At 38.9% G+C, this 60,948-nt stretch overlaps 1 protein-coding gene, 3 non-coding genes and 1 pseudogene across 4 annotated transcripts; all 5 read right to left on the reverse strand.

The window, feature by feature from the left end:
- Positions 1–9,357: 9,357 nt before the first annotated feature.
- On the reverse strand, positions 9,358–37,441 carry LOC118904959 (annotated as a pseudogene).
- Positions 37,442–37,456: 15 nt separating this feature from the next.
- On the reverse strand, positions 37,457–40,127 carry RPS12 (ribosomal protein S12). Its single transcript, XM_036871159.1, has 6 exons — positions 40,027–40,127; positions 39,847–39,897; positions 39,554–39,670; positions 38,512–38,614; positions 37,960–38,061; positions 37,457–37,550 (listed from the first exon to the last, which is right to left on the reverse strand). Exons 2-6 carry the CDS (start codon positions 39,858–39,860, stop codon positions 37,488–37,490), a joined length of 399 nt encoding a protein of 132 aa, XP_036727054.1. The 5' UTR covers positions 39,861–39,897; positions 40,027–40,127; the 3' UTR covers positions 37,457–37,487.
- On the reverse strand, positions 37,674–37,803 carry LOC118905584. Its single transcript, XR_005022288.1, has one exon. It is a non-coding gene; the product is annotated as a small nucleolar RNA SNORA33 (small nucleolar RNA).
- On the reverse strand, positions 38,144–38,220 carry LOC118905585. Its single transcript, XR_005022289.1, has one exon. It is a non-coding gene; the product is annotated as a small nucleolar RNA SNORD100 (small nucleolar RNA).
- LOC118905577 lies at positions 39,258–39,330 on the reverse strand. Its single transcript, XR_005022281.1, has one exon. It is a non-coding gene; the product is annotated as a small nucleolar RNA SNORD101 (small nucleolar RNA).
- Positions 40,128–60,948: the final 20,821 nt, after the last annotated feature.

The following is a 60,948-nucleotide window of genomic DNA, read 5'->3' on the forward strand; positions in this document are numbered from 1 at the left end:
AAAGTGTCATGAAGCTGAGTTACCCCAGGAGATTCATAGGGTGATGCCTGACCCAGCTGCTCTCCAAATCAAGCCAAGGAATTTGCCCTCGTGTCAGTGCACCTGCCACCTCTCTGTGACGTTCTTGGTTACTCCCTTTCTATTTTTCTCATCTCTTATCATCGGAGGACTATGGGATGACTGAGGAAACAAGGCAAGGCAGGAGCTGGGATTTTCTGAGGAGTAGCATGTCAGGTAAAAAGTTGACAGGCTCAGGGCGCTCTCCAACCATGAAAGTAAACTGTCACGCAGCAGATCTTTCAGTCCCCTGAGAACTGTCACTTGGAACTTTCTAGTTCAGCAAGTGTCCTTTAACAAAAGTTTTAAAATTATTAAAAATGAATATTTCATTGTTAAAAATTGTTTTCCACAAGACCCTGCTCCTGGAGGTGTTTAAGAAAAAGAATTCTGGGGGCTTCCCTGGTGGCGCAGTGGTTGAGAATCTGCCTGCCAATGCAGGGGACACGGGTTCGAGCCCTGGTCTGGGAAGATCCCACATGCCACGGAGCAACTGGGCCCGTGAGCCACAATTACTGAGCCTGCGCGTCTGGAGCCTGTGCTCCGCAACAAGAGAGGCCGCGATGGTGAGAGGCCCGCGCACCGCGATGAAGAGTGGTCCCCACTTGCCGCAACTAGAGAAAGCCCTCACACAGAAACGAAGACTCAACACAGTCATAAATAAATAAATAAAAAGAACGTGAATTTCTTAAAAAAAAAAAAAAAAAGAAAGAAAAAGAATTCTGAGCTCAGGTAAACTGGGGATGCTGATCACCACCCCACCTCCTGGAGGAGGGGCACAAAAAGAATCCGATTTAAATTTGCTGAATCAGCATTTTCCAAACTTACTTGACAGCAGAACACTTCCTTGCAGTATTGCCTATTAATACACTGCAGTTTAAACAGTAGTTCCACTAAGAACGTATCTTGAAAATCACTGTCTTTTTTTGGTTATAATATTTAATGTAATCTTAATAGCATAGCACTACTTTTGTGGAAATGAAATAGTCTAGCCTGGAAACTTCTTGACTACAGGAGCTGCTGTTGTGTACTCTCCAGCACTTAGCAGAGTACAAGGCATTTAGCCAATTCTCAGTGAATGTTTGTTCAATTTTAAAAATCAAAATAGAACCCTTTTATTTTTTTTTTTGCATGAGAAAAGATATTCTCACTCTATACCAAAAGGATATGACGAGTATTTATGTGCGTTTGTTTGTTTGTTTTTTGAGGAACAAGAGCCCAGTTTTTTTACTTGATCAGTTCTTGCGTTTGATGTACTGCTCGATGACATCCTTGGCCTGAGCCTCTTTGCCATAGTCCTTGACCACCACACAGCTGCAGCCCGCCACTTTACAGGGTTTTCCCTCTCTGTCTACCCATTCCCCTAGCTTCTTGTCATCGACCTTAATCAGGTTGATCTGGTGCTCAGCACAAAGGGCCTCCACCAGCTTGACCTACACAGGCTCATCACAGTTGGAAGCACACAGAGATGGGCTTGGCGCTTGCCTAAGGCTTTGGCGGCTTCGCGAATTCCACGTGCTAGGCCATCGTGGATGAAAGCAGGCCTCAGCACCTCTTGTAGAGCAGTATTAACGTCCATTACACCTCCAGCAGCAATGCCTTCCTCGGCCATGGCGGTGGGTTATAGGTGGAGCTGAATCTTGAGTGCACCCGCGCCTCCGCGGCCACAGGGAAAGAGCTATGATGAGTTTTTTAATTGGTTTTATGTGATGGATATGTACATTCAAATAACTTATTTGGGCTGATTATTTGCTACTGTAAGTAACAAATAAGGAAAGGCGATCCTAAAAAGGAATTTATACATAAGAATACTGTCAACCATCATAGTTTTTCAACATTTATAACATATCATGGTTCAATATTTCTAATGAACCAGAAGTTACTTTTTTTAAAAAGGCAGGAGCTAGTGTCATTCTCTATAAAATAGTGTGGAAGGTGAATTGTAAGCCTGACAGTCTACGGGGACTTGGAATCACCGTTCAAAGTTTATAGTCCTTAGTTATCAAACTGCTGGTAAAGTATAAAAATACATCCAGGGCGTCTTGATTGTTCTAAATCACCGCTGGTGGTTCAGCATCACATCCCAGACCTCTGCACTGTGTCCCGAGAGAGGCATTTTGAGTCTGCAAAACTATCAGGAAAAAAAAAAAAGAAAAAAAAACAGGAAGGGAGGGCTGAGTGGGGAGGAGAAATGAGCATTCTAAACTGAAAACAGAAACATGGATGCTGACGCTAACCGAGTTTCCTCAAGGAGAGAACCCTAGGTAAGCATGCGTAACTTTGAAGTGACCCACAAACCTCTCCCCTTAAAGAACCTTCTCCATCTTAGCCAGATTGTATTTCCCATAACGGGAAATACAAGCCCTTTGGGTTCTGCTCAAGTGAATGATTTGCCGCAGTCACAAGACCAAGTGACTAAATATTTCTAGCAAGCCCATGTATTTATTGAATCTTGCTTTTAGAGATTTTTTTCAAACCTTGGCCTTAGAAGGATGAGAGAAATACAACCTGGGAGCAAAAATCTGGTCTTCCTGAGCTCAAAAAAGGATTTGACATAAATTGCTCTATTAACAAAATGCCCTTTGTTACAGCCCGAAGGAAAAAAAAGAGGTCATCCTGTGCAAAAGCATTTTCTAAAGGTTGTCCCAAGGACCCTACTGGTTTCTCGTTAAATCTCAAAAACTGCCTGAGATTATAACCCCTCTCCCATTTGTTTAACCTTCTATAATATTATTTTCAAATGTTTCTTCGATGCTACTAACAATTGAACAATATTATTTTTAGTCTCAAATTTCAAATTTAGCATTTCTTTAGTATTTTTATATGTTACATCAGATTTTATACACTATTTAGGTAAGCATTTGTATGAATACAAACACACACACATATTTACACAAAACCTTTCAAAAAATGGTGATGAGAACTGGTTTCAGATTTTTAGGTATACCTATTATCACTGTAGTATTCATACAAGACAAATAAAATGGAGAGAAAAAATCCAAAGGAGGCTCAATAAAATATGCATTAAGAACATGGCAGATATTTAACCTCTTGAAACCTCAGTTTCTTCAGCTGTAAAATGGAGATAATATTGATAACCTACAATCATAAAGTGTTATAAGGATAAAAAGAGGGTATATTTAAAACAATTAGCCTTTATAAATATTAGCTAATATTACTGTTGTTGCTGTTGTTGTTTTTTATTACCATTATTATTTTAAACTTCTTAAAATTAAAATTATTTTTAGGGAATCCCTATAGATTGTTATTCAATAGAAATTTACCAATGCTAAACATGGAGAGGCAAAAGAATACGGTTAATGTTACAACCTAAATTAGAACTAGGAACAAGGTTTTCTATCTGAGTTCTGAGCCTATTCTGAGTTCCATGCTGATCTCTTTTTAGAATTTAACCAACACTGACAAGTCAGCACTTTTGAAAGGCGAATATAAGGGAATCCACCAAAAAGTAGGTTACACAAGTTTCCTGGTGACCAAAATTGAGTCATTCATATATAAATTGGATTCATCCAAACCATTGTTTGAATTTGAATATTGACATTAAAATTCATATAAAATACAAAATTATTAAATATGTTGTAAATTTATATTCATTGTACATTATTGTGACTTTCAAGCAGAAAAAAGACAAAAATAAAAGAAAAAATGTAAAAAGGAAAAATGTATATATTTCTTCTCATACATGATCTTTGCTTTATTCTGTATTCTGTTGAGAAAATCAAATAAAAATATTGACAATATTCCTATAATAAAAGTTTCTCATTTTGTTTTGTTGTTGTTCTGTATCTAAGATTCTGGAATATGGGAAACTTTCACAAAATTATTTTGGTAAAATGAACACAAAGAACTTTCTGAAAGGCTTTAACTTCATATTTTACATTCAATAGGATTCTCCCAAGATTTTAGACCAAATATCAAATCTTCCATATAGTACACAAACTTGACACATAATAAGTTCTCAAGATAATATACTTGTTGAAATAGAGAATAACAATTTATTATGAAAGTGCCTATCAGAGCGCCTATACTCAATAGGCCCTCAATAATAAATGATTGTTGGATCCGAATGTTATCACTTCTGTACCAAAATGACAGCACAGAATTGTAATTAAAGGATTATAAAACGGTTGACCATCCCTCAAGTGGAAAACCTTCTAAACTGTATTAACTTTTATGCTGTGATAGGAAGGTTCATAAGTACTCTAAATGGGCCTTGAAGGGCAAATTGGATGAAGTGGGCTTAATGGTATTTCTTTAGTGCAGAATGTTACATTAAGACCTTCCTGAAAACCCCTCTTTGAAGTACACTGCCCCACCATCCTCATAATAACCTTGCATTTATCAGGCCTTGATTCTGTGGTGTAAAGAGTAACGTTTCTTACCCCATATTACACATGACAACTTCTTTTGGCTACAGACAAAAGTGATCTCAGGTATATTTAAAGCAAATGTATAATGGGAGTGATAACGTACAACAACTGATAAATATCATGCCCAACACACTTATTAGATGTCCTTACATATCTCTTGAAAGTACTAATGTTGGAATGGGTGATAAATTGACTTAAGGTTGAACACTAGTGTGAAAATTGAGAAGTCCTGGATAGAACTGGAGAGCAGGGAGTTTTGAAAGACTAGAGAAGAAAGGATGAATGAGAAATACAAATATACAGGACTTCCCTGGTGGCACAGTGGTTAAGAATCCGCCTGCTAATGCAGGGGACACGGGTTCGATCCCTGGTCCGGGAAGATCCCACATGCCGCGGAGCAACTAAGCCCGTGCGCCACAACTGCTGAGCCTGTGCTCTAGAGCCCTCAAGCCACAACTGCTGAGCCTGTGTGCCACGACTACTGAAGCCTGCGTGCCTAGAGCCCTTGCTCTGCAACAAGAGAAGCCACCACAATAAGAAGCCCACGCACCACAACGAAGAGTAGACCCACTCGCCGCAACTAGAGAAAGCCCGTGCGCAGCAACGAACCCAACACAGCCAAAAATAAATAAATAAAATAAATAAATAAATAAATTTATTTATATATAAAAAAAGAAATACAAATATACGGTGGAGTTTTCTAAAAATAAAGTAATAAGAAAATATAAAACCTACAAAAGAGGTTGATGAAGTCAAAGGGATGTCTAAGGAGACAGAGTATCAGAAAGCTTCAGGTACCATCCTAAACCTGAGAGTTAGGCTTGCTCTCTACAAGCTACGGCTGTCCGAATTTAGTAAAGCCACATGGTGGAAACTATCCTAAATCAACTGGCATAGTGGATATTGATTATAGCAAAACCCTTGATACAGTCTCTCAGGATAAATTTGTAGATGAAATAATGATCACAGACCATGTTTTATTTTTTCCCAAGACCTATCATATTGCCTGATATATAGAAGGCACTTAATAAACTGAAAGAATCAGGAATGTGACCTAAGGAATACAACATTAAATGGATTCATAGCTGGCTGGAATATATTTATCAATCAGTGCATTACTATCATCCCTATTGAACTCTAAATAGGGCAGAGACCATGTAATATTCTTTATCTTTGCATCCCAAGGCTGAGCAGAGAATGCATAAGTATTTTCAGATCAGCTGAACTTGGAGGGAGATGTTCAGTGGCTCATCACAGAACTCAAATGTTCAACATTTTTATCTGTGATGTGAATGAATACCTTAGAGATTTAAGCTAGTCAAATGTGCAGATGATACAACTTTTGGATGGTTATCATTACATAAAATGCTCAAATACTTTATTATCAATAGAGCATCTTAATACATATTAAATATAGCAGTTAATGGGGTGGTAGCAGCAATATTAATTGAGTAAAGTCAGAACCATTAGAAACAACTAGATCCAAAGGTAAATTTAGGGAAAACTGTGTTACCTACTCTCAAACAAGATTATTTTCCCCCTCTGGATGCCACTTAAATAGGTAGTGAAAATTTGAAACAGAGTCTAATGTAAATATGTAATATATGTAATTATGTCTGATTTAAAATTTGGGGTGAGTTTGAAAAAAGGTTTGAAAACTCGATCTGAAAGCATTTAAAGAAGCCATTTCATGACAGTGCCCAAAAAATAATTTGGCAAAAATAACACTTACTGAGTGGTCACCAAAAACATGTGCTGAATGATCAGCTAATTAAAAAAAAAAATTGTTGTTAAAATTACAGCATAAAATAGGTTGTGAATAGGCCCTTGGCTGGGAATGCACCAAATTAGAATACAGGGTCCATCTGGCAATCTCTGAACCTGAGCCAGGGCCATGAAAACCAAGAGACTCCGCCCTACATTTGGCGACAGTTGTACTTTCTAAGCAAGAGGATCTCAGGAGACCTCTGAACCTGTAGGGCGATGGGGACCAAGATGTGGGGACAGGGTTCCTGGGCCATGATTCAGCGAGGAGTGCCCATTTCACATCCCACGAAGATCACAACGGTAAGGATAATGGCCCTAGCTTCCACATTTTTTTGTTTGTTTGTTTAAACAGTTTCTTTCCTGCCATTTCCCACAAAATAAAAAGACCTATTCAGAGGTAAATTTCTATAAGAGAAATTTCTGACATATGCAGAAATGTGCACAGAGTTAGATTCTGACTGTGTAATTTTATCCTGTCTTCAGCAAGAAATTTAGAATTTTCTCCAAACTCATAATTTTTTGAGAACATTGTCATCTCACCATGACAGCAACTTGAAGGAGTAAAAAAATTTGAGGGAAAGAAAATTAAAACATTATTTTAAAAGACTAAGGATTGCTATGGAGCAGTCAGAGGAGTTTAGAAGAATAGTCCAGTGACTAGCGTTTTGCCAGATCATTTGCCAAAATGTTGACATGAAAGTTCCCTGAAAACTTTGTCTTAGGTTTCCGAAAATTTCTCTGAGGAAATTGCTAAAAGAATAAACAATCAGTTCAATTGCATACAGTGAAGAATCAAGTCCACATCCAATGTGCATATTCTGTTTATAGCTGGGAAGAATTTAAATTACTTGCCTAGCACTCCTTTTTTCTTTTCAAGTATAAACTAACTCAAAAAATTAAGTAAAAATTGATGATCTAGCAATGTTTCTCTGGCTGCCATACAGTATGGGCAATGAGTTCTAGACTCCAATTTATTGGTTTGTCAGAAAGTTTGGTTATTTTCATCAATTTAGCTTTACATTTAACATTCCTCCGCTTAATTGAAACCATGCGGACACATTTGGTTAGCATCCACATTCCTACAAAAGTAAAAAGGGTACTTTGTTTCAAATTCTGCACACTTTACCAGTAAATTCTATTCCTCTTGCAGTAACAATTAAACACACAGTTGGCACTTAATAGCAAAAGCTTCCTAATCACTATTGTCAATGGGTACAACTCAGCTTTAGCAAATATCCAGTCAGGTGGAGGAAAAAGCATTATCCATAACTTTGTCTTAATAATTGAATAAATGATTTTCCAGGGACTAATCCCAGGGTTTTAAAGCATGGCCCATGGAAAATTATAGCATTTTAGAAGTTTATTTAACCCCCATTCTCTACTTCTTGCCCTCCTGGGATCCTGCATCAATGTGCTACCTGAAAGATGGGTTCTGAAGGGTAAGCTAGGAAGTGCTACGCTTCTTAACTGACTGTTCTTTCTTTCTCAATCCCATTGTGGAAAATGACTCTGGATTGGTTTATGAAGCGAGTTTAGAGAGTAACAGGTTTCTAGGATTTGTACTTTCTCTGCTTTGGCAAAGTAATTCCAAAAAGCCAAAGATACAACAGCAGGATAACATGCACCGTTAAAATAACAACATTTTGAGGTTGACTAACTAATGAAAAAATGATGTCCAACCGCCTTTCCCTGTTAGGAAATACGCAAAGAATAAGGAGAAAAAAAGAGAAGAAAGTATGATCAAACGGATTAATTAAAATGACTCCTAATTGACAATGACAAGGTTGTAGCAGTTAGAATTACCCTCGGGTATTTATGGATGGGTCCACTGTTGCAGACACAGCTCTCCTTCTTTCAGCAAGTATTTGCTGAGCACCTACTATATACTACGCCCCTAGACGCTATTGCTACACGTTGCCACTTCTGTAGCCACAAAGAGATGGACATGACTTGCCCTCTCACATCTTACACTAGAGTCACCTCCACCCTCTCCCTCCTCTTTCTCTTCTTCCTCAGGCACCCATGTGACCAGGCACTGAGACCAGAGCATCTTTCTTGCCAGAGACAGGAGCAAGGAGGTCACACCTGATGTGAAGAAAGCCAATAAGACCTGAGTGGCTAAGCGAGTCGAGAGGTCCAGGGGGTCAAGGAGAGAGGAAAGAGTCAGGGAGAGTGCCAAGTGCAAGAGTGAGGACAGAAGACAGGCCACCTGTCAAGGTAACAGTTTTCACTAGAGAACCCACTCACTGGCTGGCCTCCTGCCTCTGACTTGCTGGACTTCTCCCCTTTGCACAAAACCAGAGCTCTTCCGGTGTGTGAATACAATCCTGTCACCCTTCCTTAAAATATGTGAAGTGATTTCCTATTCGTTGTCCCAAAGATAAAATAAAAATCCATGGCTTACAACGTCTTTATGACCAGAGCCTTTCCCGTTGCTTCCACCCTTGTACTCAATACTGCAGCCATTCTGAACTTCTTTCCCTTAACTTCTGTGCCTTTGCCCACGATGTTCCCTCTGAGAAGAATAATCTCCTACTCCATTCTGCTCTCTCCACCTCCTTGCCTACAGGAACTAGAATTTCAGATCTTGGTTTAAATGTTACTTCTTCTAGATGACCTTCCCTGACCCTCCAAATCAGTTTCTCAGACAGCAGACCTGCAGTGCTTGTGTAAAATATTTCTGGCTCCACTCCATGTTAACTGAATCAAACTCTCTGGGCTGGGGTCCAAGAAACCACATTCCACTTATTCTAGTGTATATTAATGTTTCAGGACCAATGATTTAGACTCTGGGACGATATAAATAATAATAAACAACCCATACAGCACAATTAATTCCCCACCAATCAAAATGGACATACTGACCAATCAGGACAGATGCCATGACCAGCCAAAGTGGACTCCGGCTATCAAACTCTCATATGTACTAGTCTGTACCAACAATAATCAGCTGGCCCATGCTCTGTTTCATTGCATCCCACCTTTCCTCTGGGCTGGAATATATTAGCTGATATTTACTGAGTACTTCCTTTGTGCTAGGTATTGTTCTAAACACTTTTCTTACATCATTTCAATTAACTTTCAAGATAATCCTATAAATTAGGGGCTATTATTATTTTCTTTTTTTAGAAACTGTTTATTTTCCATCAACCTATTTCCATTTTAAGAGTTTGTGGAAGAACAGCTTAAGACCACTCAGTGGTTGTTCCTACCCACTCAGTGGCCTGAGCAGTGGGAGCTGCAGACCAGTCTTCAGTGGCGGGCTGAGCACTCCAGTCTTCAGTGGGGAACTGCAGAATAGGCACAGAGGGCACCTGCACACCTTCGGACAGGTCCACCACCGCAGGCTGAGTAGCAGTGAACTCAGGAGCTGGAGCTGAATTCACCCTGAAATTCCTCCTTGGTCACAGCCTTCTCAGCTGCCGCCTGCTCTTCCTTTTCAATCTCTTCAGGATCTCTGTAGAAGTAGAGATCAGGCATGATCTCCCATGGGTGTTCACAGGAGATGGTGCCACGCATGCGCAGAACTTCCCGGGCAAGCACCCACCACATCAGACCCACTGAGTGAGCTCCCTTGCTGTTGCATGGGATGGCAGCGTCCACATATCGCAGAGGAGAGTCTGTGTTACACGGAGCAGTGGTAGGCAGGTTAACGAAAGAGGCCTCCGTGAGAGGCTGGTGGGCAGCCCTGGGATCAGTAACCAGCGGAAGGCTGCCTGGATCCGGTTAGTGAAGGTTCCAGGAGTGAACCGGCCAGCAACAGGAGCGGCTCCTGTGACAGCAGCAAACTTCAGCCCAGCTCGCTGCCCAGTATTCCCGGAGGATAGGACGCTGACATCAGCTGGGTTTTCAATGGCAACAGTGGCACGAGCTGCCAACAGAAGCTTCTCCCAGGTCCTCTTCAGATTTATGATGTAGATGCCATCACTTTTCCTTTTGTAGATGTACTGTTCCATTTGGAAGTCAAGGTTGGTGCTACCTAAGTGGGTTCCTGCTGCAAGGAATGAGGACATCCTCCTCCTTCATTTTCAGGACATCAAGGGCTGCGGACATTGTGAGAGCTTCCCTTTAAGTTACAATGAGAATGCAGAACAAGCCATATGGACCCCTGGCTGGGTAGTGTGGAAAGGCGGTGCCATTATTATTTTCATTTACAGATAGCAAAACTGAGACACAGAGATGTTAAGTTACTTGGCCAACATTACACAGCCAGTAAGTGGCAGAGCTAGAGTTCAAATTTAGTCTGGCTCCAGAGCCCTAACCTACACTGCACCTGTCATGGTGTGTATGAGGCTTTATTTTATTGCCAGTCTGGTTATTTGACTTTCTCACTACCTTGTGTTCTCCATGGGGGTAAACCTGATACATAATAGGCTGTCAACAAAAAGTTGGAGAATCAATGAGATCATGCTAATTTAGTTTAGGATCAAGGAGAGCGGACACTAGAAGGCTGACCAATTGCTTATGTTATCTCCTAGGGTTTTGAGGCTTGCTTTTAAAGAACTTCAAGGACAAGAAGCTTGGGAGCTTGCAGGAATTAAGGTGTGGCAACCATCTGAGGCCACTGAAATCCATGCACCTAGAAAGCCCCAGCCATAGAATTGGTTTCCCTGCTCCAAACATTTTCAACCAAAGTGATGAATATAAAACTGACATGCGTACTCTTGGCAAGTAAAATCATGTCAGAAAGATTAGAACCAACAGAGAGGTGACAGGCCTCAATATTCCATGGAGTTAATTTCTTAGAAAAACCTTTTCAGAATGCCCGTTAGTGGAGCCAGCTGGAGCCCAAAGCCTCAGTAATGAAACTAGCTGTGTCATGCAGATTCATCACACAAAATCAAGACACTGAGTTGCTTTCTCCAAACGTATAAAGTTGGTTTCTTCTCTCAGGGTGGAGCGCCGTGACTGTCACTCCCCAAAGCCCAGATTATTCTTTTCTTTTTTTTTTTAATTTTTATTGGAGTATAACTGATTTACAATGTCGTGTTAGTTTCTGCTGTACAGAAAAGTAAATCAGTTATACATATACATATATCCACTCTTTTTTAGATCCTTTTCCCATATAGGTCATCACAGAGGTTTAGGAAATTTACCTGTCTAGCAGAAATGCAGTTTGGCTTGCAGAGTAGCAAAACTGGACTCAGGGAAGCCACTGAGGAGAAATCCAGGTGGAGCTGACAAAGGCCTAGGGAAGGTAAGAAGGGTAAGAGGATGAAGCGAGGTAGCACTTTTTTTGTGTTGCAGCAGTTATGAAAGAAAGATTCAACACAGGACCTCAGTTAAGAATAATTGGGGAGGGAGGCATACACACCCTTCTTACCTTCCCTAATTCAACGTGTAATGAGACTAAAACCGTTCTCTTAGTGGCCTCTTGCTACCTTAAAATTATTCAGGTATTTGAGAAAAATGTGGCAGTATTTCTTGACTGTAATTCTTTTAATAAAAATCAGCATCTTGGCATCCATGTCAAGGAAGAAATCCAGAAATCAGTGTACAGAAGAATTATCTGGTAGACTTCTGGGGTTGCAGTGAGACATGGAAGGAGAGGAACTAACCATGGACCAGAATGAGGAGTTTTGACAATGTTTAGAAGTTATTGTGTTCTTCCAGCTACCCAGGGAAGCCACATTCCTTCCTACCCATCCAAATACCTCATGGTTCCCACATTGTTATCCAAGTCACAAATCTTTGGGATTAGGTCCTGTTCCCTTTTTTCTTTTCCCAGCTCAGTTTCCAAAAGAAATGCTTGAAGGATCCAGCTCTGCCTCTAACACTGAGTACTCCTCACCTTAATCCTGGACAGCTCCCATCTTAGTCCTCTGAGAGTTTCCATTGTTTTCCATGGCTGGAGGGGACCTGGACTACTATATTATCTTGTCCCTGTTTGGACTTGGTCTCCTAACTGGCCCTCTCCCAGGGTGGGGAAACAACTAGGAAGAAAGGAGATTTGGAGACATAAGAGTTAAAGGATTGACTTCCTTAATGTCACTTTGACCTGAGAGCCTATTAGCTCCCGGCTAATGGCCCATTTCTGAGCCTCCCTTACCCACCACTGCTGCCCACCCCTAATCCCCACTGTTGCTTGCACCAAGCTTTGGTGCCTGTGCCACCCAGAACTGGGATCTAAGGCCATGATGGAAAGGAGCACAGCTGATCTAAATAGAGAACTTGAATGTTAGGAATAACCAGAATTCGTACATTACACTGGCATAAGCAAGTATCAAAACTATAGAAGTTCGTTTGGTTTTTTTTTTGGTTTTGGTTTTGGTTTTAAGAATGGGTTGTATTGCTTTCAGAACTAGGAAGAGAGAAAGTGTTTAATTCTAAGTGAAAAATTCCAGTTGGATGAAAAGACTAGGGAAGACTTGTAAGTAACACGGTGACTATCTGGAAAGATTCATTTCGATAGCTGCAAGATTTTTAGTCTGATGCTAAAGCACACATTTCTATTACAATCCTGTTAACTGCTTTTAATGAGTTACTTGTTCATAGAGCAAAGATTAACTGAAATCTAGCCCATGTTTGAGTTGCCACAGATCTTTTATCCCTGATCTAAATAAAAATTTTCACTCTGTTACCTAATGAATCAGAGAAACTAAAAACTGGTAGGAGGGACAATCAACAATAATTCCAAATGCCACTCTAGCTCTCTGGTGATTGGCCTTTCCTGTAACGACCTCTACCATCCAGAGTTCACACCTCAAGATCATCTCTGGCCTACACTTCAGTATTTGGTTAGCTCTTTCCAGAAGGCAATTCTGTTTCACATATACATTTAATATAGATATGCCTTTTAAAAAGAAAATTATAATAATGAAAAACATATATACACTTAAGGAGTTCTTATGTGACTCAAGTTTTATCTACTTAGTGTTGCTGACACTGATAAACCACTCGACTTTGGGGATTTTTTAGTTTACAAGGTCATTAGACAAGTTCAATGGAAATACAGCCTATTTGTACAGTGGGGCACATTTGAAGATCCTTATAATTTGTCAATTAGACTCCTCCAAATAAATATTTTACATTTATTAAGGACTTGACTCCCCCAGATCTTCTGATTATATTACCTACTATAAGAATAAAATCTGGGCAGTTTATCATTGTCAATAGGTTTTTCCCAGGAGAATAATTTTTCTGAAAAACAATATCACACATTTATGTTGGTAACTTGGTTCTATACCAGCTGAATTTGAATTTCTAATTTCTAAATTATCCATGTTAGGTAGAAGTACAATTAAGGAAGTTTTTGTCAATTTGAAAACTCTGGGATGAGGGAAGAGGTTGGAATAAAAGACAGACCATTTAAAATCTAAAATAAATGCCTAATTAATTTATGAAAAAAATATGCAGTATACGTTATTGCCACATCCAGTCAGTATGAATACTTAAATGGCAGTTTTTCCAAACTATTATCTTCTGTATTTTTATTTGTGTTTTTGGCCACTTCACTCCCTATAATCAGGAAACCAGTTATAATGTTTAAAAGGATCATACATAATACATTTCAAAGTTTACTGTCTTAAAAATATAACTCCCTTCGGGGAGTTGAATATGGCTTACTTGGATTCTTGCCTTTATTGATATTTCCTGAGGGTTACATCCACGAGTGAGGTCTTGGAAATCGGGTAACCAACAATTTTTCATGACACAGTGTAACTCCCTTAGCAATGTGGCGCTAAAACCAGGAAAGTGACATTTCCTCCATTGTCTTTGGCTGTAGCTATGTGTTTCCCTTCGAAGAGACCACAAAGCAGGACCCAGTCAGTTTAATAATCCTGATAGAACCAGCGTGAGTGAAAGTTATGAGCACAGACAGAGAAGCTTGGGAAAAGTAAAACGGTAGGGAAGGAAGTCAGCACATGGAGGCAAAGACCATCAGTCACCAGCATCAATTTTCCACTGGTTTATAAACCAGCATATTGGGGAGAGTGGGGTTTGAGAATAGGAGCTGGGAGGAGGGTCGTTTTTAATATACTGTTTTTCCTTTCGGTTCTTCCTTTTAATCCTGTGGTGTTGAAAGCACAGCTTTCTCAAAGACAATCTGACCTATAGTCAACATTATAAATCACTCTCTAACCTCATAAACTGAGGGTCTGCAATGAAGATCTGTAATCAACACTGTAACTCATTCTTCTAACCACATAAGTTTAAAAAAAAAGACCCTCTAACATCCTTATGGTCAATTCTAGAAAACAAATACAAAGATAAGGTAGGTTTTGTTTTTTTTTTCTCAGAAAACTTTTTATGCATCAACACTACTTGAAGCTATTACTTGTTAGTTCAGGGCTTGATATCTTGAACATTTTCTGAAATCAATAAATGTAGGGTACACAGTAATGAGAATATTGTGAACAGCACGGTTAACTATTGGATTACCCCTCAAAATCTAAAACAGAATGAAAATCCTGCTTTTAGAATTCCAATTAATGTAATCAGAGTTTTTCCAGTTAATCTGGAACTATTCCTGGGTGTAGCATCACATCAACCTACCAACGTACTAGTAAATTGGCTGATTTCTGCCTACCACTTATACCAACAACCATGAATCTGTAGGATAGGATGTAAAAAAAGCTAAGATACAGAGCAGCCCAAGCAAGGTGCCAGGCAAGTGCCAAAGACAACAGCTCTGAGTAAGAACATAAATAAGAAAATATATAACAGGACTGTGAAATAACAGTATGGTTCCAGATTTAGGAAACTTTTAGTGTCATTCTATTCTATGTGGATCAGAACAACACTAAAAGCCTGGATCTGGGTGTTACATCTGTAAATAGACAATACAAAATAAGTGTCTACTGGAGACCAGTCGGTTTAGAAACCATGAGCTATGAAGAAAAGTTGCACAAACTAATTTTCGTGACAACTTGGCAAAGAAAAGATGAGGATAGACTATGGTGATATATATCAAAAATTGGAAGAGTAGACCAGTCTCTGTAACTTCAGAAAACACAACCGAGCAGTTTTGCTAATATATTTTACTCCACATGGAGCAAAAATGAAGTGGTAAAAAAGAAATAGAGGTGGCTGAGTATTACTACTTCGAGCGTCCAAGCAGAGATCGTGTGATCATGTGCCAAGGGGGATGATGAAGAAATTCTTAACTTTTCACCCAGCACTGTGATTTTGTAGATCTCAATGCATGATCCTTTGCCAAACATAACTTTTTATTTAAAAATTTTAGAGATTAAAAAGCCAGAAATCACTTAAAAGTTTAAATCCAGCCTATGACAACATGCATATCCATCCTTTAATATTCATTAAGTTTATTCTAGGCTTATGACACAGTTCAGTGCACATCAGATATTGTTACAAATTATACACCTAAGATAAAATAATAAGGAAAGGCAATAGAGTCAACAGCACTTATATTTTGAAACATGTTGATAACAGCTTAGTAACAATACTTCCTAGCAGGTGGAGACTGTATTGCATGCAGTATAAGATGAGAAAAAAATTTAAACAGTGGCACAGAATTTGAAGTTGGCAAGACTGATGCTATCACTAACATTGCATAGGAGATCTCCATATGCTATTTCTGCATGTAAGAAAAGGTCACAAATTCGCTTAGATTGGACCACACACACAGAGGGATAATTCAAATTCCCTTGCTCTTTATAATCTGTTCTCCATTTCACTAATTCATCCACTTACTCATCATTTATCTAAACATATGTACGCCCTCACTATCGAAGGGCATCATTTAAATCCATCTCCTTGGACTCTACGTGCTTTAAAAGCATTAATGTCCTACTACATCAAGGAATTACTTGGTGGGAATGGATTAGAAGTTTTGAAATCAGCATGTTCTTTTTGCATGACTTATTTGCAAAAGCCCCTCTGTCTTGTACTGGTGATTACCTTCCCTGCACATTAGTGAGCGCTCCCAGAGTTGGATGCATGCTGGGGACAACAATCGTTAATGTTTATGATCTACATGGCATATTCCCTGTTTGCCTCTCATCCTTTTTCCTTGATAATTTTTCTTCATAGCGCTTGGCAACCCTGATTACAGATCTGTATCCCTTACCCAAAACCTTTGGGGCCATCTGTGCTTCCAAATTGAATTTGTTTAGAACTTTTAGGAAGGCTTTATGGCACACTCCCAGCAGGGTCTGTGACAGCCCCTCATAAGCAAACATTGACATTTCTTCAATGCAGTTCATGGGAATTCATACCAAGAGGGATAAACAAAGACTACAAATAGCTTCATCTTTCCCCAGGTCATGTTCTGCTGCCAGAGAAGTTCAAGTCAGGTCAGGTTTTGCTGCCAACTGAGTTAGGAAATATCTTTCAGTTTGAAGAGCTTTTTGAATTTCAGAATCACAGATAAAAGATTGTGGACTTGTAAATATTTATTCTTTGTCTATTTTCTGTAAAGCCTCCCAACTAAGATTTAAGAGCTGTGCAGACCTGAATATTTTGTTTATCCTCTTTTTTGTGTCTCCCAAGTCCAGAATAATGAAAGACACAAAATCCCAGTAAACAGTTGTTGAGTGAATGAATGAATGAATGAATGAGATGGTCTGGCACTAGAGCTCTGCCTAATGGAAGAACTCTATAATGTCTACCAGATCATCTCTCTTAGGGACTTTAAATAATAATACACAGAGTGGGATACAGGCCGTGAACTATGCAGAACCTGAAAAACAAGACAAAACAAAACAAAACTACCAATGGAAAGGAAAGGCATTAAGCAAAAGCAGTTAGGCAATAAAAGATGTAAGCAGAAGCCATGAGGTAGAAAGAGAGAAGAGAAGGTCATTCTTTACTCAGAAGTATTAGAAATAACAGAGACAGTGAAAAAGATGCCAGAGTCCACACAATAGATTCTAAGACTTGGTATCAGTGACACCATACAAAATGTCCATTAACTAAATCGTTGTTTGACTTTGTTCCTTGCAACTTGAAACACCACCTTAGATGAACTATATAACTTCTCTGAGCCTCAAATCTTTACCTATTAAATGACGAGTTTGGAGAGAGGATGCCAAAATTTCCTTCCAAATAAAATAATTGTGTACAGCAGTGGTTCTCAAACATTAGTATACAGAATCGCTTGGAGGGATTGTTTAAACTCAGATCACTAGACTCCACCCCCAGAGGTCTTTTGGTTTTGGTTTTTTTTTTTTTCTTTCTTTTGGCTGCACTGCACAGCTTGTGGGATCTTAGCTACCCCACCAGGGATCGAACCCGGCCCCGGAAGCGAAAGCGCCGAGTCCTAACCACTGGACCGCCAGGGAATTCCCCAGGGTTTTTGCTATAAGAAGATTTGGGTGGTGCTTGAGAATTTGCCTTCCTCAGATGAAGGTGATGCTAATACGCTAGTTCAGGGACCAGTTTTGAGGGCTGCTGGTCTACTACACAAGCAGCATTATTTTACAAAACACATGTGAGCCATTATCCAAATTCTGGTGCCCTCTGCAAATTGTTTGAGTTTGTCCATGTATAAAGCTATGTGCAAGCTTCCCATCCACTCTTGATATTCAATTTGATTTCCAGCCCTGAAATGCGAAAAACAATGACAGAATTTCTTTTCATCGTGATGGCTATTTAACCATAAAGCTAACGCTTTTGAAATTAAATGAAACTGATGTTTAATACTGTCTCACAGACACCCAGAGACAGGCTTGAAAGAAGAGAAATTTCAGTATGTTTATTCCCTTTGGACCTACTTGTGGCAGCCGCTTATTTTCTGGCATTCAGAAATTTTTAACTTCAAATGACACGGTACGGCCAATCTATGTCCAACTGAGTTTAAGGCACAAACAAAGTTGCTCACTTCCCTGGCAAGTTTTTATGAACTGAAAACTTTACAGAATAATTCTGATTACTCTTACCAGTGCAAAAAAGAAGCTACACAGCTTGGGTTTTTTTTAACAGTCAGATCAAAATTATCATTAGAAAAAAGGATTTCCAGCGTGGCAGGTTCAAAAGTAAAGTCTCAGAAAATCTAGAACCACCAAATTAATAGAGTGACTTCTTCGGGCATAATCATACTTCAAAGAAAGTAAATGCTATTACTCGCTTGCAAAGACAAGAAAATAGGTGCAGATCGCTGTAAGTGCTCCACAGCTCACTGGAAAACATCTTGGAAAAATCTTTTATTACCAAATAACACCTTGGCAAAGCTATACACCCTGCTGTCCTGGGGGAGGAAAATGGTAGTGGGGGCAGAGATAACCTGGGGCAGTGTTGTAGCTGACTGATCCATGCGTGATTAATTATCACGTACAAATATGGGTGTGACAAAGCATGTAAAAGGCACTCAAAGTGCACGTGTGGGTCACCTGACGCTCTTCCAGAAATGAACAATGGATCCCTGAAGACTGAACTATGCATGGTACCACAGTCAGGAAAAAGAAGATGGAAAAGGAAGGATTAAAAGGTTGACAATGATTTTTTTTTCTTCTGAAGCCAGTTTATTTTTCTTTGAGCTAAAAGTGTTCTGCCTCAAGGCTGGCATAAAGCAGCCTTTCCAGGAAGCCACATTTATCACACCAAAGAAAAGCACCACAAAGCAGACAGCATGATAAATACCTGGTTTTGGGATCCCAGGATAGAGTGTCCAGAAATGAGGATAAGAATTTATTTATCTCCTTGAAGCCTGGGCTCTAGCTCAAATAATATTCTCAGCAAACTTGCTTCAAAATACCCAAATCTACTCATTGGTTTAAGACATTAGATATATTAATTACATGATGCTTCATCATATTCTAAAAATGGTTTATAGAGTTGTCCTCTGTCCTCTGATCTAAGACACACATGCAAGTTATTTGTTATGGTGACTGCTTGCTTTGCAGAGTCTCTGCCCTTGACCCAGTCTTATAGATCAATGTCAGGCCAAGTGAGATCTCCAGAAAGGGACAGCATGAACCCTCTCGCCAAGGTTAGGCTTTTGAAGCTAAAAGTTGGTCCCTGACTCTGGGATCAGACTGATTTGGGTTTGAATTTTATCTCCAAACTTAAAGTTGTATGACCTTAAGTGACTTAACCTCTGGAAGTCTCAATTCCCTCCAGCGTAAAAGGAGGCTAATTATAAATCACGCCTCAAAGGATGTTTGTGAGTTAAAGTGAGGTATGATAATATATATATGTGTTTATTATGTCTGGCACATAGTAAGTGTTCAATAAGTATCAGTTACTATTATTAATACCATTGTTTTTATAGTAGAACTTCTCTCAATGACCTTCCATTAACTGATTTGCCAGATTAATTCACCATACTATCCATTTCTTCCGTTAAGCATATACACTGATGCCCACAGCACTCTGAATGCTCTCGACAGCAACCTACCTCTTGGAAACCTGTACACTGAGTTTTATGCTTAACAAAAGCCACATAAATTTATTGCCAAACTTGATTGTGACCAATGTAATAGTTATTGGAATTTTGTAATTTAATAAATATTATGTAAACTTATAAAGCATAAGAGCAAAAACAAAGAGTTGTTATCTCTGTGGAAGCTAAGTGAAATGCTTTGGAAAGATAAGTAGAAAAACGATTTCTGCCAAATTAAGTGACAAAACTACAGAAGGTTAGGGGACAAGATCACAATAATCTAGAAAGTACTGTACGTAGATTGCCTCATATGTATATTTAAGATCATTCTACATTTTAAAGAAATAGAAGTGGAAATTGTAAAGAAGGCATTTTGGATGTTGCTTATGAAAGAAAGATACTGGAGAGCTCTAATCAGCAGACCAGTATGTCAAGAAAACACTCTGGCCCTACATCAAAAGATTGACAGTGGAATGTCTGTACATATTTTTTAAGTTAAAATAAAATGTTTGGTATATGAATATATCATTCCCCCCCCACCCAGTTGCTATTTTTGAAAGCAAACAATACAACACCAAGAGTGAACTCTTAAGGTAAACTATGGAATTTGGGTGATGATGATGTGTCATTATAGGTTCATCAATTAATGGTAACAAATGCATCACTCTGGTGAGGGATGCTGAAAGCGGGGGAGGCGATGCATGTGTACAGGCAGGGAGTATATGGGAAATTTATGTCCCTTCCTCTCAGTTTTGCTGTGTACCTAAAACTACTCTTAAAAAAATAATTTAAAAGTCTTAAAAAAAAAGAAAAAACAAAAGTAAATGACCATTGCTGGTCCCAACTGACTTAGATATATTCAAATACCCTTACTCACTAAGCCGCTTTTCAGAGTTCTAAATTTAAATACGTTAGGGAAAGGGAACTACTTCAGCAAGTAGGTAGGGACTTGTTTTTGTGATTTACCCACAACCATATTCAGTCACATAAAATAGCATTTCCTGTAATACATGAGATCCAGGCCAAAAAGTGTTGCCCTGAGGTAGCAAAAGAGGGACATTTGGAATAGAAGTTTATAAGCGTTGCTCTACTAACTGGCATCCTCAAAATTGTCAGGAGAGCTTTCTAAAAGTACAGATTCCTAAGACCCATGTCCAGTATTTGGAAATAGTAGGTCTGGGGTAGGACCCAGGAAACTGTGGGGTTTAGGAAACTTCTGATGGGTAACCAGGTTTGAGAAAAATTGATGTTGAGCAGTACTGTCTAATCTAAATATAATGCAAGCCACATTTTCTGGTAGCTACATTTTCAAAAGGATTTTCTAGTAGCCTCATTTAAAAAAGAAAACTTAATAAGACATTTTATTTAAATCAATAAGCTCAAAATATTACCATTTCAACACGTAATCAACATAAAAATTATTAATAAGATATTTTACGTCCTTTTTATTTGTACTAAGTCTTTGAAATCCAGTGTGTGTTTTACACTCAGCGCATCTCAGTTTGGACCAGCCCCACCGCAAGTGCTCAACAGCCACCTAGGGCTACTGGCGGCCACATTGGGAAGGACAGATCCAGGGTGTAAAGTGGTAAATCATCTTAGTGATGTACGCTGTCTTGGTGATGGTACTATATTTTGATGGTTCACAACTACTAAGTGATTGAGGAAAGAAGGTGATTAGAAAAGTCAAAAAGGAGAATGAAACAGCATGAAAAATGAAGGATGAATATGACCCTTAACTCTTTAACTGGGAGGTTTTTGTACTGTAAGTGAAGGAAGCACACAAATATTCAAGGGAAAACAAATAAAACTGATGTCTGTGTAAGCAAGAAGGGGAAAAGTTGGAGAATTCAGTTAAACAAGAGTAAAAACTGTCTACCACACAACTCGTTTTTAAGTCCAAAAATAGAATTCCTACAGAGTTCATGTTCACCTTTCAGAAACCTGTGTGACAGTAGAGTATGGAATAGAAATACGTTTATGAAAAAAGTAAACTGCCCAGCATAAAAGTAACTTATAGAAGCATTTCCAAATGTTTTAAGCTGTGCACACACTTTTTCATCTATCACGCTATAATGTTAGTGAAAACACATTTTGGAGGCTGAAATCATAAATCTGAACAAAGAGCTTAACATAGAACTGATGCACATTATCCTTTGGGAATTTAACTAATTTTTTTTTTTTAAGATTTCAACAGTAAAGTATTCTAACCAGGACTATCACAGCCAAAAATGCTGTAAATCAAACAAAACATTTGTGAAGGAAAGCTCCTTAATTCCTCACCAAACACTTGTATCAATGAAAAAACAATCAGAATAGAACAAATTCCGTGTCAGAGGTTAATGGGGATGTGTGAGGTATCATATTGCAGACTTTTATTATACAGTATGTAAAAAATTCTATAGGAGCCAAGTGTTTCATCTGAAGCCTATAACTGCACTCAATTTACATATGAATCTAACATATGAAATACATTTTTTCATTTTCCTCTTACCTAGTGACTTCAGACGGCACAAAATCAGGTTTTGGAGCAACCACAGAGGCAATGATAAAGTTCTAACAATTTAAAACTGAATCCTTTAACATGCCAATTCATAAATACATAAAATGATGCTATTGATCCTCCATTTGGAGACACATCTTTTACTTGTTCATCCAATAGAGGCACTGGATTTTCACTGCTCTGTCATCTATACTTTTGCTCAGGTTAGAAGTGGCCAAGGAAACTCAGGATCCAAATTATAAATAAGCAGTAACTTGACAACATGAGCATCTAGTTTGTATATTTATACATGTAAGTCACAATGGCTGTATTATTAATGATTAACAAATGAACAGATTTTTCTGTAACTTCTTTAGGGGTAGATCCAAAAGGTGTTTGAAATCACAGCAATTAACTTTTAGCTAAGAAAACAGATATGTATCTCAATGTATCTCTTGGATAGGTTAAATTATTGACTATTCATTGACTATTTTCAATTAACAGATTCAATCAAGACAGCAGTTAAATAAGCAAAACATTACACTGAGAACAAGTGTTAATTTATTAATATGCTGTAGTTTATGCTCATTTTTCAGTAGATTTTTATTCATTCAACTAGTGCTTGCATTTTTAATATGCAAAGCCCTTTGTTAGGTGCTGTAGTAAGTTAAAATTACAATAAAGAACAATTTGTTCTTTTTAATTTTTAAAAAATTTTTGTATTTATTTATGGCATGCGAGATCTCAGTTCCCAACCAGGGATTGAACCTGTGCCCCCTGCAGTGGAAGCCAAGAGTCTTAAGTCACTGGACCACCAGGAAAGTCCCATAATAAAGAACAATTTGTTCTTTAAGTCCAGTCTATGAGCACTGTGCATACTCACAAATACAAACACAAGACCAATACACACACATTTGAAAAACTATACCTACTGGTCCCCTCAGTGCCCAGCCTGCTGCTGTCCCCATCACAGGTGAATATGAGATTTTCTCCTGAATTTCCCTCTAACTTCGTAGAACTGATATAAAATTGCTTCCCAAGTTCTGCAGCATTTCAGGTTTTTTTTTTTCCTTCTGTTTATTTTAGGTTCCTCTGGCCATGTAAGTGCCTCTCATTTATCCTCCGCAGATGGCTTCTCCTTTAGAGCTATTTTGACACAGGTGAACTGGTGGTGGCCTGTTTGTTAATCCTATTTACAAATCAGTATCATGCAATCATAGGACATGCTAAATGAATGTTAACAATGAAGGAGATATTAAGGTTGGAGAGTGTAGATGCCAAAGAAACAGAAAAAGTGAGTTATTATCATCACCTTTCTGTGAACATTTGACTGGCTGGAGCTTGATATTGAGGAAAAGGCAACATCGGTCTATCAACTTTTCCAAAATGTATCCTAATTCATGTTCCTACCTTTGTGATGATCAGCATGGATTTGGACCATGTGACATCAGGCTGCTCTGTTTTCTATGTGAAGGGGGTAAGAGATGACCACATGCTGACTGTATCTTGAAGGTAAAAACAACCGGATATTCTGACAGAACTGAATGTGGAGTATACAGGAGAGAGAGAAGGCAAGCTTGACTCCCAAGTTTTAATCCTGAGCAATTAAGAGGATAAAGTTGTGATTTCCTGCAATGGGGAGGAATCAGGAGTGGAGTAAGTTTTTTGAGGAAATATCATAAGTTTGGTTAGAGAAGCCTGTTACATATCCAAGTAGAGATGTCAAGTGAGCAGTTGGGTAAATGCTTTTGGAGTTCAGGGGAAAGGCCTGTGACGGAGATATAAATTAGAAGCCCTCCACATCTATACGGATGAGACCACCAAGAGAGCGGGTGTGGGTAAGAAGAGATCCAGGGAATGAAAGCTGAGTTCTCCGAGACTGGGTCAGAGACAGGAAGAAGAATTAGTAACGCAGACCAAGAAGGAAGAGCCAATGAAGTAGCCAAAAACAGAAGACCAGAAAGTACTTCAGAGGAGGGAGCGGTCAACGGTCAAATGTTACTGAAAAAAAGTTAAGGACTGAGAGTGGACCATTAAGTTTAACAGCATGTAATTCACAGTGACCTTGACAAGAGATGCTTCAGGGGCATTTTGAGTGATTACCTGACCGGAGTGGTTTTAAGATGAACTGGAAGCAGTACTGAAGACGGAGAGTATCGACAACTCCTGTGGGTAGTTTTGCTGTAAATGGGAATTGAGAAATGGGCACAGGATCTGAAGGGGATGTGGGATCACATGCTTTGCCCTTCACTCTGTCACTCTCCTCTCACCTCAAATCTTCATCACCTCCTCCCCTCATGCTGATTCTAGCTGGACCTTGCTTTCTTATTTCAATTAGAGAAAACAGAAACAATCAGGAAGAATTACACCAAGTTGCCACCACAATTTCTAACCTCCTACCTGCATCCATATTCAACATGAAACTAGTTGGTTTGGTTGTGTGCTGTTCTGTGATGGTGTTTAGCTATGTGGGTGCAGGGATGGACCAGGAGAAGTATTGTATTATCCAGGGTTGGGGTTTTGCTAGGTGAGAATGAAGGGTGCTGGGGACAAGGACAAAACAATTATAACTGATACATTCAATTCTTTTTGATTTCTAAAAATATAAGAACTGTCCTACCGTCAAAGCCAGGGCCCTGCCAGTTTAATAGAATGACTCAATCTTGGCAGAAATGCCATAAAATGGCAGCAGCTCACATTAGCTTTAAAGTTCAGATTTCTTAAAACCCACAGCTTCCCTTAACTATTCCTTCTACATTTTGCCTCTACACTTAACCAAACTTACTCTTTTCAGCCCATATCACCTCTTGGAGTAACATGTTATCTACTCAATACGTAAAGTAGCTGTTTAATTTCTTTTCTAAATTAGCCAAAATTATAATTTCGGGAAAAAGACTGTTTGTTAATCTGTACCATACATATTCCCTATCATAGTGTTCAGTTGTCATCTTTCCAGGATCCTTGGCAGTGCTTACATCCCTAATACACAAAATATAGAGTTCATAGTCACGTCCTCATTTTTTAAGCACCATTTGAACAAAACATCTTATTAGGCATTAGGGAAAGCACAGAAGAAGAGTGTTTCCTACCTTCAAGAAACTCTTAAGTATGTAATCTATAAGCTAACATGGGCAGTGCACATGGGCAACCAGAAGGGCAGGGAAAGAATGATTATCTGACCTCATTGCTCAAAGACCTAAATTGTAGTTGAAAGAAAGCACAAAGGACCCAAAATCAAAGAGCTTTCAAGTAAGAAGACCTAGATTTTCAAAATACTTAAACTCATTTTGTTTCTTAGGTAAAAACAACAACAAAGAGATTCTACAGAAATAAAATGAACACATTGTGTTAAACATCCAGTATGTTAGCACAGTGCAAAAGTTTCCTGTTTGGGAAATATTGTTCAGGATAAAAGCTCCAAATGGCCACAACCAATGCTCTTAAATGAACATGCTACCTATGGAGGCACAAAGCCACAGATGAGAGCTGAAGCCAAGAGCAGGAGTCTGAACAGACATAAACTCCCACTGGGCAGAACAGTTTTCTATAATCTTTCTAAATAATCTTTAGACCAGCTTCGATGAATCCCTTAGGATTGGGACCCTAATAAAGTCCATGGCCTATGAAAGCTATTTATAAAACTTTTCTGAGAAAGTTACACAAATATATTGCCTCAAGCACTGTGTAACAAAAAGTTATAACCTATTCCTTAGGGGATACCTGAGTTTTTAACAGATCTTAAAGCTATCTTTATGTAGGTTAGGGATTTGGAAGGAAAAAGTAGTCTGATTATACTTTGTATATATATTTAAATCTGCTGTGCTAATTCTATTATCACCATAATAACCACCATCATTTATGTTCTGGACACTGGACTAAGCACTTTACACATTATCTCAGTTAATCTTCACAAAAACAAGAAAACTCTTAAGACGGTATTAGTGTTCCTATTTTAGAGAAAAAGAATTGGGATTTAAATAAGCTAAATGACTTTTCTAGGGTCTCACAATCACTAACTGGCAAAGCCGGGATTCACACCCAAGGACCCCACCCACTCACCAGACTATAAAGCCAGTGTGGGCTGAACAACCACTATAACATGTGTGTGTGTGCGCGTGCGTGTATGCGCGCACGCACGTGTGCACCATCACCATCCCCTTTTCAAGGGGATTGGTATAGACACTATAACAACCTATACTAGCCAATCTGATGCCCAGCGGTCGACCCTACAGACACACCAAAAACCTGTCAAATCCCATTTTAAAGTCCTTAATATGTCAAAAAGGATGAAAATTAGTACCAGTGTCTTTGTTCACAATTATTTAATGAGACCTAGCATACTGAAAAAGGTGAAATGGCTTTTAAAATCAGATATTCCCTTCCTACTATGTATGGAGGCCAGGATAAACCTCTGACTGCATTACGATTCAGCATCTATGGTTTTCATTCATTCGAATTCACACTCAAGTCATTATTTCTGATGTAGTAACCCTGCCAGGGATATAAGCCGCCAAGCGGTAGATGAAATTTCAGGTTCACCTTTGGATCTCTGCTGAATCCATAAATGCTGTATTATGCATTTGTTAACCCAGGATTTTAATGGAAAAAGAGTGAGCATATTAAAAATGCTCTGTTCAGTACACAAAAGTCAAATTTATGACATTACAAAAGGGTTGCTTTCTCAAAATGGTGGGGTGTGGGAGGGAACAGTAAGCATTGCCCAAAGCAGATTGTATGCAGACATGAGGAAATTAAAGCTCAAAAGTTACTGAAAATGAGCAACAGAAATCCACATTTTAGAGGTAAGATTTTTGGGAATTATCTCCTAAACGAGACTTCTAAGAATATAGAATTTTTAAGTGAAAGTTGAGGCTGGAATGCAACTCGTCAATTTAAAATAATCCTTTGAATCTTTTCTTTCCTAACCAGGGTAAAGACCTAACATAAGCAGCAAGAAAACTTTCATATTTAGGCCTTCATTTTCTCCTCTTTTTTCTTAAAGCCAATACATGTTGATTCTCCAGGAACTTTTCCAATAGCTGGTTAACTTTCCTGAAAGAAGCTAAGAAAGAATACAAGTTCTTTATACGCATACGTAAATTTATTTACATACACACACACACACACACATATATATATACACATATTTCAGCAAAATATATCCAGGTTGCACACTGCAGGTTTGTATTCCCTGGAAGCTGCCTCCTCCAGGAGAGGTAGCAAACTGGATGCTAAACAGAAGCTGAGGTCTTAAGACCTTGAGATCCATGGATAGACCAATCTCACCTTTTCTCTCCTGCACTAATACTACCACAAAACAGACAGCAGCAGTTCAGGTGCATATATGTACTCTTACTGACCTGAGATCTGGTTACTTATTATTATTATTATTAAAATTGGTTCAGAAATTTGAGAAGAAATAAGGAAGGTGAGTGTCTAGTATTATTAGAAAATTACTACTCCATAAAAAAAATAGAGATTAGAAAACCCACAGCTGTAGAGCCAAGTTCTTTGTTAGGCATGTACAGCTTTCTAAATCCCATAAAAATCTCAACATCTGACCCATTTCATTTTTACAAGGGAAGGGGCTATTACTCTGGAAAATACGCGTAAAACTCCGCAGCATTCAGAGGCATTAAACAGTTTTATTTCACATTTGTTTCCTGTGTATCCTGCTTGATAGACACGCTGCAGCACCTGCTGCTATAACTCTGCTCTTCATCAGCTCCCAGCCTTCTCTGCTCAGAAAGACTGGTTTGCACTGCTTTTCCAACAGCTGAGGTCATGCTGCCCTCTCCTGTTCACTGCACAGAATGCACTGAAATGACCCTCAAAAGGAACGCAAAGTGGTGTTGGATAAAACTAACAACTAGAGATTGTTCGCTCTTTATTATAAAGGTTTCTTAAGCCAGAAAATTAAAACCAATTTTAATAAAGATGGCAATCCATAGTAATTTTAAATTTGGTTTGTTTTAGATAGAAGCTATTCCAGAGAAGTTTTGAAGTCTTTATTTAAACATTAAACTGGTAGTTGACTTTTCTGAATATTGTTTTCATATTACCTAAATTGTAATCATCTATTTTGTACAATAAAATATTTTAAAACATTAAAACATTTTAAACATATAAAAATAAAACATTTTAAAACATTAAAAATAACAATCATATATGTTAATTTTAACTAAAGCATTCTCAGGAAATTGATTTCTCTCCCATGAATCCAAATTTAGAAACACTCAAAAAGAAGCAAGTAGGGGCTTCCCTGGTGGCGCAGTGGTTAAGAATCCGCCTGCAAATGCAGGGGACACGGATTCGAGCTCTGGTCCGGGAAGATCCCACATGCCGCAGAGCAACTAAGCCCGTGCACCACAACTACTGAGCCTGCACTCTAGAGCCCGCGAGCCAGAACTACTGAGCCCATGAGCCACAACTACTGAAGCCCGCGCGCCCTAGAGCCCATGCTCTGCAACGAGAAGCCACCGGAATAAGAAGCCTGTGCACCACAATGAAGAGTAGCCCCCGCTCACCGTAACTAGAGAAAGCCCGCGCGCACCAACGAAGACCCAACACGGTCAAAAATAAATATAATTATTAATTAATTTTAAAAAAAAAAGTAAGTGGAAGACAAAAGCTAACAACAGAAATTAGCCTTCCTTTGGAATTTTACCGAAGCACAGATAAAAGAAAATAAAGGAACTTTTCAAAAGGTTTTCATCTCTAAATTTCATAATCTGAAAACATATCCACCAGAATTCCGTATCTCCAAAAAGTATTTTTCTTCTGCTCTTGGAATCAACTATAAATCAGTAACACTGGTGTGTTAACGCAATTGTCTTCCCCAGATTTTTGTGAACAGCAACTGCATTGTAGTCTAGGATGAGAATCCGCATCTTATGCTCATTCATCTTAAAGAGATCTTTAAGAAGCAGGTTCTTCTCTGCCAACACTATAGAATGGATACCTAATCCAGGATTATTTTTAAGAAGCCCAATTCCCCTACCAACCAACTATAGATAACTCCTTCTTTAAAGTTATTTATAACTGCTTCTGAAAATTAACATTAATTTATTAACTTTAATGGCAAGGCAAAGAACTAGCTGCAATCTTTTGTAAAATACACCCATTATTCACTTTGAGACAGGTTTTCTTCAAATCTCGCTCTTATGGACAAATGGCTCCCCTTGTCTTCCCTTCTCTTTAAAGACACATCCTCGGATCTGCTAGTTCACCTGTGTATTAGGGGCCCAACAAGGGTTCTGTGGCAGATCCCTAGTTCTGGAGACTTCATCGTTCTACATCACTGTTGGTGGCCTAAATTAATGGAATAACTACAGATCAGGAAAACACTGCACAAACTCAAAGTGCACAGTGCAAATGACGGCCTGTGGGAGATGATGCTTGTGTATTTTGGCTTTGTATAAACATTCTTCCACATCTGTACACGCCTCCTGTGGAAGCCAATAAATTGCCCTTGTTAGCTTATTTTTCATGCACTAAAAAGTGTTTCTGGACTCATAGTATCTTTAAGTCCTCATCCCTGATATTCTTCACCAATACACCCATATCAATTTACAAAGTATATTCCTTCCACATATATTAAATATAGAATATTTTAATCTTCAACAAAATGACAAATCCTATAATCAGTTTACCCACATGTCCAAGTCTGCTTGGAGCATATCCTGGGGTGTGGAGGCTCTGTCTTCTCAGCTGGAAAATGAGGGAACCAAATGAGATCATTTTTCAGGTCCTTTCAACTGAAAAATTCAGATTCTAACTGCAAGTAGAGTCTGCAATGGGAGACTCGTCACTTCAGGCCTAAACTCCCGGCCCAATTCTCTCTGGGCAAGAGAGAACATCTTCTCCAGAAATACAGCAAGAAAGTAGCAAGGCCACATTTTGGTCAGGCCACATAGTTACTTCTAGAAAATAACACAACCAGTAATGATACTACTAACTCTAGAAAGTAATTTACCACAATCACCATTAATGATTACTTTAGATGACAGTATCAAAGAATATCACTTGTGTCATTAAGTAGAAGACTGTAATCATTTGTTTTTATTCCCTAAATTTTGTTATCATTTAGCAATAAACTAACTTTGAGAGGTAATCATGTAGATATTATAGAAATATTTTTTGTTTGTTTTTTACACTAAATGATTAGTCTTAAATAGAGCCCAGAATTACATAAGAGCCCCTTCCTGGTAGAGCCTCTTCAAAGGACTAAAATCAAACAAGCAGCAGGTTGGCCTTCCCTGGCAGCACAGTGATTAAGAATCCACCTGCCAATGCAGGCGACACAGGTTCAAGCCCTGGTCCGGGAAGATCCCACATGCCACGGAGCAACTAAGCCCGTGCGCCACAACTACTGAGCCTGCGCTCTAGTGCCTGTGAGCCACAACTACTGAAGCCCACGCGCCTAGAGCCCATGCTCCACAACAGAATCCACCGCAATGAGAAGCCCGCACTCACTGCAACGAGAAAGCCCGTGTACAGCAACAAAGACCCAACACAGCCAAAAATAAAAATTAAAAAAAAAAAAAAAACATGAAGCAGGTTGAGGGACGGGGGTGTGGGTTCGATCCCTGGTCAGGGAAGTTCTCCATGCCCCGCGGTGCGGCCAAAAAAAAAAAAAAAAACATAACATGAAGCAGTTTGGGAATCGCATAGGAGTGCAAAATGTTAAAATAGTTGTATTTCTTTTGCACAACTGCTTACCTTTCATTATCAAAGTATCAAAGCAGAAATCACGGAATCATAGAATTACAGGGTTAAAGCAAGTTTACATGCTCTTCCACTCAACTCTACACAGGGGATTTGTTTTTGTTACATATTGTTTATATGTTGGGGAGATTTGGCTTCCGTTATTTTCTAGTTTACATAAAGCAATATAAATCTTATTAAATGTATCTTCTCCCTTAAATAAGAGTTTGCATCTCTTATCCAAACTGGCTGTTAATTTCTAAATGTGAATGCCTTACTAGGAAGACAGAGTTAAACTATATAGGCAGGGTAAAATATTTTACTTTGCTGCTGAGAAAAAATTTCAACGTACAAGTACAAGTCTGGGGACTGGCAATGATTACGAGCACTTTCACTTGATTAATATACCATTTCAGTTGAGACTCACCAAAGAAAATAACTACTGGGGTTCTACCTAATGCAATAAAAGATAACTGGTCAGCTAATATTCAACTCAATTATACTTATTTTTGACTGATTTATAATGTTAAGTGAATGCTGACCTTCCAAAATCCAAGGTGAACGTTCACATTTTCTTTTTTAACTGAAAAATTGTGTAGAATAAATCCTTTATACTAGTTTATGAGAAACCGAACACGTCATCTCTCCCTCCCCACATCTCCCTCTTTCCATCTCTCTCCCTGTCTCGTCCCTCTCCTTCCCCCACTCCTCTCCCATCTTTCTCTCTTCTTCTCTCCCCAACCCCTCAGAAACACAGCTTGCTTTTAAAATGTTGCCTTCACTTGCCACAAATAATCTGTACTCTTACTTACAAATGGTTATTTCGCCCTGGACGGTCCTGTAATCAGGCAGGCAAGGTTTCCGCTTCATTGAAGAAACTGTTGCTGCCCACTGTTACACGGCTCTGACAGGAGAATCACCCTCATGTGTTTTACCAAAACACAGAAGTTTCTTTGAAGAGCAGCTCATTTCTTACCTGTTTGATCTTTACTACCACCCAACAGGAAAGTTTCAAACTGTAACTGAATGTTAGCTAAACCTCCATCTGCCCTGCAGTCTATTACCCAAGACTCCACATGGCAGCAATGCAACCTGCAACACTTTGAATGAGCCTCACTTCACAGGACAACACTAGGCAACAATAAAGGTAACAAGTTAATTTTTATGCCTTGAGATTAAGTTATTTTAAAATCTAAAAAATTTCACATAAACTGTTTCCTCTCCACGTAGGGCTCTGAACTTTGCTTCTGCATGTTAATATCATCCACATTATCATTTTCATGTTTATTTGAAAATAAAACTTCTACTCTTTACATGACAGAAAATTGGAATATAAAATTTTGAACTGGATAATTTTATTTCAAAACACTAGCTTGTGGGTGGGGATAGAAAAGGTTTTATTTCTGCTTAAAAATTATACATGTACTCCCTCTTGAAATACTGGTGTAACTGCAACACTTTATGATGTATGTGTGGGTAAATACCTCCCAGCAAGACACAACATGCACCCATTTAGCAAAACATCTGCCGACCCCTGGAACTCACCAAATATATGCAAGCATCAAATCTAAAAAAACCCAGGATTTTTAATTTACAGCATTTTGTATGTTAATACTTTATTTCCCCCTTACGGATCTCATATTTATTTATGTGCACTTTGCTCCTTTTAACCTGGTGGCAGCACTGTGAAATATCACAGGTCTTTTACCCCATATTTCTCTAACAAGCCAACCAGGTACAAACAGGATTTTTATATCTGTTTGTAAATTTTAGTTGGGAGCAGTTGAGTTGAAAGAAGGAAAAAATAAAAAGCCAAGTACATTTGTGTAAGGTTTAGTTCACATCACTCATACAATACTGTGCTGTTGGCATGTGTCTGGATAAACAAGCTTCAAAAAGAAATTACTGCAGTGTAAAAAGTGTTTCCCTGAATTCATGTGCTTTTTACTGTTCCCAAGTCTCATAATGGCTTTTAAAATTTTTTCAGACTCTTAGAGCTGTGGGCCCCATATTGTGATAGGATACGTTTCTCTACCCTGCTCCCTAGAGTAGAGCTGGAGGGACGGGAAGTTGAGAAAACGTGGCACCATTCTAGTCTAGAAGAGGCCAAGCTTGAGAGATTCACTTTTGTTGCCAGAAAAAAAGGAACATGAGAAATTAAAGTGTCAAAGAGGCTGGGGAGTTTAAGCCTGAGAAGGAAACCCACAAATTAAATGACTAAACAAATAGGCAGGTCAAATCTATTCATCCAACAGATTATAAGAGTGCCTATTACACCATGCACTACCCTAGGCACCAGAGATGCAGCACAGAACAAAGTCAGCGCTTCCATGGAGTTATACTGTGGATTATAATCTCCAGAGTATGGCTGTTGCCTTGATGCTCTCCAAATCATGCCCATTTTTCCAGAATAGGCCTGCTCTGAAACCTTTCAGTCTTCAGGTAGCTTCAAACAAATTCTCATTTAGTGGAAGAGAAAGGGGCCTAACAAGAACATACAATCCACTGTCACAGAGCAAAACCTTTTCCTCTAGGAATATGTTGTAGTCTCTATTTCTTAATTGTATATAAAATAACTAGTCACCTCTACTGACAACCTCCCAAAGCACACGTTGAATTGACCTCACCAGCTGGGGAGTGTGGATTCTACAGTATCAAGACACAGAGCAAGAGCAACCAGAAATACTAAACTAAAGGCCAACAATTTTCAAGGAGTGGGAGAAGAAATCTCTTCCTAAGGGGAGCCTGCTCTAGTCCATGCTTATCTCCACGTCTTTTACTGACAGGTCCCTCTGACACTAGCTTCTTACTGCCCTCTGCTGGTTAGGTCTGAACTCAAGTCTTTTAAAGCTGACCTGTTGTATCCAAGTGCTATTTTACTAGACAAGTAAATAAATTCACATGTTCACAAAACATTCAAAAATTTTTATATTAACGCTACTTAAAATTATCCCTAAGACTATCTTGTACCATTCTTTCATTTCTTTAATTAAGAATGTTTTCTTACTACAAAAGCAATACATATTAAAGAAAAACAAAGCAAAAGGAAAACCAAAATACCCACCTTTCCAGAAGTAACCATTAAAACCTTAATGTATATCCTTCCAACCTTTCTTCTCTGAAGGCATGTGCCCTTATGTAATTTTTTTTTTTTACAAAATGTGGTCTTACTGTACATGCTTTAACTATTGCTTTAAAAATACATTGACAAATACCCTTCCATTCTGTCCATTTTTATGGCACCGTAATACCCCATTATGTAAATGTGTCACATTTTACCTAATTGTTCCCCTCCTTCAACCAACAAGTTCTGTTAAGAGTTCTGCAGTAAGCATACTTATAGCTATAACCATTCTTTCATTTGTAATTACTGGTCAATGAATGGGTTAACTAAATTGATGCTTTACAATTTTTCTCACCCTTTATCATCAGAAAATGCAAGGTTAACAGAACCTCCCAGGTTGTTAGGGCCACAGAATAACCACCAGTCTCCACCTTCACGTTTCACAACTCAGTTCCTAAAGAGGAAACCCGAGACTCAGCTTCTACCTATAAAAGCACTTCTGTCTCTACTCTTGTTCATCCCCTTCCCAAAGCCAATTTGCCACTGAAAACAAATTAGAAATGCGGTGATGAAAGTGGTCAGTGAACAAGGAGCAAAAGAAATGCCAAGAAACGACACTCTTAAGGCATGTTTCATACAAACTAAGAGAGCTTAAAAGATTGCCCCTTTAGTGCAGGTCTTAATAATTCCTAGGGTCACCCACCTCCCTCATTTCTAAGCCTTTTCTAGCAAAAGCCAGGTTGTAATGCAACTTTCATCAGCAGACTGCGACTTGGCCCTGTATGTTTTGGGTAAAAAAACTGGCTGATACATCTCACTTGTGATATGATAAAGTTTTAATTTAGGTGTGCTTATGCCATTTGAAGGGTAAGCCACTGTTTTTTAAAAAGGACTGATTTTTGCCTGGGGAGCACCAGTACCACCAAGCCTTCTGAACACTGATGTGTTAATATTTATGTAGCCCAAGCCCTAAATACCTGATCACCCTCTGTACAATTAATCTTCAATTTTGACTGTGACCACCCCTCTGCCCCCAGCACCTGGCCACCGGCAATGAGTCAGACTTCATCCAACAGTTTCTCTCTGGGAGGCTGGGGAAGCCTGGTGGCATCTCTTGGGCACCTGCCTAGCCCAGCCATGATGCCTCCATTGCTCCTGCTAGAAATTACTCCTGCAGATTCCGTACTGCCTTGTGGATTGAGCGTTATGAGGACCCTAGCTGGGAGGACAATGCCCTACACCCCACTGAGCCATCACCCTGCCCCACCCTCAGCCTGGAATGAAGGCTGTGATCTTACTTCCCCTCCTTGGTTAAATATCCTCTTCTTCCTCCTCTATCTATGAAGAGGGCAGAAATACGCAAAGCTTGCTCGTGCTTAACATATTCCTTGAGCCCAACTTTTTGTACTCTCATCTATAAAGAAAAAAAAAATTCAAGCTCCATTTTAAGGGCTAGATTAGTCTTCAGTAAGACAGATGTTTCCACATTTCTACGGTTTATAACACCTCTGCCTATGTTTTCATTGCCTCAACAATCCAGTTTAAGATGGACAAATTCTTGTTTTTAATGGACACCAACCTAATACAGCCTTTTTACATACAATTTTTCTATGGATGCCCCGATTATTTTAAAAAGAATTTAAAGTGGTTTACCAAAACTACATATAATAGAAATTTTAATAAAATCAGGACCAGACAAAAATTTTAACGTGTAAGAGTTAAGAACAAAGAAAATGGATTTGGCTTGGAGGTTTTCTTGCAACCCAGTGAAAGGGGAGTCTCATGAGGGATGCCCTCAAACTATTATTTTCCCCAGTAAGAGAAAGAAGACATCTGCTTCTGCCCTGGCACCTCTGCATGGATGGGCTCCCTCATGAATCCCATAGAAGCTATAGACAAGTCACAACTTCAAGGCTAAAGCTACGTTCCTTTGAGCTGGGTTTTGAAGACTGCCAGGTAGACAAAAAAGAAAGGTACTTCAGGCAAAGGCAGAAAGAGCTAATAGATTCAGTCATGAAGAAAAGGATAATCACTTCACTGCAACTGAGCAGTGGGGATGAAAAACTGGGGCCATTGCCACCTGGAGTCTACAGGCTATAAAAGGCAGAGGTAGGAGCAAAGGACATCCGAGGGCTCTGGCTTGGGAAATCGACAGAAGTAACACAAAAAAATGTTAACACTTGGTGCAGAGCTTGGCATACATTAGCAGGTCAATAGCTCTTCCCCTTCCTCTCACAAAAAGCACTGACCTTAAGGGGAAGATAAAATTCACTTTGAGGCACACAAAACTTGAAGGTTTTCACGGGGTGCTGTCTAGTGCGCACCATTAGTGTAGCGCTGATCAAAGACAAACAAAGTGGAAACTGTCCCAGGCTGGCCTTAGAGAAGTAAATAGGACCAGCCTGAACTCTGAAACTATGACAATAGAAGGGGTGGGCAGAGGGAGAAACAAGGGACTGAGGGACAGCGTGGCAAAGGCCAAAGTAGACCACAAATAAATTTTTCTAAAAAGTCAGGAAGAGGTCAAAAGAAAAAGGTCATTAAGAAGCTAGTTTGACCATAAGTGTCTTGGTGACCGTAACATTCTAGCAGACAGAAGCCAGAAAACACACTAAAAGTGAATTTTCAACAATGGACTCAGCCAGGTAGTACTTACAGTAAGATAGGGTCAAGAGTAGAATATTCCTTTAAGTGTGTTTTGTAGCTCAGCTGACAGCAGATATGGAAATCGCGAAAAACCAATGCTGATGTAATCCCAAATCAGAGGTAACATTCAGCAAACAGATTAGCTTCACCAAGTCTTCCCAGCACTAATTTCAAAAAGGGGTGAATATGAAAATGCACTTTGCTGTAATCCAACAGTTTTCCCTAGCTTGAATTACACAATTTCCCATAAAGGATCAAACAAAAATATGGTTTTTCCACTGCATCAACAGACTCAAACAGCACCAAATACAGCATAGGGACTCAAAATGTTAAGTAGACAGTGATATAAAGAAATCACAATTAAAAGCAAACTAAATTCATTTTCCCTTCACATGTGCCCTGTAACTGTATAGTAAGACAGGCAAACCAGGGCAGAGAAACTCAAAGTACCCCAGCTGGCAATTCACAAGGGATTCCAATTTTAAGACTTCCATTAGTCCTAACTGGCTCAACATTTCATACTCATACAAACAAACCCAACTTGATCCAGGCTTGAAGAACATGGGTCACCACTACTTCTCCCTACTGAGTTTCTAGAGGGACTAGAAATACACGGAAGCACATCTTGTTTCTGTGCCTAATATTTAGGTAAATAAGATACTCTGACCTTCCCTAATGGGCATGTGCGTAAGCGTACCTGGACTTCATGTACCTTCTAGTGTCCCACAGCCTAAATCCAATCCAGCTTCAGAATTTTAAATTACTGACACCCACACTTGACTAGCCTCAACCCATTTCCTCTAGTTTCTAGGATGGCCTCGTCATAGTCGTGATAAACGTCCACACCCAAGAAACCCAGTCACCAATACCTCACTGTAAGCCTATCTTTACTTGGGCTCTTCTACTTGCCAACACTGAAGTTACTTACTGGTTGGGAGAATAGGCTTTCACTTAGAACCAGGTGACAGATAGCATGCTTCCAGTTATTTTTCAATGAATATCTTTTGTTCTTCATTAACAGGGACCTTACTTTACTGCCCCAAATAAAAAACCAGAGATGAGGAACAAGAGCCCAGTTTTTTTATTTGATCATTTCTTGCATTTGAAGTACTCCTCGATGACATCCTTGGCCTGAGACTCTTTGCCATAGTCCTAAAAAAAACATATGCGATTTTACTAAAATTGAGAAACTCCACTAAGTTGTTAGCACTAGTTATAATACAGCTTTTAAAAAAATCAGCACAGCTCGTGAAAATGCTTCCCACCATTAAAATGTCTTATAGCCATTTTCAGGGACCTTAAAGACTTCAATGTCTACAAGGCTCGTAACATGGCTTTCCTCTTGCCAGCATTTTCTAAATTTCTGCAGAAACACATTCAGGTAAGCAGATTCATTGTCTGGCTTAATTATGGCTTATTTCCCTTTCCTGCAAGGCAGAAGGCTTTTTCTAAGTCTGTTGAAGATTACGCATTTTTTGCTTCGAAGAGATTCTTGACGTAACTCACAGTGAAGCGCGTCTACCCAGCGCAGCCTTCACCCCGCACACAGGTACCGACTTACCTTGACCACCACACAGCTGCAGCCAACCACTTTACGGGGTTTTCCCTCTCTGTCAATTTTACAGAGGCCTACCCATTCCCCTAGTTTCTTGTTGTCATCAACCTATCAGGGGGAATAAAAACAAAGATGACCACACTCCAAGGCTTTCATGCTATTGATAACACAGTACATTATATGAAAGGCAGCTGTAGTCAGAGAGGGTGACATGGCAGTTTCCTCATATCAGTTCAGTAGAGGGAGCCAGTTGTCATCATACACAGCACCAAGACCCCCTATCAACACCCTACCTATGTTTTGTTCTGTATCAACATAAAATTAGCATTTAATTCTGCAGGAATAAAAATGTTCCTAGAACTAGCTTTAGCATAGCCAAGAATGCCAAGTTTGTGACGCTTTTCACACCTGCAGAAAACAAAGAGCTCGTTACAAAATTTGCTCTGGTATGACAAAAATCATTATGGATAGCATTTATATGGACACATGTCCCTAACTGGCCCAATTTCCATTAAGCTAATTTGGCTTTCAAAAAACCAAATTCAGCGAGAAACTTACCTTAATCAGGTTGATCTGGTGCTCAGCACAAAGGGCCTCCACCAGCTTGACATACATTGGCTCGTCACAGTTGGATGCAAGCACACAGAGATGGGCTTGGCGCCTGAAATGCAAATCGAACACTAGACGCTAAAATTCACATCTAAATCCACTACTGTGCTTTAGAAGAGTTATCTTTGCACTGGCTACACTGGCAAAACATAAGCAGCCACTGAAGAACACACCTTTAGTTTGATGTAGCTACCACCGAGCATATATTTCTTAACTTCATCTACAGAATCACCCCGTCTTCAGTAACTCTTAAAACTTCAAATTTTATATATAGGAACTAGTTTACTAAGTTGTTACCTGTTACTAGCCCAGACCCTTAATATTGCAGAGTATTTTCAAGGTACAAATAGTAGACTCGTACCAGGAACTTTCCAACAAGTGCTGTTTTCACTGGATTCAACTGGCCAACCTACAAATTGAATACACTTAAATTTACCTAACTTAGTAACCCTTTCATGACATTTAAGTTCAGCTCTAATAGTTAACAGTTGTTTTGCCAATGTTACCCACCCAGAGACCTGAGTAAATTTACAATTATCCCACATCCACACTGATCTCCAGAACTACTGTACAAAGTTCATACCAAAACCAGATGTTTCTACCACATTAATATAATGCTTTTAATTTGCAAAGTGCTAAATAAAGGTTCCCACCTATCCCCTAAATAACAGTGAAATTAGGCCCAAAAGCTACAGGTTTGTCAGACTGTTAGTTTTCACTCATAAAAGGAGTGAAGGGGTATCCGACAATTTAAGTCATCATTCAAACACTGTAGTTTACTTTAGGAATCAAGTGCTCATCCCCATTCCAAACCCACACACTTTAAGTGGGCCATTAGAGATCTGAGTTCTGATACCTTTTCCTAGGTTTCCTGTAGAACGGATGCCATTCAGAACCTTTGTGCTAACACCATGAACTTCACGCTTTCTTCCCTCGGCTGCAGTTTTGTTCCGGTTCCAATACCCCACCGTATTGAGACTGATACACGTACTTGTCTAAGGCTTTGGCAGCTTCGCGAATTCCACGTGCTAGGCCATCGTGGATGAGGGCGGTCTTCAGCACCTCTTGCAGAGCAGTATTAACGTCCATTACACCTCCAGCAGCAATGCTGAAACACAAAAAATTAAACTATTAAGTTCCCGCACACCATCTAACGCCTTGCACTTGACAGTCATCAGCGAGGTAGGTCAGACGCGCTTAAGGCGCCACGGCCGACCCAGAGCCCGCACTGCCGCCTCGAAGCCCACGCCTGGGCCGCACCACCACCCCGGGCCCTGGGCTCACCCTTCCTCGGCCATGGCGGTGGGTTACGGGTGGAGCCGAATCTTGAGTGCACTACAAAATAAAAAGCAAAAAACTGGTGAATAAAAACATTCAATTTAGGCACAGATACTCATCACCAATCCCAGGCAAAAAACAGCGAGCCACGTTCCGTAACCACCACCCTGCCTTTCCTCTACTCACCCCGCGCCTCCGCCTCCGCGCGGCTCCGCGGCGGCAGGGAAAGAGGCCGAACGTACTCCCAAGACGGTATTTAAGGGTTTCCTAGGACCCCTAGGCGCATGTGCACTCCCTTCTGTGCAAGAGCTGGCTCTGGCAGTGCCGGGCCTCGAGAATTTCTGTTTCCGGATTGAGGCGGTTCTGAGACAGGGGTCCTGCTAGCCTTCTAGCAGGACCGGGCATGACTCTGTTCGGCGGTCATTGGACCGCACAACAGGCACTAACGCGGGCAGCCTACCAACGTCATTCCCCGCCGGGGGCGCGGCCCGCGGAGGCCCAGACAACTCGTCCTACGGAGCGCGAGAAGGGCCAAGCTTTTCTGTCTGCGCGATCTTGTAAGGCCCGCGGAGCCCAGGTTCTGTCGGAACACCAGTTTTAACCCTTTCTGACACTATAATTGTAATTTCCTGTCGACCCCACTAACTGGGCCTCCCTGAGCTGCACACTCTCTCCCTTCACTTTTAAGTCATTCTGAATGTTCATGAATTTTTCATTCTGTGGGTGATCTTCGCCCGCGCGCGCGTCTCTCTGTTTCCATGAAACGAAAGCTCGCTACTTCTGAGCGCATCGCAAATTCCACTTTCCCGGCGACTGTTAGTTAAGTGTAACCTCTGGCCCGCCCGGTGGTTGGTTATGGTTTCCTAATATAGTTAGTTCTAAAAGAAGGTTTGTTTGTTTGTTTTCTTTTTCTTTTTTAACACTAAATTGTCCCCTGGATTCGTAACCCCGTCCAAATCGGGATTTAACAGGTGCATTGAAACACCTGCAATGTACCATACGTAGGGACAGGGTCTGGAAATAATAGAGATGAAAACGTAGTCTTTGAGAAATCCGGCATTAATTTCGCCTTCCAGGACTGACGGAGTTAGGAGTGCAACCTGAGAAGTCAGTTTTAACTCTGATTTTCCCGGGAAGCAACATTCTGAATTTTGCATTGATTGGCCATTCCCCTACCAGCACTTCCAACGCAGATACATGAAATACAGCCGAATGTAATCAGTACCGTCCTTTTTCTAGTGTTTTGACTTCCTCTTCTGACAAGTCGGCAAGACAGCAATTAAGCAGTTCATAGGTGCCAGCACTGTGCATACAGTGAACAGCCAAAAGCAAACAGATAACGTTAGATTCTTGAGTGCTGTGAAGAAAGCAAAAATGAGTAACGTGGTAAGAGTGTGAGATAGAGTTAGCCAGAATAGTGATATACTGGAATTTTAATTAATGTCGTTCATTTTTAACTTTTAAGTTTTCATTTTAAAAGTGTTGAAACTGCTTCTTTCCATCCATGACTCATCCTAAAAAGTTGTTCACTTTACTTTTTCATTTAACTATTGAACTTTTGCTTTAAAAAAAAAAAATACTGCAGGTGGCGCAGTGGTTAAGAGTCCGCCTGCCAATGCAGGGAACACGGGTTCGAGCCCTGGTCCGGGAAGATGCCGCAGAGCAACTAAGCCCGTGCGCCACAACTACTGAGCCTGTGCTCTAGAGCCCGCATGACTACTGAAGCCCACGCGCCACAACTAATGAAGCCCAGGCACCTAGACCCCATGCTCCACAGCAAGAGAAGCCACCACAATGAGAAGCCCGCGCACCGCAACAAAGAGTAGTCCCCGCTTGCCGCAACTAGAGAAAGCCCATGCGCAGCAACGAAGACCCAACGCGGCCGAAGATAATAAATAAATAAATTAAAAAAAAAATACTGCAGAGTTTATAAAGATGAGAATGTTTATTTCTGCTGCTCTCGTGTTTGTGGTGGGATTAAGATTTGAACCAAAGATGAGAATACCTAAAGGCCTCAGGGGACGTACAAAGTGGGAAGGTAAGAGAAGCCCTTTAGGCTGTGGCAGCGTTTGAAACTGTCTAAAAAAAAAGAAAGAAACAGAAAAAAGAGAAAGAAAGGATTTCAAACAGGAAGGGTAGAAGGAAAGAAATTATTCTAAGTGAAGGAAAGAGTAAGGCCAAAGGCATGGAAGCCTCCTTGTCTTTTTTACCTTAACACGTTTGTATTTTTGCAAGGAAATGTGATAGTGTTTCAGCAGATTTTTCATCTGAAGTTAATCAAAGTTAATATGCTAAGCATATTAGTAGATTTCTAACCCACCCACCCCCAAAAAAAAATCTTAGGGAGGAGGCATGGAATTTGGTAAAGACATGGGAAAATAATCATTGCCAAACAACGTATTCATAGAGGGGAAAAATGATTATCTTTTAGACTCAGGTATCATGGGCCTTAATATTTCACCTTAATAAATGCTTTTTCTATCAGTTTGAAACCTCCCTTCTTAGAACTGGAGCTGCATTTTTGTTTTGATGTCCTAGTTATATAACTGGTTCTAATCTCAGGGATAAAGTTAAAGGGCACACTAGTGATTCAAGGATTCTCTAATGTAGATTCTCCTAGTTCACTATTTTAAGGTCACGCCCTCTCAATTTTAGATATTGCCAAAGGTGAAAGACAAACCAAATAGAACATAATAGAGTCACTCTCATACCAGCAGATCATAATACTTAACATAATGTACACAAATGTGTCTGAAATACACATGAAAAATAAATTCTAAAGTTTGTTTTAGAAACAATAATGATAATAATAAGTAATTTTGTTTAGTACTTTCTACATGCCAGTTTAGTTTATGTGCTAAACTATTATCATATATTTATTTTCTCCCTTAATCATTGAAATTCCATGTGGTAGTGGTGGTGTTAGCCCCCTTTAACGGGGAAAGAAACTCAGACTTAAGAGAGTTGCCCAAGATCACACAGATAGTAAATGTGGAAACTGATATTTGAGCCCAATTGACTTCAAAGCTCATGCTTCTAACCCTTCAGCCATTTGGATGATTGCCCAAATGTGGGAGGGAGATCGTAGATTTCAAAGATAACTCTTTGCACCTCACATTTGGCAACGGTATGACTGGTTCTACCTTATTGTGCTAAAAAGTCAAGTAATTGGAGAAAGGGAATATTGGAGTGTTAGAAAAAGAGAGAACAGTAGAAATTTGGGTTTCTGAATCATCTAAGTGTAGATGTATTAGTTAGCTAGGGCTGCCCTAACAAAGTATCACAAACTGGTAGCGTAAACAACAAAGTTATCCTCTCACAGTTTTGAAGGCAGGAAGTTTGAAATTAAGGTATGTGCAGCGTTGGTTACTTCTAAGGCCGTGAGGGGGCATCTGTTCCGTGCCTTCCTCTTTATTTTCTGAGGTTTGCCGGCAAACTTGGTGTTCCTTGGCTTGTGGCAGTATAACTCCAATCTTAACATGATGTTCTCCCTGTGTGCATATCTGTCTCTGTGTCCAAACTTTTTCCTTTTTATAAGGATACCATTATACTAGATTAGGGGCTCACCCTATGCCAGTATGGCCTCATCTTAATTAATTACATCTAGAACAATTCTATTTCCAAATAAGGTCTTGATATGGGGTGCTGAGGTTGGGACTTTAAGCTTTGTATTTTGGGGGGGCACAATTCAACCCATGACAGATGTCAAAAAAGAAGGGGATGTAGAACAGATTAAATGATAGGAAAGATCTTTGAGTTGAACTGCAAAAAGCTTACTTGAAAGAGCAGAGCTGGCACTATGGAAAACAGTATGGAGGTTCCTTAAAAAACTAAAAACAGAACTACCATATGACCCAGCAATCCCACTACTTGGCATATACCCTGAGAAAACCATAATTCAAAAAGACACATGCACCCCAATGTTCACTGCAGCACTATTCACAATAGCCAGGACATGGAAGCAACCTAATGTCCATCAACAGAGGAATGGATAAAGAAGATGTGGTACATATATACAATGGAATATTACTCAGCCATAAAAAGGAATGAGATTGGGTCATTTGTAGAGATGTGGATGGACTTAGTGTCAAACAGAGTGGAGTAAGTCAGAAAGAGAAAAACAAATACCGTATATTAATGCATATATGTGGAATCTAGAAAAATGTTATAGATGAACTTATTTGTAAAGCAGAAATAGAGACATAGATGTAGAGGACAAATGTATGGATACCAAGGGGGAAGAGGAGGGTGGGAGGAATTGGGAGATTGGGATTGACATACATACACTATTGATATTATGTATAAAATAGATAACTAACGAGAACATACTGTATAACACAGGGAACTCTACTTAATGCACTGTGGTGACCTAAATGGGAAGGAAATCCAAAAAAGGGGATAGATGTATATGTACAGCTGATTCATTTTGCTGTACAGTAGAAACTAACACAACATTGTAAAGCAACTATACTCCAATAAAAACTAACTTAAAAAAAAAGAAAGAAAGAAAGATAGACCAACACTGGGAACAGAAGCTAAACCAGTACACATGAAAGATTTTATATCATGGAGTGGTGGGGTCCAGCTGAGCTGAGTTCCAATTCCAGCTCTCTCTGTGGCCTTTGGCAAATGACTTATTTTTCCGAGTCAGTAAAGTGATAATACTAGCATATCGTGAGGAGTAAAAAGAGAGTTGTTGAAAGTGTTTGCCACTGTGCCTGTTAAGTAGTTTCTTACCTTATAAAGAACTTCACATGAGAATATATGGAAAGGTTCTTAATATTACCTTCCTCCTGTCCTAAAGCATCTAGCATTTAGTACAGTGACTTACATACTGGAGTCATTAAACCAACATGTACTGAATGAATTCATGGAAAGAAGTAAGATTAAGCATCTGGGTAGTCGGCACACCAACAATAAAGCCATGTTGGCAACTATTGTCATAAATGAATGCCTTTTTTGACTTAGTTGGAGGCTTTGGGCATCCCAGGAAACCACTTTTAATTTGAAAACTTTTAAAATGTTCCTACCTTTGGGGGTAGAAATAAATATAATGGATGGAAATGGAAGTTAAGAAACATGAGAAAACTCAAAAATATTATCCTGCTGCAGCTCCAGAACACATAGGTCTAGCCTTGGCTTATGTAGCATATGGTTTTAAACATAGTGAAGAAAAATAGTTGTAGCTGAAAAAAGGTTTGGGCCAAAGAAAATAGAATCCTATTATATCAAGGGATGAATCAAAGGAGAAGGAGAAAGTTGGTGAGAGGGAAAAGAATAAAAAATAAATAAAGTAGACGAATAAGAGTGGAATAGATTAATAAAGGCTGTAAGTAGTAGTTTGGAAAATTAATATTTAAAGCCTTCCATTGAAAAGCCAGTTTATTAAAGGAAAAAAAAAAAAAGGCTGTGCGGGACAGTGGGGCTAATTTATTGTATTGACAAGTATGAAGCCTATATATTTTGAGGTTTTTGTGTAATTCTCACCTAAGTGTTCTTAAGTATTACTAAGATTGTTTCCTCAGCCCTTGTTTTTCTTGCTACCAGATGCTACACAGAGCTCTCTGGGCGCCACAGCTGCTCCCTACAGGGCTGATTCAGGATGTGTAGGAACGAAACGAAACGTACGGAGGAAGATAATTAGAGGCAATACCTAAAGCTTATGAATAAACTAATTATAAACCAACAACACAGGCAATTTATAAATGAAGTAAATAGTGCTAATAGAGCAAACCCTAAATTAACATTAAATTTATTCCCTTGGGGCACAAGGAGGACCTGGGTGTGCAGGATTCCAGGTCCCAGGGCTACTTCCTGAAGACCAGCTCTGCTGTTATCTGTGTAACTTTTTTTTGAAAAATGGGTCCTTATGCTCTAACATGTGTTTGACAATTGCAGTTCTTATTGCAAAATCATTGGAATGAAGCCAGGACCGCTGCTGTGCTTAAAACTAGAGCTATATTAAAGAAAAAAAAAAAAAGTCCTAGTTCCATAATCACTTCTCTACCGTTTTCTGACTCTGTAGTTCTGGTCAAAACACTTCTAGTCTCTGCCTCTCAAGTGCTTCATCTGTAAAATGAAGTAGAGAATTGAATGAGATGCTTTTAAACACTCTTTTGGTTTGGACATTCTGTGTCATCACTTTGAAACAATAATTTTAACTTTCAGTAAATGTTGAACATCTGTGTGATCATTTTCCGATATCATATGACTTCAGCCACAAGACACTGAGCTGTAGCTGATACCAGCTTCCCTCCTGTGTCTCCAGATTATAGGTGATTTCTTTATTTGTAAATTTGTAAGTACGGCTGTCCCTTTTTTTTTTTTTTTTTTTTGGCCATGAGCGCGTCATGGGGATCTTAGTTCCCTGACCAGGGATTGAACCCGCGCCGCCTGCATTGGAAGCGCAGAGTCTTAACCACTGGACACCAGGGAAGTCCCAGCTGTTGCTTTTTTATATTAGGACAAGTAAGCATGTTCATTATAGAAAACTTGGATAATATTGTATCAATTATAATCCTTATGTATGGAACAGAATAACCTATGGTCAACATTAAACAAAAAAAAAAAGTGGCTCAGGAAATAAGTGTTTGCTGAGCAATCAGGCTCACGGAATGGTAGAAACAGGATAGTTCCAGGGATCTTGGTTACAGGAACTTTTACAAAGTCTCTTAAGTTAGTGCTTCTCAAACTATCTGACTGTTTGACTAAATGAAGATTTTTCACCCAGTCTGTCACAGATAATTAGTTTAATAAAATACAATAAATATTAATTACTAGTGGTTCTCCAAGACTAACCCTCTTGCAGATAATAAATGTAAGCCTAAACATTTTAGAAACAACTACCTGAAGATACTGGAGAATGACCAAAAGCAGACAGAACTGGAGGGCGGGGGTGGAGATTGACCCTTGGGAAAAGGAATGGCACTGGCTGAATTCCCATTTTTATGGCTTTTAGTATGAGGGGAGCCCCCAGTCAGTGTCACATGGAACAACTAATAGTCAGAGGTCCTCAGTTTTACTGCCCTGAAAACCAGAGGACAGAGTTTGGAGCAACCGCAGCTGCTGAAAACGGAGGGCAGGGGGGAAATCCCAGAAAGGAGAGAGCCAGAGAGGGGCAGACGGATATTCTGTGTATAGACCCAGCTAAATCTCTAACTGGCCCTGAGCGAGACATGCATGGGGTAGACTCAAAGCAACACAATTAAGGCTAAAGAAAATGCACAGAGATTTCAGCTGCTTCCCATCACTGGAGAAACAGATTATAAAGTTTGAGTCAAGGTTGATTAACTCTTCTGAAATTAAAAAAGAAAAAAAAATCAATATTCTTTGAAAGAATACAAGAGAATCCAGAGTCTCTGCCATGTATCATTCATGATACATTATTTTTTCTTATTAATTAAAAAAATACATGTAACTATTTAAAGCAAAAATTATAACATTTTATTATGGACATATCATTTGTAGATATACTGCTTATGAAAACTAGAACATAAATGATTAGAAGCTGGCGCTGCATAAGTGGACCTATATGGGGGTAAGGTTCTAATGTTTTGCATGAAGTGCTACAATATTAACTCAAAATAGATCAGAAACGTTAGGAATGTGTTTTGTAAACCCTAAGCAACCACTAAAATATAATTCAAAGAGACATACCTAAAAACACAGCAGATAAATTAAAATGTAATTCCAAAACTTGTTTTCAATTAAATAAAAAGAAGATAAGAAAGAAGAAATTAATAAAAAAAAAACAGATGGGAAGATATAAAACAATAAAACAGTAGACTTAAATCCAACCATGTCAATACTCACCTTAAATGTAAATATACTATCTGGTCAAATTAAAAGACAGAGATCATTAGAATGGATTTTTAAAACATCAACTATATTCTGTCTATAAGAGATGCATATTTATTTATTTGGCCCCAAGGCTTCTGAGATCTTAGTTCCCCGACTAGGGATTGAAGATTGAACCCATGCCCTTGACAGTGAAAGCAGATGGCCAGGAATTTCCCTTTTTTTTTTTTTGGAAGAGATGCAATTTTTTTAAATTTAATTTTATTTATTTTTTTATACAGCAAGTTCTTATTAGTTATCTATTTTATACATATTAGTGTATATATGTCAATCCCAATCTCCCAATTCATCCCACCACTTTCCCCCCTTGGTGTCCATATGTTTGTTCTCTACATCTGTGTCTCTATTTCTGCCCTGCAAACCAGTTCATCTTTACCATTTTTCTAGATTCCACATATACGTGTTAATATACGATATTTGTTTTTCTCTTTCTGACTTACTTCATTCTATATGACAGTCTCTAGATCCATCCACGTCTCTACAAATGACACAATTTCGTTCCTTTTTATGGCTGAGTAATATTCTATTGTACATATGTACCACATCTTCTTTATCCATTCGTCTGTCGATGGGCATCTAAGTTGCTTCCATGACCTGGCTATTGTAAATAGTGCTGCAATGAACATTGGGGTGCATGTGTCTTTTTGAATTATGGTTTTCTCTGGGTATATGCCCAGTAGTGGGATTGCTGGGTCATATGGTAATTCTGTTTTTAGTTTTCTAAGGAAGCTCCATACTGTTCTCCATAGTGGCTGTATCAATTTACATTCCCACCAACAGTGCAAGAGGGTTCCCTTTTCTCCACACCCTCTCTAGCATTTGTTGTTTGTAGATTTTCTGATGGTGCCCATTCTAACTGGTGTGAGGTGATACCTCATTGCAGTTTTGATTTGCATTTCTCTAATAATTAGTGATGTTGAGCAGCTTTTCATGTGCTTCTTGGCCATCTGTATGTCTTCTTTGGAGAAATGTCTATTTAGGTCTTCTGCCCATTTTTTGATTGGGTTGTTGGTTTTTTAAATATTGAGCTGCATGAGCTGTTTATATATTTTGGAGATTAATCCTTTGTCCGTCGATTTGTTTGCAAATATTTTCTCCCATTCTGAGGGTTCTCTTTTCATCTTGTTTGTAATTTCCTTTGCTTTGCAAAAGCTTTTAAGTTTCGTTAGGTCCCATTTGTTTACTTTCGTTTTTATTTCCATTACTCTAGGAGGTGGATCAAAGAAGATTTTGCTGTGATTTATGTCAAAGAGTGTTCCTCCTATGTTTTCCTCTAAGAGTTTTATAGTGTCCGGTCTTACATTTAGGTCTCTAATCCACTTTGAGTTTATTTTTGTGTATGGTGTTAGGGAATGTTCTAATTTTATTCTTTTACATGTAGCTGTCCAGTTTTCCCAGCACCACTTATTGAAGAGACTGTCTTTTCTCCATTGTATATCCTTGCCTCCTTTGTCATAGATTACTTGAACATAGGTGCGTGGGTTCATCTCTGGGCTTTCTATCCTGTTCCATTGATCTATATTTCTGTTTTTGTGCCAGTACCATATTGTCGTGATTACTGTAGCTTGGTAGTGTAGTCTGAAGTCAGGGAGTCTGATTCCTCCAGCTCCATTTTTTTCCCTGAAGACTGCTTTGGCTATTCGGGGTCTTTTGTGTCTCTATACAAATTTTAAGATTTTTTGTTCTAGTTCTGTAAAAAATGCCATTGGTAATTTGATAGGGACTGCATTGAATCTGTAGGTTGCTTTGGGTAGTATAGTCATTTTCACAATATTGATCCTTCCAATCCAAGAACATGGTATATCTCTCCATCTGTTTGTATCATCTTTAATTTCTTTCATCAGTGTCTTATAGTTTTCTGCATACAGGTCTTTTGTCTCCCTAGGTAGGTTTATTCCTAAGTATTTTATTCTTTTTGTTGCAATGGTAAATTGGAGTGTTTCCATAATTTCTCTTTGAGATTTTTCATTATTAGTGTATAGGAATGCAAGAGATATCTGTGCATTAATTTTGTATCCTGCAACTTTACCAAATTCATTGATTAGCTCTAGTAGTTTTCTGGCTTCTTTAGGATTCTCTGTGTATAGTATCATGTTATCTGCAAACAGTGAGAGCTTTACTTCTTCTTTTCCAATTTGGATTCCTTTTATTTCTTTTTCGTCTCTGCTTGCTGTGGCTAAAACTTCCAAAACTATGTTGAATAATAGTGGTGAGAGTGGGCAACCTTATCTTGTTCCTGATCTTGGTGGAAATGGTTTCAGTTTTTCACCATTGAGAATGATGTTGGCTATGGGTTTGTCATATATAGCCTTTATTATGTTGAGGTAGGTTCCCTCTATGCCTACTTTCCAGAGAGCTTTTATCATAAATGGGTGTTGAATTTTGTCGAAAGCTTTTTCTGCATCTGTTGAGATTATCATATAGTTTTTATCCTTCAGTTTGTTAATATGGTGTATCACATTGATTGATTTGCATATATTGAAGAATCCTTGCATCCCTGGGATAAATCCCACTTGATCATGGTGTATGATCCTTTTAATGTGTTGTTGGATTCTGTTTGCTAGTATTTAATTGAGGATTTTTACATCTATACTGCTCAGTGACATTGGTTTGTAATTTTCTTTTTTTGTAGTATCTTTGTCATGTTTTGGTATCAGGGTGATGTTGGCCTCATAGAATGAGTTTGGGAGTCTTCCTTCCCCTGCAATTTTTTTGGAAGAGTTTGAGAAGGATGGGTGTTAGCTCTTCTCTAAATGTTTGATAGAATTCACCTGTGACGCCATCTGGTCCTGGACTTTTGTTTGTTGGAAGATTTTTAATCACAGTTTCAATTTCATTACTTGTGATTGGTCTGTTCATATTTTCTGTTTCTTCCTGGTTCAGTCTTGGAAGGTTATACCTTTCTAAGAATTTGTCCATTTCTTCCAGGTTGTCCATTTTATTGGCATAGAGTTGCTTGTAGTAGTCTCTTTGGATGCTTTGTATTTCTGTGGTGTCCGTTGTAACTTCTCCTTTTTCACTTCTAATTTTACTGATTTGAGTCCTCTCCCTCTTTTTCTTGATGAGTCTGGCTAAAAGTTTATCAATTTTGTATCTTCTCAAAGAACCAGCTTTTAGTTTTATTGATCTTTGCTATTGTTTTCTTTGTTTCTATTTCATTTATTTCTGTTCTGATCTTTATGATTTCTTTCCTTCTACTAACTTTGGGTTTTGTTTGTTCTTCTTTCTCTAGTTCCTTTAGGTGTAAGGTTAGATTGTGTTTTTGAGATTTTTCTTGTTTCTTGAGGTAGGCTTGTATTGCTATAAACTTCCCTCTTAGAACTGCTTTTGCTGCATCTCATAGGTTTGGATCGTCATGTTTTCTTTGTCATTTGTCTCTAAGTATTTTTTGATTTCCTCTCTGATTTCTTCAGTGATCTCTTGGTTATTTAGTAACGTATTGTTTAGCCTCCATGTGTTTGTGTTTTTTACACTTTTTTCCCTGTAATTGATTTCTAATCTCATAGCGTTATGGTCAGAACAGATGCTTGATATGATTTCAATTTTCTTAAATTACTGAGGCTTGATTTGTGACCCAAGATGTGTTCTATCCTGGAGAATGTTCCGTGTGCACTTGAGAAGAAAGTGTAATCTGCTGTTTTTGGATAGAATGTCCTATAAATATCAATTAAATCTATCTGGTCTATTGTGTCATTTAAAGCTTGTGTTTCCTTATTAATTTTCTGTCTGGATGATCTGTCCATTGGTGTAAGTGAGGTGTTAAAGTCCCCCACTATTTTTGTGTTACTGTTGATTTCCTCTTTTAGAGCTGTTAGCAGTTGCCTTATGTATTGAGGTGCTCCTATGTTGGCTGCATATATATTTATAATTGTTATATCTTCTTCTTGGATTGATCCCTTGATCATTATGTAGTGTCCTTCCTTGTCTCTTGTAACCTTCTTTATTTTAAAGTCTATTTTATCTGACATGAGTATTGCTACTCCAGCTTTCTTTTGATTTCCATTTGCATGGAATATCTTTTTCCATCCCCTCACTTTTAGTCTGTGTGTGTCCCTAGGTCTGAAGTGGGTCTCTTGTAGACAGCATATATATGGGTCTTGTTCTTGTATCCATTCAGTGAGCCTGTCTTTTGGTTGGAGCATTTAATCCATTTACGTTTAAGGTAATTATCGACATGTATGTTCCTATTACCATTGTCTTAATTGTTTTGGGTTTGTTTTTGTAGGTCCTTTTCTTCTCTTGTGTTTCCCACTTAGAGAAGTTCCTTTAGTATTTGTTGTAGAGCTGGTTTGGTGGTGCTGAATTCTCTTAGCTTTTGTTTGTCTGTAAAGCTTTTGATTTCTCCATCGAATCTGAATGAGATCCTTGCTGGGTAGAGTAATCTTGGTTGTAGGTTCTTCCCTTTCATCACTTTACATATATCATGCCGCTCCCTTCTGGCTTGTAGAGTTTCTGCTGAGAAATCAGCTGTTAACCTTATGGGAGTTCCCTTGTATGTTATTTGTCATTTGTCCCTTGTTGCTTTTAATACTTTTTCTTTGTCTTTAATTTTTGTCAATTTGATTACTATGTGTCTTGGCGTGTTTCTCCTTGGGTTTATCCTGCCTGGGACTCTCTGCACTTCCTGGACTTGGGTGGCTATTTCCTTTCCCATGTTAGGGAACTTTTCGACTATAATCTCTTCAAATATTTTCTTGGGTTCTTTCTCTCTCTCTTCTCCTTCTGGGACCCCTATAATGCGAATGTTGTTGCATTTAATGTTGTCCCAGAGGTCTCTTAGGCTGTCTTCGTTTCTTTTCATTCTTTTTTCTTTATTCTGTTCTGTGGCAGTGAATTCCACCTGTCCGTCTTCCAGGTCACTTATCCGTTCTTCTGCCTCAGTTATTCTGCTATTGATTCCTTGTAGTGTATTTTTCATTTCAGTTATTGTATTGTTCATCTCTGTTTGTTTGTTCTTTAATTCTTCTAGGTCTTTTTTAAACATTTCTTCCATCTTCTTGATGTTTGCCTCCATTCTTTTTCTGAGGTCCTGGATCATTTTCACTATCATTATTCTGAATTCTTTTTCTGGAAGTTTGCGTATCTCCACTTCATTTAGTTGTTTTTATGGGGTTTTATCTTGTTCCTTCATCTGATACAAAGTCCTCTGCCTTTTCATCTTGTCTGTCTTCCTGTGAATGTAGTTTTCCTTCCACAGGCTGCAAATTTGTAGTTCTTCTTGCTTTTGCTGTCTGCCCTCTGGTGCATGAGGATATCTAAGAGGCTTGTGCAAGCTTCCTGATGGGAGGGACTGGTGATGGGTAGAGCTGTGTGTTGATCTGGTGGGCAGAGCTCAGTTAAACTTTAATCCACTTGTCTGCTGATGGGTGGGGCTCCCTGTTGGTTTTTTGGCCTGAGGCGCCCAGCACTGGAGCCTACCCGGCTCTTTGGTGGGGCTAATGGCGGACTCTGGGAGGGCTCACGCCAAGGAGTGCTTCCCAGAGCTTCTGTTGCCAGTGTCCTTGTCCCTATGGTGTGCCACAGCCACCACCCGCCTCTGCAGGAGACCCTCCAACACTAGCAGGTAGGTCTGGTTCAGTCTCCTATGTGGTCACTGCTCCTTCCCCTGGGTCCTGATGCACACACTACTTTGTGTGTGCCCTCCAAGAGTGGAGTCTCTGTTTCTCCCAGTCCTGTCAAAGTCCTGCAATGAAATCCCGCTAGCCTTCAAAGTCTGATTCTCTAGGAATTCCTCCTCCCATTGCCAGACCCCCAGGTTGGGAAGCCTGACATGTGGCTCAGAACCTTCACTCCAGTGGGTGGACTTCTGTGGTATAAGTGTTCTCCAGTTTGTAAGTCACCCACACAGCAGTTATGGGATTTTATTTTATTGTGATTGCGCACCTCCTACCTTCTCATTGCAGCTTCTCCTTTGTCTTTGGATGTGGGGTGTCTTTTCTGGTGAGTTCCAGTGTCTTCGTGTCATTGATTGTTCAGCAGTTAGTTGTGGTTCCGGTGCTCTCACAAGAGGGAGTGAGCGCATGTCCTTCTATTCCGCCATCTTGAACCAATCTTGAAACTGGAAGAGATACATTTTTAAATAGTTTAAGAGTAAAAGGATGAGAAAAGATATACCATGCAACCAATAAACAAAAAGGCTGTAGTGACTATGTTAACATCAGGTAAAATATACTTCCAGACTATTACCAATGATAGAGGTATTTCACAATCATAAATGACAAATGAGCAAGTTCACTGGGGAGACAAAACAAATATATATATATATATATATATATATATATATATATATATATATATATACAGAAATTAAACGGTATGATAAACAAACTCAAAATTACAGTTGGAGATTTGAACATCCCCCTCTTAGCAATTGACAGAACAATTAGACAAAATAAGTAAGATCATAGAAGGTATGAAAAAATCTATCACTCTCACCTAATTAACTGTTATAAAATACTACATCCAACAGCAGTAGAATATTATTATTTTCAAGTGCACATGATACTGTTTACAAAGATGGAATGCATGCCATGCTGCAAAACAACTTTCAATAAATTTTAAGAGATTGAAATTTCCAGGATAGAAATATTCCACAATAAAATTAAATCAGAAATCAATAATATAAAGACATCTAGAAAATCCCCCAATAATTGAAAATTAGAAACACACTTCTTATTAATCCATGGGAAAAATAAATAAATAAGGAAAATTAGAAAATATTTCAAATTATATGCTAATTTGCAGCATGTAGTTAAAGCAGTGCATAGAGAGAAATTTAAAACCTTTTGTGCTAATATTAGAAAAGAAGAAAGGGCTAACATCAATGATATGTTTCTAAAGTATAAAAAATAAGCGCAAAATACGTCAAAAGAAAGTGAAAGAAGTGGTTTCACTGGTGAATTCTATCAGACAGTTAAGGAAAAATAACACTAATCTCATACAAACTCATCCAGAAAATACTGGGAGTAGGCAAAACTTCCAACTTGTTTTACAAGTCCAGGATTACCATGATACCAAAACCTGACAAAAGAAAAGGAAATTACAGGACAACATTATTCATAAACATAGGTAGAAAAATCCTTGTCCAATTTAGCAAATTGAACCCACCTTATATAAAAAAGATAATACTGTATGTCCTAAATTGGGTTTATCCCAAGAATGCAAGGTTGGATTAACAGTAGAAAATTGATCAGTTTATCATATTAAAAATATAAATAAGAAAAATTATTTACAATAAATTCAAAAGACACTTCTGATAAAAATCCAACACCAATTCATGTTAATGTCCCTCAGTACATTAGAAATATGAGAACTTCCTCAATCTGATAAAATGTACATATGAAAAATCGACAGCTAACCTCATACTTACTGGTAGAAGACCTAGTGTTTTCTTCCTAAGATTGGGAACAAAGTGAGTATCCCTATTCTCAACATTTCTATTCAACATTTTCCTGGTAATCCTAGTCAGTGCAATAAAGTAAGTGAAAAATGAAGGCATACACTTCAGAAAGGAAGAAGTAAAACTCATTCATAGATGACATGATTATGCAGAAAATCTAAAAGAGTCTATAAAACAACTATTTGAACTAATGAGGAAATTTAGCAAGATTGCAGGATACAAAATTAATTTAAAATTAATTTACTTTTATATATAATCAACAAGTGATTGGAAAAGTAAATGTAAAAAAAAATCCATTTTAATAACTTCTAAAACCAAAATATTTAGAAATAACTTGACATGAGGCATGTCATAGATACCTCTACAATGACAACTGCAAAGCATTTCTGAAAGAAATTAAAGAAGATTTACATCAGTGGAGAGATATATCATGTTCATGAATTAAAAGGCAATATTAATTGGATATCAGTTCTCTCTAAATTGATCTATAGAGTCAACAAAATCCCAATAAGAATCCCCCCAGGTTTTTTTGGAGAAATTGAGAGCTGATTCTAACATTTCTATTGAAATTCAAAGGACCCAGAATATTTAGACCGCTCTTGAAAAAGAGCAAAGCTGGAGAATTTTCACTCCCTGACTTCAAACATACCAGATTTTGACACGTGATGGAAGCAAGTAAGTGGAAGTAGATGGCCCCACCTGAAATCCCCCCCGGTGCAGTGGGGGCAGGCAGCATTCCAGGGGAGTAGGGATGAGATTCTGACTGTAGTGCCTACCTCCAGCAGTGTTGACACAGTCTGGGTACTGGGCCGCTCCTGTGCTGTGATTTTAGGCACGTAGCTTCTAAGTGGTGTGCATAATCCTCCTGATAACCCTGTGCGTTACCTAATAACCTATGATACATTCAGTGTCTGCTTAAATGAGCAAAAGTTGTTTCTTTTAATAGCAACAGGGAACCCTGATTGATACAAATGCTAGGAAGAAAAAATAAAGAAGGATGAAGGGACAAAGGGTTACAGGTGTATCAATTTGCATTCGCATAACCCTTTGTCCCTTCATCATATCAATTTACATTTCCATAACCCTTTGTCCCTTCATCATATCAATTACATTTCCATAACCCTTTGTCCCTTCATCATATCAATTTACATTTCCATACCCTTTGTCCCTTAATCCTTCTTTATTTTCTTCGTAGCATTTGTAGCAATCAGGGTTCCCTGTTGCTATTAAAAGAAACAACTTTTGCTCATTTAAGCAGAAAATGAAGGGTGGGATAGGGAGGGTGGGAGGGAGATGCAAGAGGGAGGGGATATGGGGATATATGTATGTATACGAATAGCTGATTCACTTTGTTATACAGCAGAAACTAACACACCATTGTAAAGCAATTATACTCCAATAAAGATGTTAAAAAAAAAAGGGTTATGGGTCTGTGTTTTGATATAGGGGTAAGAATGAACTCTGAGGAGGTGACATTTAAACAGAGACCATATTATTCCATTTTAGTTTGTAAAGAAAAAATGTTTCACATGTGTATATATGTCTACATGAACATATAAAAATATGAATAGATAATTGTGGTAGGTTGATAATTGATCCCAAAGATACGTCCACATCCTAATCCCTGCCAGTTATAATATTACCTTATTTGAAAAAAAGGGTCCCTGCAGTTTTGATTAAGTTAAAGATCTTGAGATGAAGAGATCATTTTGGATTTTGGCTCAGTGAAATTGATGTTGAACTGCTGGCCTGCAGAACTGCAGCTTATTTTAAGCTCCAAATTTGTGGTTATTTGTTATAGCAGCCACAGAAGACGAATGAGAAAATATTTTCGACTGTAACACTAAGGATCTGGAAGGAGGATGGGAAAGAGAGGTTAGATGTGAGAGGAAGATAGGAGTATGAATATGTGTACCACAAAATCTTATTGTAAATTAAAAGTAGATGGACGCAAAACAAGAACATGCCTTTTATTAAAATATATACAAACAAAAAATTTGTATTAAACAGGCAAGAAGGATTGCTGATGGGGAGGGAATGGGAATGGGGATAGAGGGAAATACATGACAACAGAAATGAAAAATTCAGTTGAAGGATTGGAACATAAAGTTAAGGAAACTTCAAATAAGATGGAGCAAAAAGAGAAAGAGATGAAAAGTAGAAGAGAAAAAGAGTAATAAGTAAGAGGACCCAATAGTCTAGTGACCCAATAGCTACATAAAGAGCAATCCAGAAAGAGAGAACAAAAAAAGGGGATGTAGTCATCAAAGAAATAATTCAAAAAAATTCTCCTCTATGACTTGATGTTAGACTGGAGCGAGAATGCAGAATAAAATAAGATTAGAGAAACAGGCAGGGATTAGATCATAAAGATTCTGGAGGCCGCTTCAAGGAACCTTTGCTAGAGCTAATCCTGTTTAGAATGGCTCTAAAAGCTCTCCTAATCTACCTGCTCACCCAGGAATTTTTACATAATCTTCAAGACTCACTGTAACATCACTTCCTCAGGAAGCCACCCTGGACTCATTTAGCCAAAGTAAACAGTTCTTCCAATATGTTTCTCTTATAGAACTCATTGCATTATAATAAATTGTTAATCAGTGTCTGTTTTATCTGCTAGAAGGAGGTATGTATGCTACTTAAGGGCAGAGGCTGGACGGAGCTCACTTATCTTTGAATTTGCAATGCCTGGCACTAGGCAGTAACTCAATGGTCTTGAGTTACTTTATTTTACCTTGGCTCCAAATTAAGAATTTCCCAGTCTTCAAACATTAACCCTTCCCAAATAGTAAATAAGTTGAAGATAAGTGAAGCCTCTATTTTTTTGTGCCAGAAAATTGTGAGAGTGAGCGTGACATAGCAGCCGTCATGTTCGAGTGCCAAGCCCTTCACATAGTTTATCACCAGTGCTCACAGCCATCTTACAAGATAAGCATTATAATCCCAGTCACACAGATGGAGAAATTGACCTGTGCTCCAAAGTCACATACAGCTAGTACAGTCATCCCTTGGTATCAGAGGGTATTGGTTCCCCAGTGCATGTGCTCAAGTCCCTTATACAAAATGGCATAGTATTTGCATAACTTACAGCACACCCTTCCATTTGCTTTAAATCATTTCTAGATTACTTATAATACCCAATACAATGTAAACGATATATAAATAGTTGTAAACAGAATTTAAATGATATGTAAATCGTTGCTACTGCTTGGCAAATTCAAGTTTTGGTTTTTGGAAATTTCCAAAAAATTTTTAAAAATATTTTCAGTCCCCTCCCTCCTTGGTTGAGTTCAAGGAATGCAGAAGGAGGATACAGAGGGCCGACAAGTGCCTTGAATTGAACCTCAAGCCTCTGCCTCCAGGGGGATATTCCCAGCCACTCCGCCATGCGTCTTCAGCTTTCACTATAATTCCTGCAAATATTTTTCTAATCCGAGTACTTCACATCAGTTAATTCATTGCCAGGTTACTAAGGTCTGGCTTCAGTGATTACAAACACCACATCATTTACCCACTGTGAAAAATAACGCACTTTAAATAAAAAATCTGGGCTGCTCTAGCCTTCTGAGACGGACTGCATTCTGCCTATGGAATGTGTATCTCTCTAAATAAACTTGCTTTCACTAAAAAAAAAAAAAGAGTCGTTATGAACCTAATTTTCTAATTCACATTTGTGTTTTTAAGTTTAGGTGTTCCCTATCTTTTCTGTGTCTACCTAGCTTCCTTTCTTACTCTTAGTATTCCTAAATTTTACTCATTTTAAGGTAGGGGGTTCAACTATATGAAATATAGACTCATCTTTTTTTTTTCTCTCTCATACAGAGAGAAAAAGTACAGCACATCCTAAGTGGTGGACGTAAACAGCCTATGCCTTAAAAAAAAAAAAAAAAAAAAAAAAGTCCTTGCTCCGCCCTCCGCCCGCCCTCGCCCCGCCCTCGCCCCGCCTCCGGAGCTCCTCCCTATACTTTAGGGCTGCGTGGAACTCCCGGCCGCGCTTCCCGTAGGGGAATCCGGGATTCCTGGGCCCGGCTGAGCAATCGCCGCCCGCGTTTCCGCTCGTTCAAGGTCGAGTCCGAGGGCGCGGGCTTGAACCCGGGAGCCAGGAGCCGCGGCGCAGGAGTCCGCGCACTGCCCATGGACTCGCCGGGGGACCCCGAAGGCCCACGCCCCCCAGGAGGTTACAGAGAGCAGCGAGGCCGGATGTACCTCTGGGGCTTGGGTCGTGTATCTTTAACAGCGATTGAATTAGCTTTAGCGGGGTTTGTTTGCGAGAGATTCGAAAAGGAGGGGGCCTGGCAGTGGGGTTCGGGTCAGCGTGTTTTTTCTCTCTTTAAAGGGGTTAAAGTTTGCGCACTGGGGTGGTGCGGATGTGGTCTCTAAGGACTTTCTCTCTGTAGCTCTACTTTTAAGTACTATGTGTTTAAGAATGCATTCAAATAAGTGTGCCCGTTAGACAAACGAAAATCATTACATTTCGAGCCCCGCTGTTGTCCCCCTCGCCCCTTTAACTTTCTCTCAGTTCCCTTCCTCATCCACTACCAAAATTTTTACACAGATTCTTAAGACTTCCTCCTGTTGCACAGATTTCTTTTTCTAGACAGCAATGGCAACCTCTGAAAAAATAGAACAACTCAAATATACTTTTCTTACTTAAATTCTTTTTTCTCAAAACCATTTAATTTAAAAATAGCAAATAGATTTACTGGATGTTTGGAACTGAGTAATTGACCTCGTGTCTTTAAATTAAATGGAAATTTAGCCCTGGGAATAAGTATTAAATTAATCGATGCAGAAGACCAGTAATTATTGTAAAACACTGAGTCACAGATTTATGGCACTTGTCTTTCCAGGAGCTGCCATTGTAAGTATTAATTCTCCAGTTGAATGATTTAGCTTATTTTCTCCTACTTACACTTCACTTGACTTCAATAGTACCCTCTTGATAAACCGCTAACATGACATGCTAAAGATGTGATTGAGTCCATGTAGCATATGAAGCTATTAACTTGAGAAAGCACACTATACTTCAGAGAACAGTACTCTGGAGAGCACCCTGTGGCCTCATCCTTCTTGAAGGAATCTATTAAAGGTGAAAGAAATAGACCTTATGGTGAAGGCAAAACAAAGCAGATGGTTTGATAATTTGTGCACTGAAATCCTAATAGGGAATAGTATGTAAATGAAAAGTGATATATTTTGGAAATTGCCGTGATATACAGGGATTGTGTTACATTTGATCAAATGTGCTGTATTCAAAATAGCCCTTAGCTCAGTAAATGTTATCCTGAGTGCATTTCTGTGCACAGAAGTGACATTTCTGTACTTTGATCAGTAGCCCCAATTACATGTCTGTAATTGCAGCATGTTTGCCTTCAAGGTGATGGCCCTCCAGGAGGTGCAAGGGAGACATCCAGGCGGCTTTCAAGAGAACAGATTTTTGTACTGATATCAGCAGCTTCCATTAACTTAGGTTCCATGATGTGCTATTCTATCCTTGGACCTTTTTTCCCCAAGGAGGTAAGACATTTTTATATCCTTATGAACTATTAGTGTTTTTAAAAAGCCTTTGAAATACTTCATTTGGGGGATGTAAAAATCTGCATATGGCAAAGATGATGTATAGAACTTCAGCCAACAGAAGACTTCTTACAGGATATTTGATACCAGAAAAAAAAAATTCAGTAAAAATAACATCATCTTAGGAAGTAATTCACCTAAGTATAATTGACCTTCTGAGGATTACTTTGCTTACCATGTAGTTTGATTCATCTGTGTGGTTTCTGCAACTGATGAAAAAAAAAAAAAAAAGGAAGTGCACTGAATAACTGAGATTTTAACGTTATTGCAAAAGA

The sequence above is a fragment of the Balaenoptera musculus genome, chromosome 12, assembly GCF_009873245.2.
Source record: "Balaenoptera musculus isolate JJ_BM4_2016_0621 chromosome 12, mBalMus1.pri.v3, whole genome shotgun sequence".
Taxonomy (NCBI): Eukaryota; Metazoa; Chordata; class Mammalia; order Artiodactyla; family Balaenopteridae; genus Balaenoptera; species Balaenoptera musculus.

Excerpts from the sequence above, each read along its gene's own strand:
- RPS12 (XM_036871159.1), bottom strand. Across the intron at positions 38,615-39,553 it reads GCTGCCAAAGCCTTAGACAA|GCGCCAAGCCCATCTCTGTG; the intron begins GTACGTGTATCA and ends TTTGCATTTCAG. Across the intron at positions 37,551-37,959 it reads GCAGCTGTGTGGTGGTCAAG|GACTATGGCAAAGAGTCTCA; the intron begins GTAAGTCGGTAC and ends TGTTTTTTTTAG.